Source organism: Triticum urartu, chromosome 6 (genome assembly GCF_003073215.2).
Source record: "Triticum urartu cultivar G1812 chromosome 6, Tu2.1, whole genome shotgun sequence".
In the NCBI taxonomy this organism is placed as follows: domain Eukaryota; kingdom Viridiplantae; phylum Streptophyta; class Magnoliopsida; order Poales; family Poaceae; genus Triticum; species Triticum urartu.
Genome location: NC_053027.1, coordinates 88,872,992 through 88,945,080, shown reverse-complemented (window position 1 = coordinate 88,945,080; position 72,089 = coordinate 88,872,992). Strand labels below are relative to the sequence as shown.

At 46.1% G+C, this 72,089-nt stretch overlaps 1 pseudogene; it reads right to left on the bottom strand.

The window, feature by feature from the left end:
* Positions 1-42,481: 42,481 nt before the first annotated feature.
* On the bottom strand, positions 42,482-69,293 carry LOC125517207 (annotated as a pseudogene).
* Positions 69,294-72,089: the final 2,796 nt, after the last annotated feature.

Here is a 72,089-nt window from a genome sequence, read left to right as displayed (position 1 = left end):
ACGGCCAAGTTATTGGAATCATCCTCAACTCCTGAGCCGGAACATGAGCGCGGCGCGCAAATTTTTGACAACCGTCACACCTTTTGACTAAATCCTCAGCATCAGCATGAGCTGTTAACCAATAGAAACCGTGACGAAAAGCTTTAGCCACCAAGGATTTTGAACATCAAAGAAGAGAAGGCTTGAACATTAGAAAGATAAGTTGTTCCAATAATTAACAACAAACACATTCTAGATCAACCGAGCATAATCCACCTTGTCCATTTTTGACGTCCTCAGAGAAGGCAGACCAACTTGAAAAGTTTGCTAGAAATTTGAAGAACTTGAACTTGGTAAAAGCAAAGCTTCATATAATTACTAACTTGGAACCGGAATGAGTAGGAAACATATTTTCATTCTTTTAGGGAGGAACCTCATTGAATGACGTACCCCTGCTAATCCATGCCACTTAATTCCATTTCATGTAAATGAAATTAATGCGTGCCTAGGGATTCCATCAGGCAGCCAAGCTTGCGCCACCTCATCGATCCCGGACACCAGCCTCGCTCTGGACATTGATCACGCTGCTGCACCCCATCAAGATATTGTCCTCTCCACCACGCTACCATCTCTATATATGTAAGAAGTATTCATACATCCGCGTGCGGGGTACACGTGTGACTTAGACTTGGAACCATCAAGACTGGGACACCATCAAGATCATTGCCACGATAGCCAGTTTAGCGGGAGAGATTCCAAGCTGATGACTGGGACACCATCAAGATCATTGACACGACGCTCGGACGGCTGGAAGCTTGGAACCATTGGCGCAACGCCTGGTCGGCACCGCGTCGGTTGGCACGGTGAACTGCATGCAGCATGAAGAATACATACGTAGATTAGTACTTCCGCCCTTCTGGGTAACCAACAGAGAGCACGTTGGGAAGCTCAAATCTGATGCTCGATGGAATTTGTACATAATACAACTCGCTGCTTCCTGAACAAAGAACTACATAATCACGTTATATTTTTTCTTGATCCAAACAAGGAACCACATATACTTATCCTAACAGAAAAACTAACTAAAACTGGTTTCCCTAAAACTCGTTTTCCAAAATCTAGCATTTAATACTTGTTGTCCAAACAAACACTAAATGTGTGTTGGCTTAATTTATATTCATGTCAATGTTTGGTATACTTAATGTCTCTTTGTTAGTTGTGAGATCACAATGGAGAATCAATATGTTGTAACAAAGTGAGCGGAAATTAGAGTCGAGGAGTAGAATGATGGGTGAAAGTAAATAAATGAATTGTTTTCTGCTGGTTGCTTTTGCTGTTGTTGAGCGGAATGTTGAGGGTGACATTGTCACCATGATTTATGATTTTTCATCAAGAAGACATCCAAAAAATTCAACCCAATTTTGCACTCTCTGCCATAATCTATTATCCACACTAGTTTGATAGTTGTGAACTATAGTGCATGGTGTTTTGGTCCGAATTTGATGCGAGCATGTATTGGTCCAAGATGTGGCAAGAAGCATAAGTGGTGAAAGAATACATTTTTTGTGGGGAAGTGGTGAAAGAATGCTTGTGACCATTACATCATTGAGAAAAAAATTATAAGTCCATGGCTAGAGCTGACATTGCCAGATTAAGAGTGGGTGAAAGAGAATGGCGGCGGGGCATTGAGGAAGGGAGAAATATACCAATTTTTTTAGTGGAAGGAGCGGATGGTTAAGGAAATAGAAAGAGTAGGAGGAAAGAAACGAGAGGGAATCAATGGTTTTCTGCTAAATGAATCCAAACCACATACAATCAATTTTTACACATATTTCAAATTAAAACAACCATATGTCAACATATCTATTTTTTATCCCGTGGCAACGCACATGCATTCAACTAGTCTACTATTAAAGGGGGATCGAACGTCGTGATGGTTCGACCTCGTTCGATCCCCACCTCCCTTCGTACGACAAGACAACCATCGCGCGCAATGGGCCACGCCTGCATCGTCGCAAAAATCCAAGCCCACCATCCCAAGGTAACCCAGTCACACGACATGTCCGTCGACGTCCCATGTTTCTTCCCCATGATCGAACCGTCAGAAGCCAACTCATGCACATCCAATCTCCCTCACCCAATCTCCCCCACACCCATACTTCTTCCCAACCGCAGCCACCGTCACCAATCTCCTCTCCCACTCTGTTCTCCTCCCCATGTCACCGCAAAGATCTCCTCTCCAAATCTCGTTCCCCTTGCTACGGTGCAGATCTCCTCCATACTACAGCCCCCCATGCCGTGGACACCAAACAACACCACCACATCCTTGGCGGCGGTGTCGCTGCCCTTCTGCTGGTGGCAGCTCAAGGCCTGCTTGCTACCATAGGGGCACCGGCGGTTTATGCTGCTGCCGAGTCGCCGTTGTGGTGCCGCCGATGAACCGCGAGCCGGTACACCGGCGCTATCCCCTCTACATGGACAAACCTGGATGGAAGGCAACGGATCCAGCGCTGAGCGCCTTTCACCTCCAACGGCGCGACCTCCTCGACTGAGCGGCGAAGGCTCGACCTCCTCCGACTAGGTGGTAGGACGAAATCCCACCCTCTCTTGCTTCTTGACATGGTTCAGTTTCTTTTGGCCAATTTGGTTTACCTGCATATGGACGAAATCCCTTCCTCTCTTTACTTAACTCACTCATGATCCACCCCTTGTATACGGTACAAGACATAGGTAAAGATTGTTGAGGGTAGAATGCATAAGTACATATTGTATGGTGCTGAATATTCTTATTTTCTGTAAATACAACAACGATGTACACATAGAAGGTCTTCTCAGATGTAGTTATATCGGATACAAATGAGTCTTGCATGTGATTGTGATAGCATGTTGGGTTTGTGTTTTTGATAGCTTGGTGATGGCGGTGGAAGCCACCAAGCAACGTGGAAATAATTTTTTTCTGTAAACACAACAACGATGTACACATAGAAGGTCTTCTTAGATTTAGTTATATGGGATTCAAATGAATCTTGCATGTGGTTGTGATAGATGTTGGGTTTGTGTTTTTGATAGCTTGGTAATGGCGGTGGAATCCACCAAGCAACATGGCATAGCATGAAGTGGCTGATTAATTTTCTATACTTATCTGATTGATTTTCTTCTTAGGCGGCATGAAGTGGATGGAAAAAATTGCAGGAATCACCAGGTATGTGGCGATGCAGCAGTTGTGAAAGACAAGGCGGAGCTTTAGTTTGGATGGTACAAACATGTACTAATGCACGACCATTCAAAATTTCAATGCACCAAGGCTCTTGTGAGTGCTTAAAAGACTACTTTGTTTCTTCAAACATTAGTTGTTTAGAGCTAATCAGTCTGGAGTGTTGGGTTCCCTGACCAATGATTAACTATGCAATATCATATATATGGGATGTGAAAGTACACTTAAATATTGGCAGTAGGATTACCAGAAGTAGTGCTTTCATTTCCTTCTTCAAACAAATAACAATACTTATAAATCTTTCGCCAACAAATAACAATAATTCTGAAAATATTTTGCATTTTTTGCATTGACCTCCATACAAAAAAGATGATGCGTGTTTGTCCAAGTGAGAGCATACAAGACTGTAACATTAAAGTGCTTAAACAGCTACTTTGTTTCTTCAAACATTAGTTGTTTAGAGCTAATCAGTCTGGAGTGTTGGGTTCCCTGACCAATGATTAACTGTGCAATATCATATATATGGGATGTGAAAGTACACTTAAATATTGGCAGTAGGATTACCAGAAGTAGTGCTTTCGTTTCCTTCTTCAAACAAATAACGCTACTTATAAATATTTCGCCAACAAATAACAATAATTCTGATAATATTTTGCATTTTTTGCATTGACCTCCGTACAAAAAAGATGATGCGTGTTTGTCCAAGTGAGAGCATACAAGACTGTAACATGATCAACCTGTTTGAAGTTACTGAAACCTGGTAGACAGAGACGTGACTATCCTTGTTATCGTTCCAAAGAATTTTCAGATAACAATTAATGTAATCTTTGTTGGCAGATTTGAAGCTTGCTACATGTTTTTCACAAAAAAGTTCATACCAGGTAGTATTTAAACAAAACCATATTTACTTATGCAACTACAATTTCAGTACGTTATGCTTAGTATGTGCCTTTTAGTCGCTCCTTTCTGGGCTGTTCTATACTATTAATATTTGTATGTGCTTCATTATTCATCAGTAATAGTACCCTCCTGTGCAAAACTATAGCCCAAGCTTGTTATTTGAATATAGTTGCAATTTTTTCCACATTGATCATTTAAGCCGGGTAGAATTGTAAACTATGGCTCCTTCCAGGATGAAATGGGCCTCTTTTGAAAAAAAATCGAAATGCTAGGAGAAAAAAATGTCGGTAGTGGTTTTCATTATCCAAGAGAGCTGACATAGTTTACTAAAGAATGCGCTTTCGGCCATGCTGAGTTTAGGTTAAGATGAGCACCCAGTTGGTCATGGTCATGTTGAATTGAAGCATACATAAGTGAGGCAAAGAGCGAGTGTGAACGGGGCACTGACTAGATCGATGGATGCCTTTATGAAATTGAGTGATGTTTTAAACCATTCTCTGTGATGCCTACCGAGCACTCCCTCAGTTACAAAACACATGTTATCGTTAGTTCAAATTAGAACTAAAACCACTACAAGTATTTTCAGTGAACCTCGTCCAATCCAGTACCATCATGATCAATCTTCTCATCAACTGCAAAAGTTCCCCAATTATTTTATGTTGTTCTTCTCTCTCCTAAATCATTTTTATGCCATTTCTTTGCGCTAATACTTTTGATTAACTACCTATTAAGTCGAGATTGTAAATAATCGCTAGAATAGTTGTTACTTCATTGACATCAATTTATTCTCTCGTGATCAGAGCTATCCGTATTTGCTAAAATATCATTTCTATATTCACTATGATATCAATTATGTTAATATACATCTAGAATAGCTGAAACTTGGTTGATTTCGCTTTGCTTCATCTAAGCATATCACACCATGAGAACAGGGTGTTTGTGTGGTCAATGTTTGGCCAACGGGAGCGGAGCTTGGGAGGTATCACATGGTAGCCTACAGTGGCTTCACAACTGAGCCTAGATGCATGTTGGCTAGCCAGGATACATATTGTCTTATGCATGTAATCCAATTTCTCTTTTAGACCACAGGTTCCAATATTGTACATTGTGAGCACCACGATAGCCAGTTTAGCTGGAGAGGTTCCAAGGTGATGACCGGGACACCATCAAGATCATTGCCACGACGCTCGGACGGCGGGAAGCTTGGAACCATTGGTGCAACGCCTGGTCGGCACCGCTTCGGTTGGCACGGTGAACTGCATGCAGCATGAAGAATACATACGTAGATTAGTACTTCCGCCCTTCTGGGTAACCAACAGAGAGCACGTTGGGATGCTCAAATCTGATGCTCGACGGAATTTGTACATAATACAAGTCGCTGCTTCCTGAACGAAGAACTACATAATCACGTTATATTTTTTCTTGATCCAAACAAGGAACCACATATACTTATCCTAATAGAAAAAGTACCTAAAACTGGTTTCCCTAAAACTGGTTTTCCAAAATCTGGCATTTAATACTTGTTGTCCAAACAAACACTAAATGTGCGTTGGCTTAATTTATATTCACGTCAATGTTTGGTATACTTAATGTCTCTTTGTTAGTTGTGAGATCACAATGGAGAATCAATATGTTGTAACAAAGTGAGCGGAAATTAGAGTCGAAGATTAGAATGATGGGTGAAAGTAAATAAATGAATTGTTTTCTGCTGGTTGCTTTTGCTGTTGTTGAGCGGAATGTTGAGGGTGACATTGTCACCATGATTTATGATTTTTCATCAAGAAGACATCCAAAAAATTCAACCCAATTTTGCACTCTCTGCCATAATCTATTATCCACACTAGTTTGATAGTTGTGAAATATAGTGGATGGTGTTTTGGTCCGAATTTGATGCGAGGATGTATTGGTCCAAGATGTGGCAAGAAGCATAAGTGGTGAAAGAATACATTTTTTGTGGGGAAGTGGTGAAAGAATGCTTGTGACCGTTACGGCATTGAGAACAAAAATTATAAGTCCATGGCTAGAGCCGACAATGCCAGATTAAGAGTGGTGAAAGAGAATGGTGGTGGGGCACTGAGGAAGGGAGAAATATACCAATTTTTTTAGTGCAAGGAGCGGATGGTTAAGGAAACAGAAAGAGTAGGAGGAAAGAAACGGGAGGGAATCAATGGTTTTCTGCTAAATGAATCCAAACCACATACAATCAATTTTGACACATATTTCGAATTAAAACAACCATATGTCAACATATCTATTTTTTTATCCCGTGTCAACGCACGGGCATTCAACTAGTCTACTATTAAAGGGGGATCAAACATCGTGATGGTTCGACCTCGTTCGATCCCCACCTCCTTTCGTATGACAAGACAACCATCGCGCGCAATGGGCCACGCCTGCATCATCCCAAAAATCCAAGCCCACCATCCCAAGGTAACCCAGACACACGGCCTATCCGTCGACGTCCCACGTTTCTTCCCCACGATTGAACCGTCAGAAGCCAACTAACGCACACCCAATCTCCCCCACACCCGTACTTCTTCCCAACCACAGCCACCGTCTCCAATCTCCTCTCCACTCCGTTCTCCTCCCCATGTCACCGCAAAGATCTCCTCTCCAAATCTCGTTCCCCTTGCTACGGTGCAGATCTCCTCCATACTACAGCCCCCCATGCCGTGGACACCAAACACCACCACCACATCCTTGGCGGCGGTGTCGCCGCCCTTCTGCTGGTGGCAGCTCAACGCCTGCTTGCTACCATAGGGGCACCGACGGTTTATGCTGCTGCCGAGTCTCCGTTGTGGTGCCGCCGATGAATCGCGAGCCAGTACACCGGCGTTATCCCCTCCGCGTGGACAAACCTGGACGGAAGGCAACGGATCCAGCGCTCAGCGCCTTTCACCTCCAATGGCGTGGCCTCCTCAACTGAGTGGCGACGGCTCGACCTCCTCCGACTAGGTGGTAGGACGAAATCCCACCCTCTCTTGCTTCTTGACTTGGTTCAGTTTTTTTGGCCAATTTGGTTTACCTGCATATGGACGAAATCACTTCCTCTCTTTACTTAACTCACTCATGATCCAACCCTTGTATACGGTACATGACATAGGTAAAGATTGTTGAGGGTAGAATGCATAAGTACATATTGTATGGTGCTGAATATTCTTATTTTCTGTAAATACAACAACGATGTACACATAGAAGGTCTTCTTAGATGTAGTTATATCGGATAAAAATGAGTCTTGCATGTGATTGTGATAGCATGTTGGGTTTGTGTTTTTGATAGCTTGGTGATGGTGGTGGAAGCCACCAAGCTACGTGGCAATAATTTTTTTTCTGTAAATAAACCAACAATGTACACATAGAAGGTCTTCTTAGATGTAGTTATATGGGATTCAAATGAGTCTTGCATGTGGTTGTGATAGCATGTTGGGTTTGTGTTTTTGATAGCTTGGTGATGGCGGTGGAAGCCACCAAGCAACATGGCATAGCATGAAGTGGCTGATTGATTTTCTATACTTATGTGATTGATTTTCTTCTTAGGCGGCATGAAATGGATGGAAAAAATTGCAGGAATCACCAGGTATGTAGCGGTGCAGCAGTTGTGAAAGACAAGGCGGAGCTTTCTTTTGGATGGTACAAACATGTACTAATGCACGACCATTCAAAATTTCAATGCACCAAGGCTCTGGTGAGTGCTTAAACAGCTACTTTGTTTCTTCAAACATTAGTTGTTTAGAGCTAATCAGTCTGGAGTGTTGGGTTCCCTGACCAATGATTAACTATGCAATATCATATATATGGGATGTGAAAGTACACTTAAATATTGGCAGTAGGATTACCAGAAGTAGTGCTTTCGTTTCCTTCTTCAAACAAATAACACTACTTATAAATCTTTCGCCAACAAATAACAATAATTCTGATAATATTTTGCATTTTTTGCATTGACCTCCGTACAAAAAAGATGATGCGTGTTTGTCCAAGTGAGAGCATACAAGACTGTAACATTAAAGTGCTTAAACAGCTACTTTGTTTCTTCAAACATTAGTTGTTTAGAGCTAATCAGTCTGGAGTGTTGGGTTCCCTGACCAATGATTAACTATGCAATATCATATATATAGGATGTGAAAGTACACTTAAATATTGGCAGTAGGATTACCAGAAGTAGTGCTTTCGTTTCCTTCTTCAAACAAATCTATACCTACTAATAAAGCAAGGTGCGTTTCGCCAATTTTTTCATCGGTTCACCACTCAAAGTAAATAATTTCTATCCGAGGTGGTACTAAATTCTTATGCGTTTGACTGCTAGAAAAAGAAAGCTTTTCCAGAATTTCGGAAGTGGCTGCATGATATGGCCCAGCGAAACCAGCCCACTTTATTTTCTGCCCACGCAGCTATGAAAATTCTATTTTTCGCATAGGGCGACAAATAGTTGGAGCTTCGCATAGGACAACCAATAATGGGCGTGCCCATTTTTCTTTGTTTCTGTGTTTTATTCTATTTTTATTCTCCTTCCCTTATCTCCTTTTCCACTTCCAAGTTTACTTTTCTTATAGAATTTAATTAATAAATTCAAAATTCTTAGAAAATGTTCAGAATTTCAAAAAAATCAAATCATAGAAAATGTTCATAATTCCAATTTTTTCCCAATTTTGACATATGTACAACACTTGAAATTTTTTCCCATTTTTTCTAAAAATTTTATTCTTTCAAAATTGTTGAGATTTCTAAAAAGAAAACAACAATTTAGAAAATTCTCCAAATTTCAAAAAAAGTGAAATTTTAACAATTCAAAATAATGTTAAAAGATGCACATTTTTGAAAAAGGTTATGAATTTTTAACACATGTTCCTGTTCTAAAAAATTGTGCACAAATTCAAGTAATGTTCATGTTTTTATGAAAAAAGGGATGGTGTTTACAAAAAATGTTTGTGAAATTTAAAAGATGTTCCTATTTCAATTTTTGTTCACGTTTTCTGAAAGTGTTCATAGTTTTCAAAAATCTTTAAAAAATGGTTCATGTTTCCTACAATATTCAGAAACTTCATACCCCAAAATCTCCTCGATTAATAGGAAAGTTATTGAATAGTTCATGGGCCTTTTTCGGCATACGATGGCGTTACAAAACTCTTAAATGCCCTCATTCATATGAATGAAAAAATAGCGGATTGATTACTCTACACCTGACGAAACCGAGAAGGTAAATGTTCCTTTTTCACATGCGCACAAGGTTTTGCTTGCACATATAATTCTCACTAACTTTAAATACGTACCAATTTTTGTCCCATTGCAACGCACGGGCATATGTGCTAGTAACACTACTTATAAATCTTTCACCAACAAATAACAATAATTTTGATAATTTTTTGCATTGACCTCCATACAAAAAAGATGATGCGTGTTTGTCCAAGTGAGAGCATACAAGACTGTAACATGATCAACCTGTTTGAAGTTACTGAAACCTGGTAGACAGAGACGTGACTATCCTTGTTATCGTTCCAAAGAAATTTAAGATATCAATTAATGTAATCTTTGTTGGCAGATTTGAAGCTTGCTACATGTTTTTCACAAAAAGTTCATACCAACTGGTATTTAAACAAAACCATATTTACTTATGGAACTACAATTTCAATACGTTATGCTTAGTATGTGCCTTTTAGTCGTTCCTTTCTGGGTTGTTCTATGCTTTTAATACTTGTATGGGCTTCATTATTCATCAGTAGTAGTACCCTCTTGTGCAAAACTATAGCCCAAGCTTGTTATTTGAATATAGTTGCAATTTTTTCCACATTGATCATTTAAGCCGGGTAGAATTGTAAACTATGGCTCCTTCCAGGATGAAATGGGCTTCTTTTGAAAAAAAAATCGAAATGCTAGGAGAAAAAAATGTCGGTAGTGGTTTTCATTATCCAAGAGAGCTGACATAGTTTACTAAAGAATGCGCTTTCGGCCATGCTGAGTTTAGGTTAAGATGAGCACCCAGTTGGTCATGGTCATGTTGAATTGAAGCATACAGCAGTGAGGCAAAGAGTGTGTGTGAACGAGGCACTGACTAGGTCGATGGATGCCTTTATGAAATTGAGTGGTGTTTTAAACCATTCCCTGTGATGCCTACCGAGCACTCCCTCAGTTACAAAACACATGTTATCGTTAGTTCAAATTAGAACTAAAACCACTACAAAACACATGACTGTAACATTTTGGTGAACCTCGTCCAATCCAGTACCATCATGATCAATCTTTTCATCAACTGCAAAAGTTCCCCATTTATTTTATGTTGTTCTTCTCTCTCCTAAATCATTTTTATGCCATTTCTTTGCGCTAAGACTTTTGATTAACTACCTATTAAGTGGAGATTGTAAATAATCGCTAGAATAGTTGTTACTTCATTGACATCAATTTATTGTCTCGTGATCAGCGCTATCCATATTTGCTAAAATACCCCTTTCTATATTCACTATGATATCAATTATGTTAATATACAGCTAGAATAGCTGAAACTTGGTTGATTTCGCTTTGCTTGATCTGAGCATATCACACCATGAGAACAGGGTGTTTATGTGGTCAATGTTTGGCCAACGGGAGCGAAGTTGGAGAGGTACCACATGGTAGCCTACAATGGCTTCACAACTGAGCCTAGATGCATGTTGGCTAGCAAGGATACATATTGTCTTATGGATGTAATCCAATTTCTCTTTTAGACCACAGGTTCCAATATTGTACATTGCCAGCACCACGATAGCCAGTTTAGCTGGAGAGGTTCCAAGGTGATGACTGGGACACCATCAAGATCATTGCCATGATGCTCGGACGGATAGAAGCTTGGAACCATTGGTGCAACGCCCGGTCGACACCGCATCGGTTGGCACGGCGAACTGCATGCAGCATGAAGAATACATACGTAGATTAGTACTTCCGCCCTTCTGGGTAACCAACAGAGAGCACGTTGGGAAGCTCAAATCTGATGCTCGACGGAATTTGTACATAATACAACTCGCTGCTTCCTGAACGAAGAACTACATAATCACGTTATATTTTTTCTTGATCCAAACAAGGAACCACATATACTTATCCTAACAGAAAAACTAACTAAAACTGGTTTCCCTAAAACTCATTTTCCAAAATCTGGCATTTAATACTTGTTGTCCAAACAAACACTAAATGTGTGTTGGCTTAATTTATATTCATGTCAATGTTTGGTATACTTAATGCCTCTTTGTTAGTTGTGAGATCACAATGGAGAATCAATATGTTGTAACAAAGTGAGCGGAAATTAGATTCGAGGAGTAGAATGATGGGTGAAAGTAAATAAATGAATTTTTTTTTTCTGCTGGTTGCTTTTGCTGTTGTTGAGCGGAATGTTGAGGATGACATTCACTAGTAGAAAACAGGGCTTTGGTCCAAGCCGAGGTGTCCCATTAGTCCCGGTTCAGTCCAGAACCGGGACCCATGGGGCCATCTGTCCCGGTTCGTGAGGCCAGGGGCCTGCCGGGCCTTGTGGGGGCATTGGTCCCGGTTCATCATGCCCCTTTGGTCCCGGTTAGTGGGATGAACCGGGACCAATGGGCCTCGCTTCTGGCCCACCACCATTGGTCCCGGTTGGTGACTTGAACCGGGACCACAGTCTTCCCTTTGGTACCGGTTCATGCCACGAACCGGGACCAATGAGGTGCCTATATATACCCCCTCGTCGGCGAGCAGAGCACTCCACACTGCTCTGTTTTTTCTGGCCGGTGAGGGAAGAGCTTTGTGGTGCTCTAGCTCACCTCCTATGCACATGAGGTGTTCGATGAAATGTCCGAGCCACACTAGTTAAGCTTTCTCCTCTCGAAGCTCGACCTCAAAGCTCCATTTTTCTCGAGATTTGTCTAGGTTTAGCGGCCCGTCACGTCCCACTCCCGTCTTCACCGCTGTGGATCGCCCGCACCGATCTCGTCGCCGGCACCACCGTGGTGAGCCTCTTGTTCTTATCTTCTTTCTGAAAGAAAAAAATTCTTACTTTAGCTAGATAGATACTTGTCTAATTTTCTTACTTTTATTATTGCTTGTTATTATATAGTGCGATGGTTTTGGTATCCGCCCCCGTCGGCCCTCGTCCTGGCTATGATTCGGATGTGGTATATATTATCTTTTTATAACTATTTGGTTCATTTATTGTTTATGACAATTATGCCGACCAACATGACATAGATTTTATTTATCTAGGAGGTAGTTGAACCGGAAATTCCAACCGACCCTATTGTCGAGAGGTTAAATTTAGTTGAAGAAGAAAACAATTACTTGAAGGAAAAAATAAAAAATATTGAGGAGGAGAAGATGATATTGGAGTTGCATGTTGCGGATGTCGTCGGTGATCACAAGATCAAGATGGATGCAATGCGGTTGAAGATGAGAAAGATTAGAAAATATGCCATTCATACTGAGGCTTGGTATCATTATGCCGTTGGATCAATTGTTACCTTGGTTGCGATTATGATCGCATTTGTTTTCGCATTGAAATGTTTTACATAGTTTCAATGTATGGTTTAATTAATTAGATGCTCTGGAGAGCTATATGTTGTTAGATGAGAACTATGTATGTACTTTGGTTTTAATATGATGATGAACTTCTATTAATTTGGTCACTTAATTATCTATTCATGATGTTCTGTAATGGTTTTTGACACACTTAATTATATATAATGCACGTAGATGAACCGGCGATGGATGTACGGTGGCAGACACACCTCCGAGTACATTAAGGGCGTGCATGATTTTCTCAAAGTGGCCGAGGCAAACAAGCAGAATGGTTTTATGTGTTGTCCATGCCCTAAATGTGGGAATACAAAGTCTTACTCTGACCGGAAAATCCTTCACACCCACCTGCTTTACAATGGTTTCATGCCACACTATAATGTTTGGACGAGGCACGGAGAAATAGGGGTTATGATGGAAGACGGTGAAGAAGAAGAGGACGATGACAACTATGTGCCCCCTGAAGACGGTGATGCTGCAATGGGGGAAGCTGCTGAAGATCAAGAGGAACCAGACAATGTGCCCAATGATGCTGCAACGGGGGAAGCTGCTGAAGATCATGAGGAACCAGACGATGTGCCCGATGATGATGATCTCTGCCGGGTCATTGTCGATGCAAGGACGTAATGCAAAAGTCAAAAGGAGAAGCTGAAGTTCGATCGCATGTTAGAGAATCACAAAAAAGGGCTGTACCCCAATTGCGAAGATGGCAACACAAAGCTCGATACCGTACTGGAATTGCTGTAGTGGAAGGCAGAGAATGCTGTGCCTGACAAAGTATTTGAGAAGCTACTGAAAATATTGAAGAAGAAGCTTCCAAATGATAACAAATTGCCCGACAGTACATACGCAGCAAAGAAGGTCGTATGCCCTCTAGGATTGGAGGTGCAGAAGATACATGCATGCCCTAATGACTGCATCCTCTACCGCGGTGCATACAAGGATTTAAACGCATGCCCGGTATGCGGTGCATTGCGGTATAAGATCAGACGAGATGACCCTAGTGATGTTGACGGCGAGCCCCCCAGGAAGAGGGTTCCTGCGAAGGTGATGTGGTATGCTCCTATAATACCACGGTTGAAACGTCTGTTCAGAAACGAAGAGCATGCCAAATTGATGCGATGGCACAGTGATGACCGTAAGAAAGACGGGAAGTTGAGAGCTCCCGCTGACGGGTTGGAGTGGAGAAAAATCGAGAGAAAGTACTGTCCTGAGTTTGCAAGTGACCCAAAGAACGTGTGGTTTGGTTTAAGCGCGGATGTTATTAATCCTTTCGGGGAGTAGAGCAGCAATCATAGCACCTGGCCTATTACTCTATGTATGTATAACCTTCCTCCTTGGATGTGCATGAAGCGGAAGTTCATTATGATGCCAATTCTCATCCAAGGCCCTAAGCAACCCGACAACGACATTGATGTGTTCCTATGGCCATTAGTTGAAGAACTTTTAAAGCTATGGAATGGAAATAGTGTACGTATGTGGGATGAGCACAAACAGGAGGAATTTAACCTTCAGGCATTGCTGTTTGTAACCATCAACGATTGGCCCGCTCTCAGTAACCTTTCAGGACAGACAAACAAGGGATACCACGCATGCACACACTGTTTAGAAGAAACTGAAAGTATATACTTGGACAAATGCAGGAAGAATGTGTACCTGGGCCATCGTCGATTTCTTCCGACCAACCATCAATGTCGAAAGAAAGGCAAACATTTCAAAGGCAAGGCAGATCACCGGAAGAAGCCCGCCATGCGTACGGTGATCAAGTAGTTGCTATGGTCAATGATTTACACGTAATCTTTGGAAAGGGTCCCGGCGGACTAGCTGTTCCGATTGACGCTGAGGGACACGCACCCATGTGGAAGAAGAAATCTATATTTTGGGACCTACCCTACTGGAAATACCTAGAGGTCCGCTCTTCAATCAATGTGATGCACGTGATGAGGAACCTTTGCGTGAACCTGCTAGGCTTCTTGGGCGTGTATGGGAAGACAAAAGATACACCTGAGGCACGGGAGGACCTGCAACATTTGCACAAAAAGACGGCATGCCTCCGAAGCAGTATAAAGGTCCTGCCAGCTACACTCTTACGAAAGAAGAGAAAGAAATCTTATTTGAATGCCTGCTCAGTATGAAGGTCACGACTGGCTTCTCGTGAATATAAAGGGAATAATAAATATGCCAGAGAAAAAGTTCCAGAACCTAATGTCTCATGACCGCCACGTGATTATGACGCAATTGCTTCCGATTGCATTGAGGGGGCTTCTACCGGAAAACGTCCGATTAGCCATTGTGAAGCTATGTGCATTCCTCAATGCAATCTCATAGAAGGTGATCGATCCAGATATCATACCAAGGCTAAGGAGTGATGTGGCGCAGTGTCTTGTTAGTTTCGAGCTGGTGTTCCCACCATCCTTCTTCAATATCATGACGCACATATTATGGTTACATAGTGACATATGGGAACTTGACTACGGACATGATTTTAAGGTCCCTTTGTTTAAGTGCAAATGGGTCAATCTGTCAGGAGGCGGGGTACAGGTAGACCCATAGTACGGAATGACAACAGTGGATCTCAACAATCTTGCGTATGCAGACGAACCGTTCGTCCTAGCCAATGATGTGGCACAGGTTATCTATGTGAAGGACATGTCTACCTGTAACACCCTCGATGCGACTATATCTCCCACGTGTCGAGGCACGACTTAGAGGCATAATCGCATTGAAGGCATATGTCGCAAGTTAGGCAATCTTCACAACATCCCATGTAATATAAATAATAAAAGGGGAGATAACATAGTTGGCTTACACTCACCACGTCAATCAAGGTACATAAATAACATTACATCATCCAAACACTCATGGCCCGACTACGGCGCCAAAATAAAAGATAACCCAACATGCGACACGGTCCCGATCACCCCCAACTGGGCACCACTACTGATCATCAGGAAAGGAAACATAGTAACGTTGAGAGTCCTCGTCGAACTCCCACTTGAGCTCGAGCGCGTCACCTGGAGCGGAATCATCAGGCCCTGCATCTGGTGTAATAGTAATCTGTGAGCCACAAGGACTCAGCAATCTCGCACCCTCGCGATCAAGACTATTTAAGCTTATAGGTAAGGCAAGGTAAAAATATATGTGGAGCTGCAGCAAGCGACTAGCATATATGGTGGCTGTCCTGTTCGCAAAAGAGAGCGAGAAGAGGAGGCAAAGCGCGAGCGAGAAACTAGAGAACAACCTACGCAAGCATTACTCCAACACCGTGTTCACTTCCCGGACTCCGCCGAGAAGAGACCATCATGGTAACTCACACTGTTGATTCATTTTAATTAAGTTAAGGTTCAAGTTATCTACAACCGGACATTAACAAATTCCCATCTGCCCATAACCGCGGGCACGGCTTTCGAAAGTTCAAATCCCTGCAGGGGAGTCCCAACTTAGCCCATGACAAGCTCTCACGTTCAACGAAGGAATAGACCTCCTCCCGAGACGTTCCGATCAGACTCGGTACCTCGGTTCTTCAAGACACTTCGACAGGTTAAACCAAATCCAGCAACACCGCCCGAATGTGCCGACAAATCCCGATAGGAGCTGCACATATCTCTTCCTCAGGGCACAATCGGATAAGCAATCCGTACAACTAAAACCAGCCCTCAAGTTTCCCCGAGGTGGCGCTGCAAGGGGCTCTAGGTTGGACCAACACTCAGAGGAGCACTGGCCCGGGGGGGGGGGGTTTAAAATAAGATGACCCTCGGGCTCCGGAAACCCAAGGGAAAAAGAGGCTAGGTGGCAAATGGTAAAACCAAGGTTGGGCATTGCTGGAAAAGCTTTAATCAAGGCGAACTATCAAGGGGTTCCCATTATAACCCAACCGCGTAAGGAACGCAAAATCCGGGAACATAACACCGATATGACAGAAACTAGGGCGGCAAGAGTGGAACAAAACACTAGGCGAGAGGCCGAGCCTTCCACCCTTTACCAAGTATATAGATGCATTAAGATAACAAGATAATATAATGATATCCCAACAAGTAAATAAATGTTCCAACAAGGAACGGCCTCCAGTCTTCACCTGCAACTAGCAACGCTATAAGACGGGCTGAGCAAAGCGGTAACATAGCCAATCAACGGTTTGCTAGGACATGGTGGGTTAGAGGTTTGACATGGCAATTTGGGAGGCTTGAAAGCAAGTGGTAGGCATCGTAGCATTGGCATAGCAAAAGAGCGAGCATCTAGCAAAGCAAAGATAGTAGTGATTTTGAGGGTATGATCATCTTGCCTGCAAAGTTGTCAGAGTTGACTGGATCCTCGAAAGCAAACTCAATGGGCTCCTCGTTAGTGAAATCGTCTCCCGGCTCTACCCAAACAAGACAAACAAGCAAACGGAACACAATCAACCACGTGCAAGGATCAAACAATATGATGCAAGGATGGTATGCTATGCGGGATGCGATGCGGGATGCATATGCAAGATTTGACAGAGAATGCATGAACCTGGCCTCAACTTAGGAATCCAAGTGTCCCACTAGAAAGATGAGATGAAATCGCTTGAAACGATATAAAGAACGCCGGAATCGGAGTTACAGTTTGGAAATGGCAAGCAATTCAAATATGACACCGGTCTGCGATTTGCAGCAAGTAGTCATCTAAATGCGACGAGATGAACATGCTACAGCACCCAAACATGGCATAAAAATACATGGCAGGGATGCATTCATGATTTTTAACAAAAGTCTAGTGCTGAGCTACGGCCAATTCATCCATTAACAGGTTCAAACAAGCATGGCAAAAATGCATATGGCAAACAGATTTCAGACTTAGTGAAATTAACACTTGTCTGGAATTTCAGATCAGATAGCACTCTTCGGAGCAACAAAACTACATGCTACAGGACCTGAACATGGCAAAGTAAAGAATGGCATGGAGCTCCTCAAAAAGCTTAACAAAAGTCCCTTAGTGGCCTTGAGGCAAAAGGGATCAGAAAATACAATTGCAAGCATGTGAACATGGCAAAAACATAATCAGTTCTCAGACTTAGTGAAAACTGGAGCATGCTGAAAACAGATATCAAGTAGGCATGTTCACGAGCTCGATGCAGTCACTACGGAGCAAGTCATGACCAACTAAGAATACACCCATCAAGAATACACAAAATGCAAGCTAGACATGGCAAGAACAATAGCATAGCATGCACGTATCAACTACAACATCCTCGGCAAAATCGCTAACAAGTAGACAATTTGCCCAGATTCACGAAGTAGCAAAAGTAGAGCTCGATTGACTCAAGCTAGGGTGCTCCATAATTGCAAACAAAGACATGGATGGATAGAGCACTACAAGATTAACAAAACATCCTTACTGATCATCCTCAAAAGAGGCACGGATCACTCAGGAAACAACATGAACATATGGCCATATGAAATAAACAGCTCAAGGACTTAGTGCAAATGCTAAGTCCTTGAAATCAACATTACCAAGTGCCTCACTTTGCAAGCTTGTGCTAGTCACCACACACATCACAAAAATACATGGGTTGCACCTCTGGAAAGATGGCAAAACCCTTAACAAAACATATGTAGAGCTCCAGGTCATATCATGCACACAATAATCATGGCAAAAATGACAAATATCTAAATGGAACAGCATATCTGACAGTTATCTCAAGTAGCACTCTTCTAACCGCATTTCGGGCATCAAGATGAACTCAAATGAAAATGACTCAATGGAATGAAATGATATACTCTCTGAGATGAACATTTTGATATGCTATATACCCAAAACGGAGCTACGGATGCAAAGTTACGATGCGATGAACAGGAGCATACAAACTAGGGTTTCGGGCAAAAAGTCAACCCTCGAGATTTTAGATCTCAGATCTGGCACGTCTCCCGAGGTCGCCGGAGCTGTTCGCCGGAGAAGAAGCCGAGGTGGCCGGAGCTCGAGGAGGTGGCGAGGTGGCCGGGGTGGAGCTCGGCTCCGCCGGCGAGGGGCGCGGTGCGGCGATGCGGCGACCGGCGCGGGGAGGCGACGAAGTTGGCCGGCGGCGGCCAGGGCGACTCGGCAAGACGGCGACCGGAGCGGCGCGGTCCGACGATGGCGGTGCGGTGGCCCGGGCGGCCGGAGATGGAGGAGAAGGGCGGCCGGGAGCCGGTGGAGGCGGGATCGGGCGGCGGGCGGTTCGGGCCTCGGGGGCTCTCCCCGGCCCGGAGCGGGCCGGAGCGGACGCGGGTGGCGGCACGCCACGTGGCAGGCGGCGGTTGGCGGTGGCGGATCCGGACGCGTCCGGCTCCGTCCGGACATGTCCGGCGGCGGCGGAGATCCGATTTTTAGGGTTAGGGGGGAGAAGATCTGGGAATTGGAAATGGGGTTCTATTTATAGAGGTAGAGGGAGCTAGGAGAGTCCAAATGAGGTGCGGTTTTCGGCCACGCGATCGTGATCGAACGCTCTAGATGACGGAGAGGGTTTTGGTGGGTTTTGGGCCAAATTGGAGGGGTGTTGGGCTACAACACACACGAGGCCTTTTCGGTCCCTCGGTTAACCGTTGGAGTATCAAATGAAGTCCAAATGGTACAAAACTTGACAGGCGGTCTACCGGTAGTAAACCAAGGCCGCTTGGCAAGTCTCGGTCCAATCCGGAAATGTTTAATCCCCACACACGAAAGAAAGGTAGAAATGGCCACCGGAGGAGAACGAAGCGCCGGAATGCAAAACGGACAACGGGGAAATGTTCGAATGCATGAGATGAACACATATGCAAATGCAATGCATATGATGACATGATATGAGATGCCTGACCACGACAACAACACACGGAGGCAAAAACCCGAACCCGAGAAAATAAAATAACTTAAAGCCGGAAACGGCAAGAGTTGGAGTACAAATTGGGAAAGTCATATCCGGGGTGTTTCACTACCAAACCGAGAAAAAGAAAAGATAAGGAAGCGAATACATCATACGATGAGCCAAAGCGCCACATAGTTCTTTCAGGAAAAAGGGACATCGTGGGAGTGGAGGGCAAGACAAACATGTCTGAAGATTATGAAAAGTTTCATGAAATTCCTCCCTTCAAAGTCAAGGCTGACCCAAGCATCCTGATAAACGATGAAGATTATCCATGGTTACGGCGCAATAAGCAAATGACACGAGCGAAGAAAAAGTGAAGACTTTCACCCGCAACTATTATGATCATACCATGCCAACTTTGTAACAGACGAGTATGATACCATTGTCCGTTTTGTACATGCACATGCTATGTGGGTGAAATTATGATACCATGCCAACTTTCAACTTTTTCGGAGTTCATTTGAAATGCTTTAATGTCTTATGGTTCGGCCCCCGTAATACCATTATTCAAATTTTAACTATTCAAATTTGAAAACTAATGACACTAACATAAAGTTTATAATTTTTTTCTAAAACTAATGGCACTAAGAAAAAGTTTATAATTTTTCTGACCTAAACGCAAAAAGAATTAAAAAATAAAGCAAAAAACAAAAGAAAATAAATAATGCAAAAAACAAAACAAAAAAACTGAAAAACTATTTTTATAGTAAAGTTAATCACAAACTTGTGATTCACACAAATTTCAAAGAATTCAAATTTTAACTATTCAAATTTGAAAACTAATGGCACTAACAGAAAGTTTACAATTTTTCTGACCTAAAAGCAAAAAGAATTAAAAAATAAAGCAAGAAACAAAAGAAAATAAATAATGCAAAAAACAAAACAAAAAAACTGGAAAAAAATAGAAAAAACTGCCACCTATTGGGCCACCACGGCCTGAATACGACTAGAAACCCAACCTGGGCCAGGATTCAGCCCCGCAGAAGGCCCAATAGGCCCACAGACAGCATAGTGTGAGATTAGGCCCGTAAGCCTGCAGTTGAGAGGAGCTCGAGAGGGCAGCCGTAGTGGGGCTTATAAACCATACCGAGCCCCTCTCAACTAGCAAGGTGGGACTTAACTTTTGGCCGCGGGCAGCGCAAGGCCTTTGGTCCCGGTTGGCACCACCAACCGGGACTAAAGGGGGCATTGGTCCCGGTTCGTGGCACCAACCGGGACCAATGCTCCTCGCCCCTGGCCCATGACCATTAGTCCCGGTTTGTGCCACAAACCGGGACTAAAGGGTTGGTCCTCGTTGCGGGCAGAGTTTAGTCCCACCTCGCCAACCGAAGGGGGCTCACACCGGTTTATAAGCCCTTCCCTCTCTGCCTTGTTGAGCTCCTCTCAAAGTGAAAATAGATGCCCTTATAGAGAAAAGTTTAACCTAAATTCAGAGTGAATTTCTCTGAAATTCATAGAAATTTACTATGAATTTAGGTTGAATTTTCTCTATAAGCGCAGCTATTCTCATTTTTTAGTAAGTTAATCACAAACTTGTGATTCACGCAAATTCCAAAGAATTCAAATTTTAACTATTCAAATTTGAAAACTAATGGCACTAACAAAAAGTTTATAATTTTTCTAAAACTAATGACACTAACAGAAAGTTTATAATTTTGCTAACCTAAAAGCAAAAAAAATTAAAAATTAAAGCAAAAAACAAAAGAAAATAAATAATGCAAAAAACAAAACAAAAAAACAGGAAAACAACTATTTTTATAGTAAAGTTAATCACAAACTTGTGATTCACACAAATTTCAAACAATTCAAATTTTAACTATTCAAATTTGAAAACTAATGGCACTAAAAGAAAGTTTATAATTTTTCTAAAACTAATGACACTAACAGAAAGTTTATAATTTTGCTAACCTAAAAGCAAAAAAGAATTAAAAATTAAAGAAAAAAACAAAAGAAAATAAATAATGCAAAAAACAAAACACAAAAACTTGAAAAAAAAACTATTTTTATAGTAAAGTTAATCACAAACTTGTGATTCACACAAATTTCAAACAATTCAAATTTTAACTATTCAAATTTGAAAACTAATGGCACTAACAGAAAGTTTATAATTTTTCTAAAACTAATAACACTAACAGAAAGTTTATAATTTTGCTAACCTAAAAGCAAAAAGAATTAAAAAATAAAGCAAAAATAAAAAAAATTGCAAAAAACAAAACAAAAAAACAGGAAAAAAACTTTTTTTATAGTAAAGTTAATTACAAACTTGTGATTCACACAAAATTCAAACAATTCAAATTTTAACTATTCATATTTGAAAACTAATGGCACTAACAGAAAGTTTATAATTTTGCCGACCTAAAAGCAAAAAGAATAAAAAATAATGCAAGAAACAAAAGAAAATAAATAATGCAAAAAACAAAATAAAAAACTGTCACCTATTGGGCCACCACGGCCTGAATACGACTAGAAACCCAACCTGGGCCAGGATTCAGGCCCGCAGAAGGCCCAATAGGCCCACAGACAGAATAGTGTAAGATTAGGCCCGTAATCCTGCATTTGAGAGGAGCTCGAGAGGGCAGCCGCAGTGGGGCTAATAAACCACTCTCGAGCTCTCTCAGCTAGCGAGGTGGTACTAAACTTTTGGCGCGGGGCAGCACAAGGCCTTTGGTCCCGGTTGGTGCCACCAACCGGGACTAAAGGGGGGCATTGGTCCCGGTTGGTGGCCTCTGCTTCTCGCCACCAACCGGGACTAAAGGCTTTGCTATATAAGATGACACTTAGGAAATTTTCACTTCTCATCTCGCAGTTGCCCCCGACGACGCCGACGACATCGACGTCGCCAGGCTGCCCCAACGCCGCCCGCGTCCCCGGCCGTCGCCGTCTTCCACCATCGCCGCCACCCACCGTCGCCGTCGCCCGCGCCCTCGCCCTATGCCATCGCCGCTCGCTGCCCCTTCCCTGACGCGTGCCGCCCCGGCCCTGCCCCGATGCGCGCCGCCCCGTCGTCGACGTCGCCCTGCCCCGCCCCCTTCGTCGTCGTCGGCCCTGCCCCGAGCGCGCCCCCCCTGCCCCGTCGACGTCATCGCCGTCGCCATCCTCGCCGCCGACCCCGCGCCCCTGCCCCTCCTCACCTTGGTCCGGCCGGCGCCCTCCCTGTCCTTATTTTTTCATATATATGATGATGTATATGCTTGTTTTTATGTATATGCTTGTTTTTTTTCTTACATATGATGATGTATATGCTTCTTATCATAATTGTTTTTGTTCATATATATGATGATTTATATATAGAATATGATGTTTTTTTGTTCATAGATGATCATATATATGATGTATGCATGGATTTGGATGAAATGAGATGAGATGAGATGTGTTTTGTGTTGGAGAAGAAAACATTTTTTCCATGTATATATGCAAAAGTTACATTTTTAGAAAAGTTTTACATATATAGCTAGGAAAGGAAGAAGAAAAAAAAGAATGAGAGGAAAAAGGAAAATAAGAAGAGGAAGAAAGGAGAATAAGAGGAGAGGAAGAAGAGGAGAAATAAATAAGAAGAAGAAAAAAGAAGAAAAAGAAGAGGAGAAGAAGAAAGGAATATCTCCTCTATTCCTTTCTTCTTCTCCTCTTTTTTTTCTTCTTTTTTTCTTCAATCTTATCCTCTATTAATATATTCTTCTCCTCTTTTTATTTCTTCTTCATCTTCTTATTTTTTTATCGGATATGTCGTTGTCGATATACCCCGTGTCCCGATAACTTCAACACGAGGGGGGTTCGACCTACCCCCTCCCCGATTACATTATTTTCCATGTATATATATGCAAAAGTTACATTTTTTGAAAAGTTTTTATATATCCAGCTAGGAAAGGAAGAAGAAGAAAAATAATGAGAGGAAGAAAGGAAAATAAGAAGAGGAAGAAAGGAGAAGAAGAGGAGAGGAAGAACAGGAGAAATAAATAAGAAGAAAAAAAGAAGAAAAAGAAGAGGAGTAGAAGAAAGGAATAGAGAAGAAGAAGAAAGGAATAGAGGAGAAGAAGAGAAAATAGAATATTCTATTTTCTTTTCTTATCCTCTATTTCTTTCTTCTTCTCCTCTTTTTTTTTGTTCTTTTTTTCTTCGATCTTCTCCTCTATTAATATCTTCTTCTCCTATTTTTATTTCTTCTTCATCTTCTTATTTTTTATCGGTTATGTCGTTGTCGATATACCCCGTGTCCCGATAACTTCAACACGAGGGGGGTGGGTTCGACCTACCCCCTCCCCGATAATATTATTTTCCCATGTATGTATGCAAAAGTTACATTTTTAGAAAAGTTTTATATATCTAGCTAGGAAAGGAAGAAAAAGAAAAAGAATGAGAGGCAAAAGGAAAATAAGAAGAGGAAGAAAGGATAAGAAGAGGAGAGGAAGAAGAGGAGAAATAAATAAGAAGAAGAAAAAAGAAGAAAAAGAAGAGGAGAAGAAGAAAGGAATAGAGGAGACGTCTATTTTCTCTTCTTCTCCTTTATTTCTTTCTTCTTCTCCTCTTTTTTTCTTCTTTTTTCTTCGATCTTCTCCTCTATTAATATCTTCTTCTCCTCTTTTTATTTATTCTTTGTCTTCTTATTTTTTATCGGATATGTCGTTGTCAATATACCCCGTGTCCCGATAACTTCAACACGAGGGGGGGTCGGTTCGACCTACCCCCTCCCCGATAACTTATACCACGGGAGCACCCTCGGCCCTCTCGCTCGACCAAAACTCTCGAGGACACCCAAACTCTAGAAAAAACGATGTCGGTTTCCTACCCCCTCCCGCCGCGCCCCTACCCTTGAAGCGTTGCCGAGGCCACCCCAAACCCGGAATAAGCTAGGTCTAAATTTGCCAGTAATATATCCACATGCTGTCATGTTTGTGTAATAATTGCCATGTTGTAATATTTGCAGAAACAATGAAGTTCGGACGAGACGAGGAACAAGAACAGGTGTTGGGGGACATAATCTTAGCCGAAGGTGATGTCATGTCGTATCTTAACGACAATGATGGTCTGGAAGCAAAACAGGGTGAAGAAGAAGCAGGCTACGGTGATCGAAGAATGGAGGAGGAAACACATGATTATGATGGCTCCGGTGGCCCAATGCTGGTGCAAGAAGGAGCCCGTGGTGATGGCTCCGGTGACCGAACAGAGTCCGGCTAGGTAAATATATTAGTTAAGCCTGTGATGACTAGCTAATTGATGCATTCATTGTTTTGGTATGTACACATATTAATTAACTCTCGTCTAATTCTTCTTTTTTCTAGCCCTCCGGATTGAGCACAACTTCGGTAAAGAGACGAGGCCCGAAGAAAAAGTTGCGCTCGGATGAAAGGTTTGAGATCACAGAAATCGCGCGCGATGGCACGCCGATTGAACCCATCCGGACAAAGTAAGCATTTTGTTCTCAGTGCGGGGTTCTTGTTAGGGACAAGATCCCGATCAGCATCCAGCAATGGTATAAGCCTAAGAACGAATACCCTGAGGTGTCTTATGTCAATGATATGCAGAAAGATGATCTTCGGACTGAGCTGAAGGCAAATTTCACCCTACCGCTAGAGGAGGATCCGGAGAAGCTAGTTAAAGAGCAATTAATCAAGTCTCATGCTCTTAAGAAGATGGCAGAGCTATTCAGGAGGTGGAAGAATGAGCTGAAAACGTTTGTCGACAATGAAGAGACACCAGAATTCATCGGCAAATGTGAGAAGATCAGAGATCACTGGCCTGCATTTGTGGCCTACAAGACATCGAAAAAGAGTAAGAAGATGTCGGCAACAAACAAGAAAAATGCTGCAAAGAAGAAGCTTCACCATCACACGGGGTTAGGTAGCTACCTCAAAGCCCGGCCTAAGTGGGCCAAGGATGAGAATGATTTGCTTGATAAAGGGATCGAACCAGAGACAATGAACTGGCCAGACCGTTGCCGGACTTGGTTCTTCGGGGCTGGCGGAACCGTGGACCCTGTATCAGGGAAATGCGTTTGGACAGACGAGCAAATGAACATACCACTCAAGAAGCTAAAACACTATATCGATGCAGCGCAGCAAGGGACGTTCATTCCAGACAAAGAGAACGATGAGCTCACAATGGCCCTCGGGAATCCTGAGCACCCTGGACGGACACGAGGCACGCCAGGCTCCATTCCGTGGAAGGCTGGTTTTCCGGACGCAGGCGGTTACAAATGCCAGGAGAGGAGGAAAAAAGTGCAGCAGACCCAAGTGCAGGCACTGTCGTGGTTCTAACTCTGACAGTGATGTAGGGGGGGGGGGGAGTATGGAGAGGCTAGATCCTAGCTATTGGGAAGTTGTTACACGCGAGGTTTACGAGTTCAGGCCCTTCTCGGAGGAAGTAATAGCCCTACGTCTCGGAGCCCGGAGGCGGTCGACTGGATTATGTGTGTATGGATTACAGGGGTGCGAACCCTTCATACTGAGGAGGGGGGTGGCTTATATAGAGTTCGCCGGCCCCCTCCTGCCCTCAGTAATGCAGGGTTTAAGGTACATTTAAGGTCGGGCGTTACTGGTAACGCCCCTAATAAAGTGCTATAATGACCATAAAGACTACTTAACAGCTGACTGTTTGCCTGCGGAGTGACTATAGGTCTCCTGGCGGTCGAGTGGTTGGCTTCATGGCCAACTGATAGCTTCTTGGTCGAGTGTCTTGAACCCGTCGAGTGGGATACCTTCAAGTCGATTGAAAGGTGACTTCTTCTAGGCATGTCCTTGGGTAGGGCTCTTTGGACGGGTCCGTGCCCCTACCCTAGGTACATAGCTTCATCATTATCCCCCGAATGGATCGAGGTTAGAGTGGGGAAAGAGTTGGGGATCCTTTCCGACCGGTTCTTTGGGGCTGTATGAGTGCCTCGTTTTAGGGTCAATTGTCACGGATGACGTCACCAACCTCTTTCAGTCGCCTTGATCCATTCCAGGCCTTTCGTCGAGTGAATATCTTTGCTTGCGACATGCCGAGTGTTGGTGCGAGCGGGATACTCTATTTTTGGCAAGTGGTTCCGCGGCCCTTGGATCTCACGGGATTCGGATTTTGGGAAGCGCGCGGGACGGGAGCAGCCGCAGTAATCGGAAGTGATAAAGCGAAAACTCCTCGATCCTCGCGTCGCCTTTTTCACCACGTACTGCGCGCGCGTCTGTTGCGGGATTTGACTGGACTGCCTGGGCCTACCAGTCAGCCACTCAGGAGCGGCCCCTTATAAGTTGCCGGCTCGGGGTTTCCAAGCCGTGCGCTTCTCCTCTTCTTCCTTCTTCCTCTCTCCCTTCGCCAGCCCTCCCGTGACCTTCGGCCGTACCCTAGCGCCGTTAGCCCGTGTGAGATCTCGCCGGCGATGATGGTGAAGGGCAAGACCACTGCTTTGGAGCGTGCGAAGAAGGTGGCGGCGGCGGGGAAAGGAAAGAGGTCTGCACGAGGCGGATCTTCCTCCCGGACCACCCTGCCCAAGGGTTTGATTCAGGGCGACTGGATGCCATCGGTGCTCCGGCAGGAAGATCTCGACGACATGGTCGAGGGAGGAGCCATTCCCCACGAGGCTGCGCGTCTCCCGGGGGGGGGGGGGGAGATCGAACCTCAACCCCGCGACGGTGAGTGCGTGCTCCTCGCCACCCACATCGACCGAGGGTTTTCTCTGCCTCCCCATCCATTCTTCCGGAGCTTCTTGAATTTCTTCGGAGCGCAGCTCCATCACTTTACCCCCAACTCCATAGTCTATCTTGCCGCGTTCATTTCCATGTGCGAGGCCTTCCTGGGTTGCCGTCCGCACTGGGGGCTCTTCAAGCATATTTTTACTTGCCGCTCTCAGTCAGTTAAAAAGGCCAAGTCGAGTGATGAGAAGACGCAAGTGATCCAGCTGTGCGGGGGCCTGGCGATCCAAACGATGGGGAAGAGCTGTTTCCCCTCTATCACCTTCCCGGAGTCGGTCCGCGGCTGGCAGTCGACCTGGTTCTACTGCCAGGACCAGGCGACCCCGGACAGTCGACTGGTCTTCCTCCTTTTTCCCTCGACCGAGCCGAGAAGCCCGTCTCTCTGAAAGTCACGCCGGAGGAAAGGGCCCAAGTCAAGGTATTGGCGGGTCGAGTGGTTGAGCTTGTCCGTGAGGGGGTGACTGGGATGGACCTGTTAGAGGTCTTTCTCCAGAGGCGCATCCAACCGCTCCAGGCGTGAGACCACCCGATGTGGCTGTATTCTGGCCTTGACGACACCACTCGGATCCACCCGGAGGAGGTCACCGAGGAGATGCTGGAGGGGTGGCTGTCAAGCATCACGGGGAACAAAGACAACCCCCGAGGAGCCAGAAGGGTAATTCCACTCGACAACTCATATGAAGTGGATCAGGTATGTCTTTGTGTCGGATATCTGGTCTTCTGCATTGGTCTTCTTTGGGTAAGTCGATTGACTTTCCTCCTGTCTGTTGTCTTCCAGGCGACCACTGAGATGTACTCGACGCCCAACAGGGCACAAGGGTCGACTGAGGAAGGTGAGGGGAGCGGAGGCGAGAGCGGGGACGACCAGGGCGAGTGGGAGTCCGACGGTGAGGGAGAGGAAGGCGACGACATCTTCTCCAGCGAAGAGGAGGAGGAGGCTGAACCCTCCCGCCCGGAGGGGCGATCCAAGCTCTCCCACGATCCAGCGCAGGAACGTGGCAAGGCGACTGCTCCTGTTGGGCAGTCGTCGAAACGCCCTCGGACTTCTTCTCCTCCGCCGATCGGGAAGGCTCCCAAGCACCCTCGAGCGACGCTATCCAAGCCGCCCAAGGCCTTGCCCAAGATGAAGATAGCTGTTCCCACCATTTCCGGGTAACAATAATACTTGCTTTCCTTTGTCGACTGTGGACGGATCCTTGGTCGATTCACCGGGCCAACTGACTAACTTTCGAGATTTGCAGTGGTGCAACTTCTGAGGTCTCCGCCAGGAACGACGACCAAGAGATGGAGGACGCTGTCACCTCCAACCCTGGTACGATCACTGACGTCCTTCTTTCGAGTCGACTGAAACTTTATTGCGACTCTGGTCGATTGAATGTTTTCCTTGCAGCTCCTCCTCATGTCATTGACCTCCCGGACGACGACGACAACGAACCACTGAGGGTGAAGAGGAAGAAGAAGGCGTTGGCTGGCAAGACTCCGCAATCCACTCCGGCGCTTGAGGCCGTAGTTCGGGACGATGGCGAACCCACTCGGGCTTCCGTGACTTTCGCTGTTCCTCTGACGAGTGTGCGGCCTTCAGCGTCGACTGCGGATCCGTCTTCGCTTTTTGCTGCGTACCCCGTCCCTGAGGACCAAGCGGCTGCTGCGAAGGAGGCTGTATGCCAGGCTGGAATCATGATGGAACAGGTGAAAGTGGCTCGGGAGGCTTGTCAGGCGGCTTATGACGCAAGCTCGGCTCTTCAGAGCAATGTCCAGGTCAGTCGACTTCAACACTTGGTCTGTTTCGATATGTCCTTTGAAGAATCTCTTTTCCAAAGATCTTTAAGTTTGTACACCCAGTGGGTGTGTTTGCCAATTCTTGGACGAGTGGGGGCACGCTAAGTGCACCCACTGGGTGTAGTCCCCGAGACTACGGTGGACTGCTGGCAGTCGACTGTAGTCTTTAAATTGAGTCGTTGTAGTTGAGTTTCTTCACTCTGTCTGATCGGGTCGTGTCGAATGGAACGGTATCCTGTCGACTGCGGGCAGTCGACGTCTTTCTCTTTTTTTACTGTGGGGGCACGTTGAGTGCACCCACTGGGTGTAGTCCCCGAGGCTACTGTCGAATGTTTCGCTTCGGCTGTAGTCTTAGAAACTCCATTATTGTCTCTTAGCTGCTCGGAAGCAACTTGTCTTGGACTCGACTTCAGGGGTCGGTCGGGTGGGATAGGAACCGATGGGGGCATGCTAAGTGCACCCACTGGGTGTAGTCCCCGAGACTATGGTGGACTGCTGGCAGTCGACCGTAGTCTTAGTATTTATTGCCTTTGTTGCCTTTTTTTTACTGGAATTGTAACTCCTCCCCTTTGACTTCAGAGATCTTGTGATCTTGGAACCCGCTTGGCTGACTTGGAGAAGCAGCAAATTCAAATGAACCTTGATCTGGAGCTGGCCAGGACAGAGCTGCAGAAGGTCAGAGACGGCGCCGCAGGTAAGACGCCTTTGTCGACTGGTTAGTTTTTAGGCTTGAGTATCTTTTTGCTTTCTCCGACTCAGTCATCATTTTTTTGCAGAAAAACTGAAAGAAGCTCTGGCGAAGAAGGATCAGGACTTGGCTGCTGCCCGTAAGGAGGCTGATGACAAGACTGCTCTGGCCACACAGAAGCTGGCTTCGGTCGACCAATTGGAAAAAGAGAATACCAGGTTGTAGACCGCTCTGAATGATGCCAACAGGTTGACTGCAAATTGGAAGAAGGAGAACCTCCTCTTGGGCGAGAAGATGGAAGGCATCGCTCGTAGGAGGGACGACCTGGAGGGCTACTTGAGGAGTTTTGCCAAGAAGTTGTACATCAAGCTCGAAGGTATACATTCAGTTCCGACTATTTTTTTTCTTGTGTCGACTCAGTTTTACGAAATTTGACTTATCCTTGGGTCGTGTATGCAGAACTTTGCCAGAACTTTGAAGAGGAGACTGGGCGGATCGAAACAGGTTTGGATCCAATCAACTCTCCGGTGAAAGATGAAGCTGCCATGAACCTGCTCCGACTGGAATCTCGTGTTGACGGCGTCGTGGATTACTTGGCTCGACTGAAGGTTGCCATGACGCGAATCGACCCGACGCTTTGGCCAGAGTCTACGCTCCAGATTGATCTCGAGTCTCTGATGACTCGACTCAACGGAATCCCTGACCGAGTGCAGGAGTGGAAGAAGTCTTCAGCTCGGTGTGGCGCTGACGTGGCTCTGTCTCTGGTCCGCATCCATTGCAAGGAGGTGCGGGAGGAGAAGCTGGCCGCCATCCAAGTCGCCAACACGAGGAAGCACAACTTCCAGGACTTCATGGAGATGTTTATTGCCGCTGCTACCTGTATCGCAGACGGGATCGACTTGGATGAGTTTGTCGCCCCTGCCAGTCCTCCTCCTCCCGAGGAATGAAAAAACTTGCCTCGGAATGTCGAGTGTATTTTGTAATCCGTTAAACTCTGCCTTGAATTTGCCTCGGAATGCCGAGTGGAAGTGTAACAGTTAAACTCTGCCGAGCCGGGGGCTCGAGTACTTTGATCTAAGGTCTCTGGGACCTTTTAGGCTTTATCCGAAATCGATTTCTCGTTGGGAATCTTCATGGTTTGATTCGTCGAGTGGAATTTGATCTTCACTCGGAATGACCTTGTATTTGCGGCGCAATTCCGAAGGGGGAGTTAGCAGTCGATTCGCGGATTGGGTCGAGTCTTGAACTTAGGCGAGCGCTGGGCTGCAGCTAAGCCCTCGAGTGGGAGGTTTGCTCTCCACTTGGTAGGATTTTTAAACACTTAGGCGAGTGCCGGACTGCAGCTAAGTCTCTAAGTGAGAGAACTTAGGCGAGTGCTGGACTGCAGCTAAGCCCCCGAGTGGGAGGTTTGCTCTTCACTCGGTAGGATTTTTTCAATACTTAGGCGAGTGCCGGACTGCAGCTAAGTCTCTAAGTGAGAGAACTTAGGCGAGTGCTGGACTGCAGCTAAGCCCCCGAGTGGGAGGTTTGCTCTCCACTCGGTAGGATTTTTTCAATCTTAGGCGAGTGCCGGACTGCAGCTAAGTCTCTAAGTGAGAGATCTTCGGCGAGTGCTGGACTGCAGCTAAGTCTCCGAGTGGGAGGATCGTTCTCCACTCGGTAGGATTTTTTCAAACTTAGGCGAAACGGATTCGCAGCTAAGTTACCCACTGGGGGATTCCGTATGTAAACAAAAGTGACAACAATTGATGGAACACTCTTGCCTTCGATAAAAACGAACTGCAGGAGTTTTTCTTATTACATCTCGTCCAAGGGAGAGCTCAAGTGAAAAAGGGGCGGAGTAGCTCCGCATTCCAAGCTCGAGGCTCGTCGATCTAGCGATCAACGTTGTAGAGGTGATACGCTCCATTGTGGAGGACTCTGGTGATGATGAAGGAGCCTTCCCAAGTAGGAGCAAGCTTGTGTGGCTTCTATTGATCCACTCGGAGGACCAAATCTCCTTCTTGGAAGGCTCGACTCTTCACATTCCGGGCGTGGAATCGACGCAAGTCTTGCTGATAAATGGTCGATCTGATCATGGCCATCTCCCTCTCTTCTTCTAGGAGGTTGACTGCGTCTTGCCGGGCCTGTTCTGCTTCATCTTCGGTGTAAAGCTCGACTCGGGGCGCGTTGTGAAGAAGATCACTTGGCAGAACCGCTTCGGCTCCATAAACCAGAAAGAATGGAGTTCTTCCAGTCGACCGGTTAGGGGTGGTCCTCAATCCCCACAGAACTGACGGAAGCTCGTCGACCCAAGCACCTGCCGCGTGCTTGAGATCACGCATCAGCCGAGGCTTCAGTCCTTTGAGAATCAAACCATTCGCTCTTTCAGCTTGTCCATTCGACTGAGGATGCGCGACCGACACGTAGTCGACTCGTGTGCCTTGAGAGGCGCAAAAAGCTCTGAACTGGTCCGAATCGAAGTTTGACCCATTGTCAGTGATGATGCTATGCGGGACTCCATATCTGAATGTTAGCCCTCTGACGAAACTGATAGCAGTGCAAGCATCAAGATTCTTGATAGGCTTGGCTTCAATCAATTTTGTAAACTTGTCGACTGCCACAAGCACATGAGTGAAACCACTTCTGCCTGTTCTCAGCGGACCAACCATGTCTAGTCCCCAAACAGCAAAGGGCCAGACGAGTGGAATGGTCTTCAGGGCTGATGCCAGCTTGTGTGACATGTTGGAGTAGAACTGGCACCCTCCACACTTGTCGACTATCTCTTTTGCCATCTCATTTGCTCTGGGCCAGTAGAATCCCGCTCGGTATGCTTTAGCCACAATGGTCCGAGAGGACGCATGGTGGTCACAGGTTCCCGAGTGGATATCATCAAGGATCATCCGACCTTCTTCTGGTGTTATGCATTTCTGACCGATTCCAGTCGCGCTTTCTCTATACAACTGCCCCTTTATGACTGTGAAGGCCTTGGATCGGCGGACGATCGGTCGGGCCTCTTCCTCGTCTTCTGGGAGCTCTTTCCTTAGGATATACGCGACGTACGGTATCGTCCAGTCGGGAGTGATTGCCAAGACTTCCATGATTAGGTCGACCACAGCAGGAACTTCGACTTCAGTCGGATCTGTGGCACTTTTCGGTTGTGGGGCTTCTTCTGTGAAAGGATCCTCCTGGACTGACGGCGAGCGGATGTGCTCCAAAAACACATTGCTGGGAATGGCTTCTCTCTTGGAGCCTATCTTTGCCAGATCGTCAGCTGCTTGATTTTTGAGTCGGGGGATGTGATGAAGATCTAACCCCTCGAATTTCTTTTCTAGCTTTCTCACTGCATTGCAATAACCAGTCATAGCTGGACTTCTGACGTCCCACTCCTTCATCACCTGATTAACCACCAAATCTGAGTCGCCATAGACCATGAGGCGACGGACGCCGAGTGAAATGGCCATGCGCAACCCATACAAAAGTGCTTCATACTCTGCCTCATTGTTGGAGGAATCGAAGTGAATCTGGAGAACATATCTGAGCTTATCTCCTCGGGGGGAGACTAGAACTACCCCAGCACCGGAACCATTCAGCATCTTAGATCCATCGAAGAACATGGTCCAGTGCTCCGAGTGAACTTGAGTCAGAAGTTGCTGTTCAATCCACTCGGCGACGAAATCTGCAATTGCTTGGGACTTGATAGCCTTCTTTGCTTCAAACTTGATATCTAAGGGAAGGAGTTCAATCGCCCACTTGGCCACTCGACCAGTTGCATCTCTGTTATGCAGAATCTCTGCCAATGGGGCGTCGCTGACGACTGTAATGGAGTGGTCAGAGAAGTAATGCGCAACCTTCTTCGTGGTCATGTAAATCCCATATACAAGCTTCTGGTAGTGAGGGTATCTTTGTTTTGAAGGGGTCAAAACTTCAGACAGATAATAGACTGGGCGCTGAACTCTGAAGGCCTTTCCTTCTTCTTCCCACTCGACCGTGAGTACTGTACTGACAACTTGTCCCGTGGCCGCAATGTACAGCAGCAGAGGCTCTTTGCTGATTGGGGCAGCAAGCACCGGCTGGGTGGAGAGCAGAGCTTTGAGCTTTGCAAACGCTGCGTCAGCTTCTGGAGTCCACTCGAACTTGTCAGACTTCTTCATCAGTCGGTAAAGAGGCAACGCTTTCTCACCGAGTCGAGAAATGAATCGACTTAGAGCGGCCAAGCAACCTGTGAGCTTCTGGACATCGTGTATACGCACGGGGCGCTTCATCCGGAGTATGGTGCCAACTTTCTCGGGGTTAGCGTCGATTCCTCGTTCGGAAACGAGAAAACCGAGTAACTTTCCACCTGGAACTCCGAATGTGCATTTTGAGGGATTCAGCTTGATATCATATCTCCTGAGGTTAGCAAAGGTTTTAGCAAGGTCAGTCAGTAGGTCGGAACCTTTTCGTGACTTAACCACAATATCATCCATGTATGCTTCTATGTTTCGACTGATTTGAGTGAGCAAACACTTCTGAATCATCCTCATGAACGTGGCTCCAGCATTCTTGAGGCCGAAGGGCATGGTGACATAACAGAAGCACCCAAATGGGGTGATGAAAGCCGTTTTGATCTCGTCAGGTCCATACAGACGGATCTGATGGTACCCTGAATAAGCATCTAGAAAAGACAAACGCTCACATCCCACGGTCGAGTCCACTATCTGGTCGATGCGGGGGAGAGGGAAATGATCTTTCGGGCAGGCCCGATTGATACGTTTGAAATCAATGCACATGCGAAGTGACTTGTCCTTCTTGGGGACCATGACGACATTGGCGAGCCACTCGGAGTGGTAAGTCTCTCGGATGAACTCCGCTGCTAAGAGCCGAGCCACCTCCTCGCCAATGGCTTTCCTCTTCTGGACGGCGGACCGTCGAAGATGTTCTTTCACAGGCTTGAACTTCGGGTCAACTCGCAGACGGTGCTCAGCCAGCCCCCTGGGAACTCCAGGCATGTCAGAAGGCTTCCATGCGAAGACGTCCCAGTTGTCACGGATGAGCGCTTCGCCCTATTTGGAGTCGAGCGTCGTCGAGATGTGAGTCGGAGCAGCGTCGGGGTCGGTCGGGTGAATGTGAGCCATCTTTGTTTCACCGGTCGATTGAAAAGCTGACTCTGAAGCAGGCTTCTTGGCCCGTAGCAATTCACTCGGATCGGCAGTCTTTTGGTACTCTTGCAGCTCGACCACTGCCATCTGAGTATCTGCAATCTTTGAGCCTTTCTGAAAGCACTCTTCTGCCTTCTTCCGATTGCCCGTAACAGTGATTACCCCTTTAGGGCCAGGCATCTTCAGTTTGAGGTACACGTAACATGGTCGAGCCATGAAGCGCGCGTAAGCTGGCCTGCCTAAAATGGCATGATAAGCACTTTGGAAGTCCACAACCTCGAACGTCAACTTTTCCTTGCGGTAATTCTTTGAATCACCGAAAACTACATCAAGAGCGATCTGTCCGAGTGATTGGGCTTTCTTCCCAGGAATGACTCCATGGAAACTCATGCTACTGGTGCTGAGCCTGGACATCGGAATGCCCATTCCTTTCAATGTTTCAGCATACAGTATGTTCAGGCCACTGCCACCAACCATCAGGACTTTAGTCAGTCGAGTGCCTTCAACAATTGGGTCGACCACCAAAGCTTGCCTCCCAGGGGTGGCAATGTGCGTTGGGTGATCAGACCGGTTGAATGTGATGGCAGTCTGAGACCACTTCAGGTAACTGGGTGTTGCCGGGGCAACCATGTTCACCTCTCGGTTAATGACTTTCAGTCGACTTTTGCTCTCGACATCGGCAAAAATCATCAGGGTGGAATTGACTTGGGGGTATCCATCGTCACTGTCTTCCTTGTCCTCGACTCTGTCCGATTCTTTTTCCTTATCCTTGGACTTCTTTCCTTGGAACTGCTGGATCAGGAGTCGGCATTGTCGAGTGGTATGCTTTGGGTAAATAAAATTACCCTCTTCATCCTTCTTGGTGTGGATGTGACATGGCAGATCCAAAACATCATTTCCATCTTGATCCTTGACTTTCTTGGGCTTCCAGGGGCCTTTGGGTTTTCCCTTGAAGTTTCCCTGGGCTACGGCCAGGGCCTCCCTAGGAGCGGGTGGCTCGGCCTTCCGCTTCTGCTTCCGACTAGAATTGCCTCCCATTTCCTGGGCGACTGCTTTCTGCTTGCCACTCCGGAGTCGATCTTCATCTTCTCCATTAGCGTACTTGGTGGCAATCTCCATCATCCGATTCAGAGACATCTCTCCAGTTCGACCAAACTTCAGATTCAACTCTCTGTATTTAACACCTTCCTTGAAGGCACAAACTGCTTGATGGTCTGGCACATTCTCAACCGAGTGATGCAGCGTGATCCACCTCTGAATGTATTCCCTCAGGGTTTCGTTCGGCTTCTGCACACAAGACCGCAACTCTGTAAGGCCTGCAGGTCGCTTGCATGTTCCTTCAAAGGTTGTGACAAATACTCGGGAGAGGTCCTCCCAGGTGTAGATGCTGCTAGGTGCCAACTGATTTAGCCACGCCCTGGCTGAGCCCTCTAACATGAGAGGCAAATGCTTCATGGCCACCTCGTCGTTGCCGCCGCCAATCTGTACAGCCACTCGGTAATCTTCGAGCCAAGTGTCAGGCTTAGATTCGCCGGTGAACTTGCTGATTGCAGTCGCCAGCCTGAAATTGGGAGGAATCACTGCGGCTCTGATGGCTCGACTGAAACACTCTGGCCCTGAAGCATGTACTCCGCTGCTGGCAGGCGCATCTCTGTTGTGGCCTTCTCGATGAGCTCTGTTCCTGTCAACCAAACCTTGAACGAGGATGGATCTCGCATCAAAGCCTGGGTCTCTGGGGTCGACTGGAATCCTGTGCCCAACACTATGAGGGCGTCTGTCATCTTGCCGTCGAGGAGCATATGACCCACTCCGCGGGGGAGGGGTTAGCACTCGACGTTGATCATTACGGTCGAATCGGTGATCATACTGCTCATTCCTCCTGTACTGATCATGCCGGTCGCCACGTCCCTCACGCCTCGGGGGCGATCTCGGGCTGTGAGCCGACTCGACTGTATCCGTTGCGACGGATCGACTATGGATCCTGTTCCGCGACTGAGAGACAACAGAATTCTGGTTTCCCGCCGCCCGGAACAGTGCTCTGATCTGCAACAAGCCTCTGCCCGCCTCCGACTGGGAGGGCTGAATTGATTCTGCTATACAGGCCGCAGCGGCCAAATTCTGAACTGGGGTTCGGTATACCTGCGGCGGAGGGAAGAGCTGACGCCGACTGGACTCGGGAGCTTGCTGACGTCGACTGGACTCGGGAGCCCGCTGACGCGCTTGCTCGTCGAGTATCCGCTGGAGATTCTCCAGTCGAGTGCGCTCGGCCAGGTTAGCCAAGCGCACGTCCTCCAAGGCCCGGGCCTCGGGGGTTTCTCCGACAATAGGAGTGTGGAGCGCGTCCATGTTCCGACGGCGAAGCTCCTCTCGCTGTAATGATGTGAGAGGTTCGGGGAGATACTCATCGTGGGGATGCGACGGGTCGCCCCCACCCGCGCCTCCACCAGCGCGAGGGAAACCAGGTGGACTGTATGTCCCATCGACCGCCAGAACCTCAGCCGCTGGGTCGCTGCTGTCGCACTCAGATGCGGTCTCCGCGGAGCCAGTCGACAGGTCGAATAGGCTGCAGAGGGATTCGTCGGGCTCGATCGCCGCGACTTGCGGGATGGCCGACTGGCAAGCCACGGCATGTCTCACCCACCTCTGAAGTCTCGACCGACCGGAGCGCTTGCGCCGGTGGGAGACAGAGCGGGGAGACGATACGGGAGCCGACCGATATTGGGTCGACGGTTGCCGCAGGAGGACGCCACGAACGCATGCGCGGAAATGCGTCGCACCACGGATGGGGAGCGCGTCGATGTCGAGTGGCGCCTCCTGAAGCCAGGCGGAGTCGTCGGCGATGAACGTGAGCGCGCCGAGACGGATCTCGCGGCCCTCCACCAAAACTCCGTACGAAACCATGATCAAAGGGGATCGGAAAAATCGCAACTTCTCCAATCAGGCGCTAAGACTGCTGCCCCACGGTGGGCGCCAACTGTCGTGGTTCTAACTCTGACAGTGATGTAGGGGGGGTGAGTATGGAGAGGCTAGATCCTAGCTATTGGGAAGTTGTTACACGCGAGGTTTACGAGTTCAGGCCATTCTCGGAGGAAGTAATAGCCCTACGTCTCGGAGCCCGGAGGCGGTCGACTGGATTATGCGTGTATCGATTACAGGGGTGCGAACCCTTCATACTGAGGAGGGGGGTGGCTTATATAGAGTTCGCCGGCCCCCTCCTACCCTCAGTAATGCAGGGTTTAAGGTACATTTAAGGTCGGGCGTTACTGGTAACGCCCCTAATAAAGTGCTATAATGACCATAAAAACTACTTAACAGCTGACTGTTTGCCTGCGGAGTGACTATAGGTCTCCTGGCGGTCGAGTGGTTGGCTTCATGGTCGACTGATAGCTTCTTGGTCGAGTGTCTTGAACCCGTCGAGTGGGATACCTTCAAGTCGATTGAAAGGTGACTTCTTCTAGGGATGTCCTTGGGTAGGGCTCTTTGGACGGGTCCGTGCCCCTACCCTAGGTACATAGCTTCATCAGGCGCTGCATGCAAGGGTACAAGCGATAGAGAAACGAGAAGCAAATCGCAGCAAACGAACTGCCGACGCTTCCCCCGAAGCTACCCCGCCATCTCAGCGGAGAAGCAGCGTGGCTTCCACCGAGCTGCTTCAGCTGGAGCATGTCTTGACGGCTCCTGCCAGCTATCCCGTGGATGCTATCACGGAGTCTCAAAATTGCCACCTTATGACACAATGGATGAATTTGAAGGTCAAGGCGGTGTTGGCTCTGTTTTTCCTACTGAACCCGGCGCAACTTTTCACTGCCGACCGATTCTAGAAGGATATGCTAGGGTGATGGTGGATGAAATAACAGAGGGATTTGAGGACCTCCAGCTTGACCACCCTACCGGTGAAGGGGAGACTCGGCTGGGTTCTGTTCTGAAGACTCCATGCCTATGGTGGAAGGAGCTGATCAACCTTTCGAACTGGACGCCTCCGCCTCCTCCTCCTCCTCCGGCGAGTCAGGGCACTCCGCCTCCTCCACCGCCTCCTCCTCCGACGAGTGACAATTAGGGCACTCGGCCACCTTCTCCGGCACGTGGCGGCACTGAGGTTAAATATCGTGCCGAAGATACCGAGGCCAACTTGCTACGATCGTTGGTAATAAATGAAAACAAAGATATAATACTCTTTCCTTACAACTTCAAGTGAGTGTTACTGTCTTATGCATATTCGGTTTCCCTGCTTAGTAGTCCAGGTTATAGTAATGTAATTGATGAGTTATGCATGCGTGCACAAATTCCACTATATTCTCCTAGAGATTAAGCTTGAGCAGGGACTAGTAACCGTCTTAGACTCGAGACGAAAAGATCCCAAGGACTATGCGGACATGACTCAAATGCTCGAGAAGTAAGTTAAATCGATCATTATCCACCATATCAGCAACTTTGTTCATTTCCTGATATCAAGTAATTGTTTTCTTTGTCTGGCAGGGTTTGGAGAAAATTCACCAAAAAAGCTCCGGGACTGCCGAAGAAGCTGCAATTTAGACACCCAAAAGTAAGTACTATAGTAACATGTTCCGCGCATCTCCTAGTGATTCAAGCGCTAGTTTTATCAATACCATTTGGCATGCTTGCTTATCAGTTTGATTGACCTCTATTTCTTGTAAAGTGGTTGTGGCAGGAACAAGGGAATGATTTCTGTGGATACTACGTTTGCGAGTCCATCCGCCACACGACCTGTGAACGAAGATACTCTGACGAACAATATGAAGTGCGTAAGCAATAATATTCACAATTTTATTTTATTACCATCATTTGTGTTGAGTTTCATTTATTCATATATATATATATATGTGTGTGTGTGTGTGTGTATGTATGTATTGACCCCCTTCTTAAAATTAGATCTTTTGGATGCGGGATGAACTCCTAACACCACATCGTATGCGAGCAATTCAAGAGGAATTTGCGGCATTCTTCCTTGACCACGTGATCGCTGAAGACGGGGAATACTATGTGGATCATGTGTTCGTATATAATTAGGAGATTATATTGTAAGAGATAATTATTGTACATATGTAGCCGGTAGTGTCGGATAGATATACGAGAACTTGTTGTTCGACCAATCTCTCGGAGAAGGAGAGGTGGTCGATATCACTTCTCTCTGTATGCATATATGTTCATGACGATCTTCTGTTTCCTTCATTTGCTTACTAGCTAGCTAGCGTGTCTAGTCCTCTCTATACGTATATAGTACGTAGCGTCGACCAAGCACGGACATAAGAGAGGACACTTCTCTCTATTAATTAGCTAGCTAACACAATATATGAAACACCTAAATTAACCTCCCAAAACCCCCAACCCCCCCCCCCTTTCAAAAAAAAACAAAAACCTCAGCCCCTGAAATGCTGACGCGTGGATGCCTATTGGTCCCGGTTGGTGCCACCGACCGGGACCAAAGGCAAAAAAAAAAACAAAAACCTCAGCCCCTGAAATGCTGACGCGTAGATGCCTATTGGTCCCGGTTGGTGCCACCAACCGGGACCAAAGGCCCTCCTGCCTGGGCTCGGCGCACTGGCCACGTGGAGGCCCATCTATCCCGGTTCCTGTTTGAATCGGGACTAAAGGGTCAGGGTATTAGTAACGACCCTTTAGTCCCGGTTCAAAAACCGGGATAAAAGGCCCTTACCAACTGGGACAGAAGACCTTTTTCTACTAGTGATTGTCACCATGATTTATGATTTTTCATCAAGAAGACATCCAAAAAATTCAACCCAATTTTGCACTCTCTGCCATAATCTATTATCCACACTGGTTTGATAGTTGTGAACTATAGTGCATGGTGTTTTGGTCCGAATTTGATGCGAGGATGTATTGGTCCGAGATGTGGCAAGAAGCATAAGTGGTGAAAGAATACATTTTTTTTTGTGGGGAAGTGGTGAAAGAATGCTTGTGACCGTTACGGTATTGAGAACCAAAATTATAAGTCCATGGCTAGAGCCGACAATGCCAGATTAAGAGTGGGTGAAAGAGAATGGCGGTGGGGCACTGAGGAAGGGAGAAATATACCAATTTTTTTAGTGCAAGGAGCGGATGGTTAAGGAAATAGAAAGAGTAGGAGGAAAGAAACGGGAGGGAATCAATGGTTTTCTGCTAAATGAATCCAAACCACATACAATCAATTTTGACACATATTTCGAATTAAAACAATCATATGTCAACATATCTATTTTTTTATCTCGTGGCAACGCACGGGCATTCAACTAATGGTTTCTTAAGGCATCCATTGCTTGTTTTCCTCTTCTTGGGATTGAGGCAAGATTTTGTCATGTATGGTGTAGGTTTCTTGACTTTTCCCTCCATTTCCATGTTTCTCCAGAGAATCTTGTTGGTATCTTGTTGTTGGCTTAGATGACTGACTAGTGCCAATTTCCTGATATTCTCTTACAATTGTGTTTGAAATCTTTGAGGAGACCTAATACCCCTCGAGGTGTTGTGCTGGTCCGCCACAACGCGGAGAGCCGCGCTGAGGTCGATGCGCTAGGTCGAAGGTAGGTGCGGCATGGGTGGCAATGCTTTGAGGTGATGGTGTTCCAGGCGGTGGTGGATGTGCAGGCGCATCTGAGAGGGCGGTATAGTGGTCGACAAAAGCACTGCGGTGTGTCGCATCACCGTGCTCTGCGATGCATGCAGTCCCTCCTGTTGGTCGTATGATCGAAGACTGTCGTTGCCTAACTTTGTGCATACACAGATACTTCTTTCCCAACGTCTCCTATTCCCGCACTAGCAGATTTACGTTTACCACACTTCACTAGCTCTTTCTCCTCCATTTTTCTGTAGTTGTACGCATGTAGTAGCCCTATACTACAGTACTAGTCTCGATGTGTTATATATTTAATTTCACCCTTGTACATCATACTCTCTCTGTCTCTTCAAATGCGTAGTATTGGCAAACAACTAGATGCATACGTATCTGCGTGTTAGTACTTCGAGTATTGGCCAGCTCTGCATACTTGTCATATATATAGTGGTGCTAGCTAGCTCGCATAGTATCACGTCTGCTCATTATTGCCTGGTAGGTAAACAATGTACTACTGCTTCACCGATCTACTTTGCAGAGAGACGTAAGCTTGTGGCCATATGGACAGACACAGCTAGTGATGTACTGCTGCTTCATTGATCCATTTTGTAAAGAGAAATGCTAGCTTCTAATAATAAGGACAAGCACAGCTAATGTATGTAATCAAAGTGCAAAATTAATGTCCTTAGCAACCATGCATTAGCCAAGTCATCTTCCTGGATCCAGATCGATCTGACGGTTGGAGTTAATATTTGTACATATGTTAGGTTTTCTAAAGAATTGCCAGTCTTCAACTCAGAAAGAAAGATCCGATCAATTGATTGCAACCGTTTTGATGATTATGACAGCTAGTACGGTAGCGAGGGCATTATATTTAGTTTACATTTTTAGAGATATCTATATTATGTGATACAAATTATACAATCATATGTATAGAGACCACAAATTTCTATGAAAATATCTATAATTATTGGTTCCATTTCACTAACAAAAAACACCATAATAATGTAAGTATGTTCTTCTTTGTAAAGTTATAAAGCTTAGATATGCCACTGGACGATAGGTTGTTGTGCGCCTATTATTTCTTGGTAGGTAAAATTGTACTACTGCTTTATCATCCATATTGAAAAGAGAAATGCTAGCTTCTGACCACAAGGACAGACAAAGAAGACGGAGAGGTTTGAGAACATCTTGGCGAAGAAGGAGAAAACATGTTTCAAGCGTTCCGACGTTAAGGAGGAAAAGAAGGCCGAGAGATGGGAAGAAGCTCAACCTCGAAGAGAAGAAGACGAAGCTCGAATAGAGAAGGGATGAGCTCGCGGCTGCTTCGGAGGATACAAAGATGTTGACCATAAGGATGGATGAGTTGGATGACGATGCGACGACAATCGTGCATGCCATCCATGTCAAGATGTTGAAGCGCTTGGCGGACGAGATGGAGGCGGTTAAGAAGGAGGCGACCAAGAAGGAGCCGAATGGTGGGAGGAGGCAGCGGCAGTGTGATCGAGGAGGCTCAGATAGCCGGTTAGCAGGGCAAAAATTCCCTTTTTTTACACGGACTTTTGTGAACCTGCGCATGCAAAAACTATGACCGGGTGCTATGTAAACCACAATTTACCTTGCTCTTATATTGATATGCATTTGAAATGAAATTGATGGGACCTGACCGGACATTTAGGAAATATCATTGGATGGTCGGCTCTTACATTTCAGGAGATGTTGTGAGATGCCCTAACATAGGATTCACATCAAATCATTTATTTATTTTTCCTTCATAATTAAAGAAACCTGCCCTTACTCCATATGTGATACATCAAGTGGAAGCAGAGAGCAAGCCCTTGAGAAATTCCCGGGGCCGGCACACAAGAGCTAACGGCGTGGCCATAGGCATGCTTAGACCGGCACCTTCGGCCATGTCAATGGCACGACCTTCCCCGGCATCCCATTCGAGGCACTGCACGAGCGTCGCAAGCGTCAAGCCAAGGAGGCGCATCGCCAGCCCTTCCGCGGGGCACCGCCTCCGGCCAAACCCGAACGGCATCATGGGCGTGGGCTTGGCCGTGTCCAAGAACCTCTCCGGCATGAACTCCGTTGGGGAGTCCCAGAGGTCGGCGTCCCGGTTGATCGCCCACGAGTTCACTAGGATCATGGTGCCGCGCGGGACCCTGAAGCCGCCCACCGTGCAGTCCTCCATGGCCTCGTGCGCCGGGATGAGCGGGCCGACGGGGCACAGCCGAAGGCTCTCCTTCAGGACGCATTGGAGGTAGGGCAGGTTGGCCATGTCAGACTCGTCGACAAGCCGTCCCGTGCCGACGTTGGCGTCTATCTCGTCCCTAGCCCTCTGCAGCGCCTCCGGGTGCGTCAGCAGCAGCGCCATCGTCAACTCGATGGTCAGCGCCGTCGTGTCAGTCCCGGTGCTGAACAGTACCTGGATTGGATTGGTTGGACATTACGTTGCAGCAGCTTATATACGTTAAGCTATATTCATGTTGGATGAAGCAATTACGGTGCTACTACTCACCAAGACGATGCCTTTGAGGACGTTGTCTGTGTAGTACTCGGGATCGGCTTCTTGTAGCGCCAAGAGCTCGTCGATGACGCTGGTCGTGTGTCCACCACCGGCCTTGCTCCGCCTTCGCTGTGGTCGTCGACGAGGCCTCCGACGAACGCGTCACGCCTCGCCCGCAGCCTTGCATGCGCCGCGTCGATGCCGCATAGGCGGTCGACCCACCGCAGTGTCGGGAAGAAGTCCCCGACGCTGGGCGCGTCGACAACCTTAAACGACTCCTCGACGAACTCCCGGAACCTGCCCAAGTCGTCAGAGTGCCCGTGCGCGGTCACGGCACGCAGCATCACGTTCAGCACCAACTCAAAGAGCCTAGGGCGGAGGGTGACCGGCGCGCCGCCACCGCCTGGTGCCGCTGTGTCCTGGAGCAGATTGTCCACGAGGGACGTGACCTCGGCATGGCGGTCGGCCGTGCGTTCATCGAGGTAGGGCGCCGAGAAGAGCTTGCCGGCGAGGAAACGACACAGGACACCCGAGTGGGCGCCGAGAAGAGCTTGCCGGCGAGGAACCGACGCAGGACACCTGAGTGGAAGTCCCGGAGGTCGGCGTCTCGGTTGATCGCCCATGATTATGACATTTCCATAGCCATTCCGAAATATATTGCCATACAACTTTTCACCGTTTCATTTATTATGACACGCATCATCATTGTCATATTGCTTTGCATGATCATGTAGTTGACATTGTATTTGTGGTAAGGCATCATACTTAATTTTTCATATATGTCACTCTTGATTTATCGCAATCCCGGTACACCGCCGGAGACATTCACATAGAGTCATATTTTATTCTAAGTATTGGGTTGTAATTTTTGAGTTGCAAGAAGATAAAAGTGTGATGACCATTATTAGAGCATTGTCCTATGTGAGGAAAGGACGATGGAGACTATGATTCCCCAAAAAAAGAAGAAAAAGAGGTCAAAAGAAAGGCCCAAATAAAAAAGGAAAAAATATAAGAGAAAAAGAGAGAAGGGACAATGTTACTATCTTTTTTCCACACTTGTGCTTCAAAGTGGCATCATGATCTTCATGATAGAGAGTCTCCTATGTTGTCACTTTCATATACTAGTGAGAATTTTACATTATAGAACTTGGCTTGTATATTTCAACGATGGGCTTCCTCAAATGCCCTAGGTCTTCGTGAGCAAGCAAGTTGGATGCACACTCACTTAGTTTCCTTTGATGAGCTTTCATATATTTATAGCTCTAGTGCATCCGTTGCATGACAATCCCTACTCCTTGCATTGACATCAATCGATGGGCATCTCTATAGCCCATTGATTAGTCGCGTCAATGTGAGACTTTCTCCCTTTTTGTCTTCTCACACAACCTCAATCATCACATTCTATTCCACCCATAGTGCTATGTCTATGGCTCGCGCTCATATATTGCGTAAAAGTTGAAAGAGTTTGAAAATGCTAAGTATGAAACAATTGCTTGGCTTATCATTGGGCTTATGCATGATGAGAGCATTTTGTGTGACAAAAATGAAGCATGGCAAAACTATATGACTTTATAGGGATAAGTTTTCTTTGGCTATGGTATTTTGATAAGACATAATTTCTTGATTAGCATACTTGGAGTATTACTATTTTTATGTCAACAATAAACTTTTATCTTGAGTCTTGCGGATATGAACATTCATGCCACAATAAAGAGAAAATACATTGGGAAATATGTTAGGAAGCATTTCACATCAAAAATTCTGTTTTTATCATTTACCTACTTGAGGACGATCAGGAATTAAGGTTGGGGATGCTTGATACGTCTCCAACGTATCTACAATTTTTGATTGTTCCATGCTATTATATTATCTATTTCGGATGTTAATGGGCTTTAATTTACACTTTTATATTATTTTTGGGACTAACCTATTAACCGAAGGCCCAACCCAAATTGCTATTTTTTTTGCCTACTTCAGTGTCTCGCAAAAAAAGAATATCAAACGGAGTCCAAACGGAATGAAACCTTCGGGAGCGTGATTTTTGGAATAAACGTGATCCAGAGGACTTGGAGTGCACGTCAAGCAACCAACGAGGCGGCCACGAGGCAGGGGCACGCCCTCCCCCCTCGTGGGCCCCTCGTGGCTCCACCGACCTACTTCTTCCTCCTATATATACCTACGTACCCCGAAAACATCCAGGAGCACCACGAAACCCTGTTTCCACTGCTGCAACCTTCTATACCCAAGAGATTTCATCTTGGGGCCTTTTTCGGAGCTCCGCCGGAGGGGGCATTGATCATGGAGGGCCTCTACATCAACTCCATGGCCCCTCCGATGATGTGTGAGTAGTTTACTTCAGACCTTCAGGTCCACAGCTAGTAGCTAGATGGCTTCTTCTCTCTCTTTGGATCTCAATACAAAGTTCTCCTTGATTCTCTTGGAGATCTATTCGATGTAATCTCTTTTTGTGGTGTGTTTGTGGAGATCCGATAAATTGTGGGTTTATGATCAAGTTTATCTATGAACAATATTTGAATCTTCTCTGAATTCTTTTATGTATGATTGGTTATCTTTGCAAGTCTCTTCGAATTATCGGTTTGGTTTGGCCTACTAGATTGATCTTTCTTGCAATGGTAGAAGTGCTTAGCTTTGGGTTCAATCTTGCGGTGCTCGATCCCAGTGACAGTAGGGGAAACAACACGTATTGTATTGTTGCCATCGAGTATAAAAAGATTGGGTTTATATCATATTGCATGAGTTTATCTCTCTACATCATGTCATCTTGCTTAAGGCGTTACTCTGTTCTTATGAACTTAATACTCTAGATGCCTGCTGGATAGCGGTCGATGTGTGGAGTAATAGTAGTAGATGCGAGCAGGCGTCAGTCTACTTGTCACGGAAGTGATGCATGCAGGAGTCGGTCTACTTGTCACGGAAGTGATGCCTATATTCCAATATATTTTATTTTGCAATCTTTACTTTCAATCTATATCATAAAAATACCAAAAATATTTATATTATTATCATTATCTCTATCAGATCAAACTCTTGCAAGTGACCGTGCAGGGATTGACAACCCCTTTATCGCGTTGGTTGCGAGGTTCTTATCTATTTGTGTAGGTACGAGGTGACTCGCGGGTGGTCACCTACTGGGTTGATACCTTGGTTCTCAAAAACTAAGGTAAATACTTATGCTGCTTTGCTGCATCACCTTTTCCTCTTTAAGGGAAAACCAACGCATGCTCAAGAGATAGCAAGCGGCAACAACAATTCACTAGTAGAAAAAGGCCCATTTGTCCCGGTTCATAAGGCCCATCTGTCCCGGTTGGGGAACCGGGACTAAAGGGTCGTTACTAATGCCCTAGGCCTTTAGTCCCGGTTCTTATACAAACCGGGACAGATGGGCCTCCACGTGGCCGCTCCGGCGAGCCCAAGCAGGAGGGCCTTTGGTCCCGGTTGGTAGCACCAACCGGGACCAATAAGCTTTCACGCGTCAGCGTTTCAGCGGCTAGTTTTTTTTGAAAGGAGGTGGTTTAGGGGTTTTGGGGGTTAATTTAGGTTCATATAGGTAGCTAATAGAGAGATGTGTCCTCTCTTATCTCTGTGCTACTGCTACTGCTATGCCTAAACATGACTTAGATTGAAGTGAGGCAACATGTGGTGCATGTCGAAAGTAATACTAATCCTAACTTGATCAAGTTTGGATTGTACTACTTCCGACATGCACCACGTGCATGTTGCCTTCACTTCAATCCAATCCATGTTCATTTCACCCACTGGTATGGTGGGGAACGTAGTAATTTCAAAAAATTCCTACGCACACGCAAGATCATGGTGATGCATAGCAACGAGAGGGGATAGTGTTATCTACGTACCCTCGTAGACCGGCAACGGAAGTGTTGACACAACGTAGAGGAAGTAGTCGTACGTCTTCCCGATCCGACCGATCCAAGTACCGAACGTACGGCACCTCCGAGTTGTGCACATGTTCAACTCGGTGACGTCCCTTGAGTTCTGATCCAGCAAAACGTTGAGGGAGAGTTTCGTCAGCACGACGGCGTGATGACGGTGATGATGTCCTACCGACGCAGGGCTTTGCCTAAGCACCGCTACGATATGACCGGGGTGGAATATGGTGGAAGGGGGCACCGCACACGGCTAAGGAACGATCACGAGGATCAACTTGTGTGTCATGGGGTGCCCCCTTGCCTCAGTATATAAAGGAGGGAGAGGGGGAGGTGCGGCCGGCCCTATGGGTGCGCCTGGAGGAGTCCTACTCCAACCGGGAGTAGGACTCCCCCCTCTTGCCTTGTTGGAAAAGGAAGGAGGAAGGGAGAAAGAGGAAAGGGGGGCGCTGCCCCCCCCTTCCTTGTCCTATTCGGACTAGGGGGGAGGGGGTGCGCGGCCTGCCCTGGCCGGCCCTCCTCTTCTCCCTTATGGCCCATGTAGGCCCAATAGCCCCCGGGGCGTTCCAGTAACCCCCTGGTACTCTGGTAAAATCCCGATTTCACCCAGAACGCTTCCGATATCCAAATATAGGCTTCCAATATATCAATCTTTATGTTTCGAACATTTAGAGACTCCTCGTCATGTCCGTGATCACATCCGGGACTCCGAACAACCTTCGGTACATCAAAACACAAAAACCCTAATTACGATCGTCACCAAACTTTAAGCGTGCGGACCCTACGGGTTCGAGAACTCTGTAGACATGACCGAGACACGTCTCCGGTTAAAAACCAATAGCGGAACCTGGATGCTCATATTGGCTCTTACATATTCTACGAAGATCTTTATCGGTCAGACCGCATAACAACATATGTTGTTCCCTTTGTCATCGGTATGTTACTTGCCCGAGATTCGATCGTCGGTATCTCAATACCTAGTTCAATCTCGTTACCGGCAAGTCTCTTTACTCGTTCCGTAATACATCATCCTGCAACTAACTTATTAGTTGCAATGCTTGCAAGGCTTGAGTGATGTGCATTACCGAGAGGGCCCAGAGATACCTCTCCGACAATCGGAGTGACAAATCCTAATCTCGAAATATGCCAACCCAACAAGTACCTTCGGAGACACCTGTAGAGCACCTTTATAATCACCCAGTTACGTTGTGACGTTTGGTAGCACACAAAGTGTTCCTTCGGTAAACGGGAGTTGCATAATCTCATAGTCATAGGAACATGTATAAGTTATGAAGAAAGCAATAGAAACAAACTAAACGATCAATTGCTAAGCTAACGGAATGGGTCAAGTAAATCACATCATTCTCCTAATGATGTGATCCCGTTAATCAAATGACAACTCATGTCTATGGATAGGAAACATAACCATCTTTGATTAACGAGCTAGTCAACTAGAGGCATACTAGTGACTCTCTGTTTTTGTCTTTGTATTCACACATGTATTATGTTTCCGGTTAATACAATTCTAGCATGAATAATAAACATTTATCATGATATAAGGAAATAAATAATAACTTTATTATTGCCTCTAGGGAATATTTCCTTCAGTCTCCCACTTGCACTAGAGTCAATAATCTAGATTACACAGTAATGATTCTAACACCCATGGAGCCTTGGTGCTGATCATGTTTTGCTCGTGGAAGAGGCTTAGTCAGCGGGTCTGCAACATTCATATCCATATGTATCTTGCAAATTTCTATGTCTCCCACTTGGACTAAATCCCGAATGGAATTGAAGCGTCTCTTGATGTGTTTGGTTCTCTTGTGAAATCTGGATTCTTTCGCCAAGGCAATTGCACCAGTATTGTCACAAAAGATTTTCATTGGACCCGATGCACTAGGTATGACACCTAGATCGGATATGAACTCCTTCATCCAGACTCCTTCATTTGCTTCTTCCGAAGCAGCTATGTACTCCGCTTCACATGTAGATCCCACCACGACGCTTTGTTTAGAAATACACCAACTGACAGCTCCACCGTTCAGTAAAAACACGTATCCGGTTTGCGATTTAGAATCGTCCGGGTCAGTGTCAAAGCTTGAATCAACGTAACCATTTATGATGAGCTCTTTGTCACCTCCATATACGAGAAACATATCCTTAGTCCTTTTCAGGTATTTCAGGATGTTCTTGACCGCTGTCCAGTGATCCACTCCTGGATTACTTTGGTACCTCCCTGCTAGACTTATAGCAAGGCACACATCAGGTCTGGTACACAGCATTGCATACATGATAGAGCCTATGGCTGAAGCATAGGAAACATCTTTCATTTTCTCTCTATCTTCTGCGGTGGTCGGACATTGAGTCTTACTCAACTTCACACCTTGTAACACAGGCAAGAACCCTTTCTTTGCTTGATCCATTTTGAACTTCTTCAAAACCTTGTCAAGGTATGTGCTTTGTGAAAGTCCAATTAAGCGTCTTGATCTATCTCTATAGATCTTAATGCCCAATATGGAAGCAGCTTCACCGAGGTCTTTCATTGAAAAACTCTTATTCAAGTATCCCTTTATGCTATCTAGAAATTCTATATGATTTCCAATCAATAATATGTCATCCACATATAATATCAGAAATGCTACAGAGCTCCCACTCACTTTCTTGTAAATAGAGGCTTCTCCAAAAGTCTGTACAAAACCAAATGCTTTGATCACACTATCAAAGCGTTTATTCCAACTCCGAGAGGCTTGCACCAGTCCATAAATGGATCGCTGGAGCTTGCACACTTTGTTAGCTCCCTTTGGATCGACAAAACCTTCTGGTTGCATCATATACAACTCTTCTTCCAGAAATCCATTCAGGAATGCAGTTTTGACATCCATTTGCCAAATTTCATAATCATAAAATGCGGCAATTGCTAACATGATTCGGACAGACTTAAGCATCGCTACGAGTGAGAAGGTCTCATCATAGTCAATCCCTTGAACTTGTCGAAAACCTTTTGCAACAAGTCGAGCTTTGTAGACAGTAACATTACCGTCAGTGTCAGTCTTCTTGTTGAAGATCCATTTATTCTCAATTGCTTGCCGATCAACGGGCAAGTCAACCAAAGTCCATACTTTGTTCTCATACATGGATCCCATCTCAGATTTCATGGCTTCTAGCCATTTTGCGGAATCTGGGCTCACCATCGCTTCTTCATAGTTCGTAGGTTCATCATGATCTAGTAGCATGACTTCCAGAACAGGATTACCGTACCACTCTGGTGCGGATCTTACTCTGGTTGATCTACGAGGTTCGGTAGTAACTTGATCTGAAGTTTCATGATCATTATCATTAGCTTCATCACTAATTGGTGTAGGTGTCACAGAAACCGGTTTCTGTGATGTACTACTTTCCAATAAGGGAGCAGGTACAGTTACCTCATCAAGTCCTACTTTTCTCCCACTCACTTCTTTCGAGAGAAACTCCTTCTCTAGAAAAACTCCGAATTTAGCAACAAAAGTTTTGCCTTCGGATCTGTGATAGAAGGTGTACCCAACAGTCTCCTTTGGGTATCCTATGAAGACACATTTCTCCGATTTGGGTTCGAGCTTATCAGGTTGAAGCTTTTTCACATAAGCATCGCCGCCCCAAACTTTTAGAAACGACAACTTTGGTTTCTTGCCAAACCGCAGTTCATAAGGCGTCGTCTCAACGGATTTCGATGGTGTCCTATTTAACGTGAATGCAGCCGTCTCTAAAGCATAACCCCAAAACGATAACGGTAAATCAGTAAGAGACATCATAGATCGCACCATATCTAATAAAGTATGATTACGACGTTCGGACACACCATTACGCTGTGGTGTTCCCGGTGGCGTGAGTTGCGAAACTATTCCGCATTGTTTCAAATGTAGACCAAACTCGTAACTCAAATATTCTCCTCCACGATCAGATCGTAGAAACTTTATTTTCTTGTTACGATGATTTTCAACTTCACTCTGAAATTCTTTGAACTTTTCAAATGTTTCAGACTTATGTTTCATTAAGTAGATATACCCATATCTGCTTAAATCATCTATGAAGGTGAGAAAATAACGATATCCGCCACGAGCCTCAACATTCATTGGACCACATACATCTGTATGTATGATTTCGAACAAATCCGTTGCTCTCTCCATAGTACCGGAGAACGGAGTTTTAGTCATCTTACCCATGAGGCACGGTTCGCAAGTACCAAGTGATTCATAATCAAGTAGTTCCAAAAGTCCATCAGTATGGAGTTTCTTCATGCGCTTTACACCGATATGACCTAAACGGCAGTGCCACAAATAAGTTGCACTATCATTATCAACTCTGCATCTTTTGATTTCAACATTATGAATATGTGTATCACTACTATCGAGATTCATCAAAAATAGACCACTCTTCAAGGGTGCATGACCATAAAAGATATTACTCATATAAATAGAACAACCATTATTCTCTGATTTAAATGAATAACCGTCTCGCATCAAACAAGATCCAGATATAATGTTCATGCTCAACGCTGGCACCAAATAACAATTATTTAGGTCTAATACTAATCCCGAAGGTAGATGTAGAGGTAGCGTGCCGACTGCGATCACATCGACTTTGGAACCATTTCCCACGCGCATCGTCACCTCGTCCTTAGCCAATCTTCGCTTAATCCGTAGCCCCTGTTTCGAGTTGCAAATGTTAGCAACAGAACCAGTATCAAATACCCAGGTGCTACTGCGAGCATTAGTAAGGTACACATCAATAACATGTATATCACATATACCTTTGTTCACTTTGCCATCCTTCTTATCCGCCAAATACTTGGGGCAGTTCCGCTTCCAGTGACCAGTCTGCTTGCAGTAGAAGCACTCAGTCTCAGGCTTAGGTCCAGACTTGGGTTTCTTCTCCTGAGCAGCAACTTGTTTGCTGTTCTTCTTGAAGTTCCCTTTCTTCTTCCCTTTGCCCTTTTTCTTGAAACTGGTGGTCTTATTGACCATCAACACTTGATGCTCCTTCTTGATTTCTACCTCCGCGGCTTTTAGCATCGCGAAGAGCTCAGGAATAATTTTATTCATCCCTTGCATATTATAGTTCATCACGAAGCTTTTGTAGCTTGGTAGCAGTGATTGAAGAACTCTGTCAATGACACTATCAACACGAAGATTAACCCCCAGTTGAGTCAAGTGATTATGATACACAGACATTTTGAGTATATGTTCACTGACAAAACTATTCTCCTCCATCTTGCAGCTATAGAACTTATTGGAGACTTCATACCTCTCAATCCGGGCATTTGCTTGAAACATTAACTTCAACTCCTAGAACATCTCATATGCTCCATGACGTTCAAAACGTCGTTGAACACCCGGTTCTAAGCCGTAAAGCATGGCACACTGAACTATCGAGTAGTCATCAGCTTTGCTCTGCCAGACGTTTATAACATCTGGTGTCGCTCCTGCAGCAGGCTTGGCACTTAGCGGTGCTTCCAGAACGTAATTCTTCTGTGCAGCAATGAGGATAATCCTCAAGTTACGGACCCATTCCATGTAATTGCTACCATCATCTTTCAACTTTGCTTTCTCAAGGAACGCATTAAAATTCAATGGAACGACAGCACGAGCCATCTATCTACAATCAAACATAGACAAGCAAGATACTATCAGGTACTAAGTTCATGTTAAATTTAAGTTCAATTAATCATATTACTTAAGAACTCCCATTTAGAAAGATATCCCTCTAATCCTCTAAGTGATCACGTGATCCAAATCAACTAAACCATGTCCGATCATCACGTGAGATGGAGTAGTATTAATGGTGAACATCAATATGTTGATCATATCTACTATATGATTCACGCTCGACCTTTCGGTCTCCGTGTTCCAAGGCCATATCTGTTATATGCTAGGCTCGTCAAGTTAAACCTGTGTATTCCGCGTGTGCAACTGTTTTGCACCCGTTGTATTTGAACGTAGAGCCTATCACACCCGATCATCACGTGGTGTCTCAGCACGAAGAACTTTCGCAATGGTGCATACTCAGGGAGAACACTTATACTTTGATAATTTTGTGGGGGATCATCTTATAATGCTACCGTCAATCAAAGCAAGATAAGATGCATAAAAGATAAACATCACATGCAATCAATATAAGTGATATGATATGGCCATCATCATCTTGTGCTTGTGATCTCCATCTCCGAAGCACCTTTATGATCACCATCGTCACCGGCGGACACCTTGATCACCATCGTAGCATCGTTGTCGTCTCGCCAATCATATGCTTCCACGACTATCGCTACCGCTTAGTGATAAAGTAAAGCATTACAGCGCAATTGCATTGCATACAATAAAGCGACAACCATATGGCTCCTGCCAGTTGCCGATAACTCGGTTACAAAACATGATCATCTCATACAATAAAATTTAGCATCATGTCTTGACCATATCACATCACAACATGCCCTGCAAAAACATGTTAGACGTCCTCTACTTTGTTGTTGCAAGTTTTACGTGGCTGCTACGGGCTTAGCAAGAACCGTTCTTACCTACGCATCAAAACCACAACGATAGTTTGTCAAGTTGGTGTTGTTTTAACCTTCGCAAGGACCGGGCATAGCCACACTTGGTTCAACTAAAGTTGGAGAAACTGACACCCGCCAGCCACCTGTGTGCAAAGCACGTCGGTAGAACCAGTCTCGCATATGCGTACGCATAATGTCGGTCCGGGCCGCTTCATCCAACAATACCACCGAACCAAAGTATGACATGCTGGTAAGCAGTATGACTTATATCGCCAACAACTCACTTGTGTTCTACTCGTGCACAACATCAACGCATAAAACCTAGGCTCGGATGCCACTGTTGAGGAATGTAGTAATTTCAAAAAATTTCCTACGCACACGTAAGATCATGGTGATGCATAGCAACGAGAGGGGAGAGTGTTGTCTACGTACCATCGTAGACCGGCAACAGAAGTGTTGACACAACGTAGAGGAAGTAGTCGTACGTCTTCCCGATCCGACCGATCCAAGTACCGAACGTACGGCACCTCCGAGTTGTGCACACGTTCAACTCGGTGACGTTCCTCGAGTTTCGATCCAGCAAAACATTGAGGGAGAGTTTCGTCAGCACGACGGCATGATGATGGTGATGATGTTCTACCGATGCAGGGCTTCGCCTAAGCACCGCTACGATATGACCGAGGTGGAATATGGTGGAAGGGGGCACCGCACACGGCTAAGGAACGACCACGAGGATCAACTTGTGTGTCATGGGGTGCCCCCTTGCCTCAGTATATAAAGGAGGGAGATGGGGAGGTGCGTCTGGCCCTATGGGTGCGCCTGGAGGAGTCCTACTCCAACCGGGAGTAGGACTCCCCCCTCTTGCCTTGTTGGAAAAGGAAGGAGGAAGGGAGAAAGAGGAAAGGGAGGAGCCGCCCCCCCTTCCTTGTCCTATTCGGACTAGGGGGGAGGGGGCGCACGGCCTGCCCTCCTCTTCTCCCTTATGGCCCATGTAGGCCCAATAACCCCTGGGGGGGTTCCGATAACCCCCCGTACTCCGGTAAAATCCCGATTTCACCCGGAACATTTCCGATATCCAAATATAGGCTTCCAATATATCAATCTTTATGTATCGACCATTTCGAGAGTCCTCGTCATGTCCATGATCACATTTGGGACTCCAACAACCTTCAGTACATCAAAACACAAAAACCCTAATTACAATCGTCACCGAACTTTAAGCGTGCGGACCCTAGGGGTTCGAGAACTATGTAGACATGACCGAGACACGACTCCGGTCAATAACCAATAGCGGAACCTAGATGCTCATATTGGCTCCTACATATTCTACGAAGATCTTTATCGGTCAGACCGCATAACAACATACATTGTTCTTTGTCATCGGTATGTTACTTGCCCGAGATTCGATCGTCGGTATCTCAATACCTAGTTCAATCTCGTTACCGGCAAGTCTCTTTACTCGTTCCATAATACATCATCCTGCAACTAACTTATTAGTTGCAATGCTTGCAAGGCTTGAGTGATGTGCATTACCGAGAGGGCCCAGAGATACCTCTCCGACAATCGGAGTGACAAATCCTAATCTTGAAATACGCCAACCCAACAAGTACCTTCGGAGACACCTGTAGAGCACCTTTATAATCACCCAGTTATGTTGCGATGTTTGGTAGCACACAAAGTGTTCCTTCGGTAAACGGGAGTTGCATAATCTCATAGTCATAGGAACATGTATAAGTTATGAAGAAAGCAATAACAACAAACTAAACGATCAATTGCTAAGCTAACGGAATGGGTCAAGTCAATCACATCATTCTCCTAATGATGTGATCCCGTTAATCAAATGACAACTCATGTGTATGGTTAGGAAACATAACCATCTTTGATTAACGAGCTAGTCAAGTAGAGGCATACTAGTGACTCTCTGTTTTTGTCTATGTATTCACACATGTATTATGTTTCCGGTTAATACAATTCTAGCATGAATAATAAACATTTATCATGATATAAGGAAATAAATAATAACTTTATTATTGCCTCTAGGTCATATTTCCTTCATGATATATAATAACTCTTCATACTCGCATCATGCATCATCATATATAATAACAAGTCTACTAATCATCATCATACAACTTCTACTCGTTATTAATAACAAGTCATATGATCATCATCCTCATAGTCATTGAACCAACCCTACTTAATTGTTCTTAGCACATGATCATCAGTATTAGGTAGGACCTAAATACCCTCTTTAAGGTAAAATAGTATAAAACAATATAGACCCTGACTCTCCATTATGGAGAATGGAGATCATCCTATCTCCAATTCTTGCGCTTTGCTTCCTTTTGCTTTCAAGAACCTCCTTACGACTGTCCATACATTTTTCCATACTTTGATTTGCATGTCTCCATTTTTTAGAAATCTTTTATGGACAGTTGAGATTCCTAGGATGACCTGGCTGTATGTTCAAAACATTAAGGCTACCTTTCTGATACATCAAATGAGGCACACAATTCTCTGGGATTATCTATTGAAAAACATAGTAATAACTTCAGAGTTAGCAATGATGTATTAGTTTTAGAAGTATGCAAAAGATGCACGGATGTCATAATACAAAAAAAACTTACAAGGGTATCTCCATGGTAGTTACCGTAGTTGAACACAAGCACTAGTGGCATGTTTTGACCATAATGTTGAGGAGTTTGATTGTAGATATTGTAATTCTCAATGTCAGTATAAAATTCGACCAGATGATTTTTCTCCTTGTAAGTTAATTCGGAGCCATCGGTGTAGTGGGTTTTGTCTGTAATCTCCCGCACATTCTTTGAAGAATGAAAATAAGCTGTCAATGGAAATAAGCTATCAACTATTTTGAAATAAACAATATAAATTAGCTAATAACTATGTTTGAGAAACTAAACTCACATAGCGGTAGAATTGGAGGCGTATCAACAAGGACCCAAATGTCCATATTGTCTTGCTCGATTTCAGGATCACCAAGATCCATGGTGACAAGCATACCCTCATCAAAACCATACATCTTGCAGAATGCTTCTCATTTTTTGCAACCAAAATGGGTTACGCTCTCAGAATTGTACAGCTTTACTTCAAAATCCACATCATGATGAGTCATTAGGTGAATTTTCTTTGTTTCAAAATGTTCATGGTCTTCAAAACCCATCCTCTCCAAGACATAGCGCCTTGCATGGCATGGGATAAGCTACTCGAATTGTAAAAGATGAGAATTAGACGCTGAAATAGTTGTAGTCATGCTTAATTACGAAAAAACACTTGTCGTCGTTGCGTACCATTTCAACATCGAAAGTCTCCTCGAGCTTAATGTTGAAGCGCCGATCATCGTCCAGGTGAGGCATGTCGCACAGACCTCGATCGTCGTGGCACCAGCTGCACTCCTCCGGGAGACTTTCGTCGTCTGATGACGACATTTCCTACGTTCATATATTCAAAGATTAAACTTGTAAAATTAAATATATGTACTAGAAAAACTAAATTAGATCATTATTATTCATCACGGGTTGACTATCGGTCTGTCGAGTCTTTTCTTGAAAACTCTTAGCTCACGTGGTGTATATATTCGACTTTCGGTGATGGTCGCTCCTCACTTTGTCCTCGAGTGCATCACACCAAAATGTCTAGCACACGGGAACGAAGAAGAAGCGACACCCACGACAATAGTCAGGATTCTTCGTCCCCTCATATATATATATACATATAATGTGTGTTTTAATTCTATTCAAATCAATAAATATAAATGGGTGGACATGCGAGCTATTAAATGCTAGGTGCCTGGGCACCTAGGTGCCCCAAACAATTTACCCATATATATATATATATATATATGGTGGAACTCTCCCTCATTGATTCCTCTCTGACATTTGCGACCGTCGGTGATGGTCGTTACTCCTTCTTTCCCTAGTGCATAACAAAGGTCTAGCACCCGGAGAAGAAGGAGAAACGACCCCCACAACAACAGTCGGCCTTCTTTGTCCTCTCATATATGGTGGAGACTCGACAGACTTAAAGTCAATCCGAAATATCGTTTAATTATCTTTCTAAAAAAGGATTTGAATGGTCTCACCACGAGGTCGGAGGGGGTCGGTGACAGGGACGACGACAGGGATGATGGAGGGGGGCTCCTAGATTTCTGCGAAAACAAAAACACTATAAGCTATCAACTAATCATATGCATACGCCTTGCATAGTGCTCTCCAATTAGCATTCAAAGTAGGAGTAGTTTTCCAATTTGAGCATTCAGTAAGCAAAATCAAATCGCAAAATAAAGTAGTATTAAAATTAGGATGCATTCAATTATAAGCAAAACTACATCATCTCCATGCGTCCGTACATTGTCGAATATTATCACTAATACACCTCGAATACTATCATACAAATAGCATCGCCAGTACAGCTAGAACTGTAGCGCCCGACGGGTATCGGCGCGGGCGGTGGACACCCAAAGGGAAGGAACCATCACAGGATCACAGCTCTAGTGAGATCCCTGAAGAACCTGCCAGGTATTGTCGAACCTTCCCTCCAACGTAACCATGTAGCGACGGACGTGTTGGTCCTCCTCGCCGACATGGTGACGTACCACCTCCGCGGTGTCCACAAGCCTCGGCACCGTCACTAGCCCACGCGACCGCCACCAAACAAGGATCGGGTCAACGACGGGCTGGCTCCTCACCAACCTACGCCCCTCGGAAGGTAGCACCTCCCAAAACCAGCCTGGCGGAGCCCAGTCCCGGACATGGCCCCTTTGATCAAGCCGGCCTCCTCCGCTGAGTCGACGACGAGGATGCGGGATATGCATAGTCGACGTCGATGCGGGAATAATTGCTTTAACTAAAAAACAAACTAGTTCTATTAATTTCCTTGCTAAAAATAAACTACTTCTATAGTAAAATAAACTACTTCTATATATAGTAAAATAAAGTAGTTTTATTAAATCAACTAGTTCAACTACTAAGCACTTATTATAAATAAAATAAAGTAGTACTTACTAAAAATAAACTTGTTTAACTAGTTCTGTTATTTATCGACCCCCCCTCATGTCGAAATTATCGGGGAGGGGGTATATCGACAACGACATACCCGATAAAAAATAAGAAGAGGAAGAAGAAGAAAAAAAGAGGAGAAGAAAAAATAGATTTTTAATCTATTTTTTCTTCTCCTCTATTCCTTCTCCTTCTCCTCTTTTTTCCTTTTTCTTTGTCCTCTTCTTATTTTTCTTCTTCTTCCTTCTTCCTCTTTTCTTCCTCTTTTCTTCTTTCCTTAATTTTTTTCCTCGACGACCCTAACCCTAAACAGTACAACTAACTACAACGACTTCGCTTGCATACATATGAACAAATATGATCGATCATCTATGAACAATATAAAAACATCATATAATATATGAACAAAAAAATCACATCTATGAACAAAAAAAATCATCTAATCATATATTTTTTACGGCGTCGGGGCAGGGGCGGCGCGGACCGGGGCGGTGACGACGCGGGGCGGCGCGGCGCGCAGCGACGGCGTTGGGGCAGGGGGCGACGGCGTCGGGGCAGGGGCGACGCGGACCAGGGCGGTGACGACGCGGGGCGGCGCGGCGACGGCGTCGGGGCAGGGGCGGCGGGCGGTGACGGCGTTGGGGCAGGGGGCAGCGGCGCGGCGACGGCGTCGGGGCAGTGGGAAGAAGAACTGAACCGAAAATTTCACAAGTGTGGCTTATATAGACAGACCTTTGGTCCCGGTTCGTGGCACCAACCGGGACCAAAGCACACCTTTAGTCCTGGTTAGTGCCACCAACCGGGACCAAAGGTCATTTTTCAGTAGCCCAAAGGGCGGGAAGCAGAGGCCTTTAGTCCCGGTTGATGGCACAAACCTGGACTAATGGGGGGGCATTGGTACCGGTTGGTGCCACAAACCGGTACCAATGTATGCCTTTAGTACCGGTTGGTGGCACCAATCGGGACTAAAGGCCTTGTGTTGCCCGCATCGCGGCACGAAAGTTTAGTCCCACCTCGCTAGCTGAGGGAGCTCAAGAGTGGTTTATAAGCCCCACTCCCGGTGCCCCCTCGAGCTCCTCTCAAATGCAGGCTTTCGGGCCTAAACACACTGTATCTGCCTCTGGGCCTATTGGGCCTTCTACGGGCCTGAATCTTGGCCCATGGGTGGGTTTCTAGTCGTATTCAGGCCGTGGTGGCCCAGTAGGTGGCGTTTTTTTCCCAGTTTATTTTTTTCTTTTTTGCTTTATTTATTTTATTTTGTTTCTACTTACAACAAAATTCTTATTTATTTTATTTTATTTTGTTTCTAATTACTTATTTATTTTATTTTATGATAATTCTTTTTGCTATTAAAGTTTCTAACAAAAAAGTTCTTTATGAAAATTCTTTTTTGCTTTTAATGATTTTGAACAGAAAAAACTTGATAATTTTAGTTGCATCAATTTTATATAATTTTAGTTTCAGTAATACTAGAGGTTGCTTATAATGTTTTGAACAGAAAATACGTTGATAATTTTAGTTTCATAAATTTTATTTATGTTATTAAAGTTTATTTTATTTTGTTTCTACTTATATATTTTATTAAAATTTATTTTATTCTGTTTCTAATTACTTATTTATTTTTATGATATTTGTTATTTTCCATGCATTTACTGATTATTTTGAGCTATAAGACCCTGAAATTGAAAAGCACTAGAAATGAACTCTGAAAAGGTTGAAAGTTGGCATGGTATCATCATTTCACCCACATAGCATGTGCAAGAAAGTAGAGAGGGTTACGGCAAAAACTGGATGCACTTCGTGTACAAAATGGACAATCTATTTCGAAATATCAGGATTTCATACAGAAACTCGTATGTTACAATAGGCATTTCAAATGAACTACGAAAAGGTTGAAAGTTGTCATGGTATCATCATAATAGTTGTGGAGAGAAAGTCTTCACTTTTTTTTCGCTTGTGTGCTTTGCTTATTGCGCCGTAACCATGGATAATCTTCATCGTTTATCAGGATGCTTGGGTCATTCTTGATTTTGAAGGGAGGAATTTCATGAAACTTTTCATAATCTTCAGACATGTCTGTCTTGCCCTCCACTCCCACAATGTCCCTTTTTCCTGAAAGAACTATGTGGCGCTTTGGCTCATCGTATGATGTATTTGCTTCCTTATCTTTTCTTTTTCTCGGTCTGGTAGACATGTCCTTCACATAGATAACCTGTGCCACATCATTGGCTAGGACGAACGATTCATCAGTGTACCCAAGATTGTTCAGATCCACTGTTGTCATTCTGTACTATGGGTCTACCTGTACCCCGCTTCCTGACAGATTGACCCATTTGCACTTAAACAAATGGACCTTAAAATCATGTCCGCAGTCAACTTCCCATATGTCCATTATGTAACCATAATATGTGTCATTTCCCCTCTCGGTTGCTGCATCAAATCGGACACCACTGTTTTGGTTGGTGCTCTTTTGATCTTGGGCGATCGTGTAAAATGTATTCCCATTTATCTCGTATCTTTTGTAAGTCAATACAGTCAAAGATGGTCCCCTGGACAACGAGTACAGCTCATCACAAACAGTGTTGTCACCTCTGAGACGTGTTTCCAACCAACTGCTGAAAGTCATGATGTGTTCACATGTAATCCAGTCGTCACACTGCTCCGGGTGTTTGGAGCGCAGACTGTTCTTGTTTTCATCGACATACGGGGTCACCAAGGTAGAGTTTTGTAGAACTGTGTAGTGTGCTCAAGACCAAGAATGCCCGTCCCTGCGTATTATTGAGTCCGCTCCTAGCGTGCCTTTTCCAGTCAGTCTCCCATCATACCGCGATTTAGGGAGACCTATCTTCTTAAGGCCAGGAATGAAGTCAACACAAAAACCAATGACATCCTCTGTTTGATGGCCCATGGAGATGCTTCCTTCTGGCCTAGCATGGTTACGGGCATATTTCTTTAGGACTCCCATGAACCTCTCAAAGGGGAACATATTGTGTAGAAATACGGGGCCCAGAATGACAATCTCGTCGACTAGATGAACTAGGACGTGCGTCATGATATTGAAGAAGGATGGTGGGAACACCAGCTCGAAACTAACAAGACATTACGCCACATCACTCCTTAGCCTTGGTATGATATCTGGATCGATCACCTTCTGAGAGATTGCATTGAGGAATGTACATAGCTTCACAATGGCTAATCGAACGTTTTCCGGTAGAAGCCCCCTCAATGCAACCGGAAGCAGTTGCGTCATAATCACGTGGCAGTCATGAGACTTTAGGTTCTGGAACTTTTTCTCTGGAATATTTATTATTCTCTTTATATTCGACGAGAAGCCAGTCGTGACCTTCATACTGAGCAGGCATTCAAAAAAGATTTCCTTCTCTTCTTTGGTAAGAGCATAGCTGGCAGGACCTTCAGACTGCTTTGGAGGCATGCTGTCTTTTTCGTGCAAACGTTGCAGGTCCTCCCATGCCTCAGGTGTATCTTTTGTCTTCCCATACACACCCAAGAAGCCTAACAGGTTCACGCAAAGGTTCTTCGTCACGTGCATCATGTTGATTGAAGAGCGTACCTCTAGCTCTTTCCAGTAGGGTAGGTCCCAAAATATATATTTCTTCGTCCACATGGGTGCGCGTCCCTTAGCGTCATTAGGAACAGCTAGTCCACCGGGACCCTTTCCAAATATTACGTGTAAATGCGAGACCATAGCAAGTACATGATCACCGGTACACATGGCGGGCTTCTTCCGGTGATCTGCCTCGCCTTTGAAATGCTTGCCTTTCTTTCGACATTGATGGTTGGTCGGGAGAAATCGACGATGGCCCAGGTACACATTCTTCCTGCATCTGTCCAGATATATACTTTCGGTGTCAGCTAAACAGTGCGTGCATGCGTGGTATCCCTTGTTTGTCTGTCCTGAAAGGTTACTGAGAGCGGGCCAATCATTGATGGTCACGAACAACAACTCCTTTAGGTCAAATTCTTCCCCCATGTGCTCATCCCACACACGTACACCTGTTCCATTCCACAGCTGTAAGAGTTCTACAACTAATGGCCTTAGGTACACATCAATGTCGTTGCCGGGTTGCTCGGGGCCTTGGATGAGAATTGGCATCATAATGAACTTCCGCTTCATGCACATCCAAGGAGGAAGGTTATACATACATAGAGTCATGGGCCAGGTGCTGTGATTGCTGCTTTGCTCCCCGAAAGGATTAATGCCATCTACGCTTAAAGCAAACCATACGTTCCTTGGGTCACTTGCAAACTCAGCCCAGAACTTTCTCTCGATTTTTCTCCACTGCGACCCGTCAGCGGGTGCTCTCAACTTCCCTTCTTTCTTACGGTCCTCATTGTGCCATCGCATCAACTTGTCATGCTCTTTGTTTTTGAACAGTCGTTTCAACCGTGGTATTATAGGAGCATACCACATAACCTTCGCAGGAACCCTCTTCCTGCGGGGCTCGCCCTCAACATCACCAGGGTCATCTCGTCTGATCTTATACCGCAATGCACCGCATACCGGGCATGCGTTCAAATCCTTGTACGCACCGCGGTAGAGGATGTAGTCATTAGGGCATGCATGTATCTTCTCCACCTCCAATCCTAGAGGGCATACGACCTTCTTTGCTGCGTACGTACTGTCGGGCAATTCGTTATCCTTTGGAAGCTTCTTCTTCAATATTTTCAGTAGCTTCTCAAATCCTTTGTCAGGCACAACATTCTCTGCCCTCCACTGCAGCAATTCCAGTACGGTACCGAGCTTTGTGTTGCCATCTTCGCAATTGGGCTACAACCATTTTTTGTGATCCTCTAACATGCGATCGAACTTCAGCTTCTCCTTTTCACTTTCGCACTTTTCCCTTGCATCAACAATGACCCGGCGGAGATCATCATCGGGCACATCGTCTGGTTCCTCTGGATCTTCAGCTTCCTCTTGATCTTCGGCTTCCCCCGTTGCAGCATCACCGTATTCAGGGGGCACATGGTTGTCATCGTCCTCCTCTTCTTTGTTGTCTTCCATCATAACCCCTATTTCTCTGTGCTTCATCCAAACATTATAGTGTGGCATGAAACCCTCATAAAGCAGGTGGGTGTGAAGGATTTTCTTGTCAGAGTAAGACCTCGTATTCCCACAATTAGGGCATGGACAACACATAAAACCATTCTGCTTGTTTGCCTCAGCCACTTCGAGAAAATTATGCAGGCCCTTAATGTACTCAGAGGTGTGTTTGTCACCGTACATCCATTGTCGGTTCATCTGCGTGCATTATATATAATTATGTGTGTCAAAAGTAAGAAAATTAGACAAGTATGTATCTAAAGTAAGATTTTTTTCTTTCAAAAAGAAGATAAGAACAAGAGGCTCACCACGGTGGTGCCGGCGACAAGATCGGCGCGGGCGATCGACGGCGGTGAAGACGAGGACGGGGCGTGATGGACCGCTAAACCTAGACAAATCTCGGAAAAAATGGAGCTCGGAGGTCGAGCTTCGAGAGGAGAAAGCTTAACTAATGTGGCTCGGGCATTTCATCGGACACCTCATGTGCATAGAAGGTGAGCTAGAGCACCCAATGCCCCCCCCTCGCCGGCCAGCAAAAAACAGAGCACTGTGGAGTGCTCTGCTCGCCGGCAATGGGGTATATATAGGCAACTCATTGGTCCCGGTTCGTGGCTGGAACCGGGACCAAAGGCCATCCTACTGTCCTAGTTCCTGCCACGAACCGGGACCAATGGTAGTGGGCTAGGAGCGAGGCCCATTGGTCGCGGTTCATGCCAAGAACCGAGACAAATGGGCCCAGACGAACCGGGACCAATGCCCACGAGGCCCCGGCCGGCCCCTTGGGCTCACGAACCGGGACAAATGCCTCCATTGGTCCCAGTTCGTGGCAGAATTGGGACTAATGGGCTGGCCAGGCCCGAACAAAAGCCCCCTTTTCTACTAGTGATTGGTATCAGAGCTTCGGTTCAGGCGATCACCGACGACCATGGCGCTCGTCCCACACGGCGGCGGCGCGGGCGGATCGGCGACGATGGCGATGCCAATGCTGACCGCGGAGAACTACATGGTCTGGGCCATCAAGGCGCAGGCGATCCTCGACGTCCACACCGTATGGGAGGCGGTGGCGCCGAGCGACGCGGCGGTGAACGCGCGGAAGGACAAGATGGCGCCGTGTTGCTTCTCGGGGCGTTGCTGGAGGATGTGCTGCTGCAGGTGTTGACGAAGCTCATCGCCAGGGAGGTATGGGACTCCCTGAAGGTGAGCTTCGTTGGCGCCGATCGGGTCCGTGCGGCGTGGCTGGCGACGCTGCGCGGCGAATTTGACCGCCTAAAGATGGCGGACGGCGAGGAGTTCGATGTGTACGGAGGAAGGCTCGCGGCGATGGCGGCGAGGTACGCCAACCACGGGGAGACGCTGGACGATGCGGCGCTCGTCAAGAAGCTGCTGGATACGGTGCCGGATCGGTTCTTCCCCATCGTCGCCGGCGTCGAGCAGTTTCACGACGTGACGACGATGGCGTTCGACGAAGCGCTCGGGCGGCTGCGCGCGTTCGACGAGCGAGTTCGGCATCGACGGCAGGACAACGGCGAGCGGGCGGACGGACAGCTCCTGTACACGGCGGCGCAGTGGCGGGCGCGGGAGTGGCAGCACGGCGGAGCACGGGACGACGACAACGGACGCAGCGTGGCGTCGGGGAGCGGCAGCAACAGGCGCTGGCGCTGCTACAAGTGCGGGGAGCACGGGCACTTCCAGCGCGAGTGCCCGCAGCTGCGGAAAAAGACCGGCAGTGGAGCAGGCTCTCTTGGCCGGTGGTAACGTCGACGATGACGGACTCCTCTAGGCCGTGGCTTGGGAGGTATGTGTTGGAATAAGTCACGGCGTCGGGCTTGTCGGGTTCGTCGGGCGCTTCGATGGCGCGCGGGACGGGCGGGACGTGCGGGACGCAGCAGTGTGGCATGTGTGTGTATAGGCAGTGTATGGCCCATGTGCGTGCGTTTGATTCATTATCACAGACTGGTTTGTTGCAGCGGGCGCTGGCTATGCGTGGTGGTGACCAGGTATTACGGATGAGTAGGTGCTCACGTTGGGAGAAGACCGAATCACTAGGAGGATGGGCGTGCGTGGGTTCTGTAGCTACAAAGCCGGCTGGGGCGTGTGTTAGGGCATCTCCAGCCGTTGCCCCCCCCAGGACGCGTAAAAATCGCCCCCTGGGGGCGAGCCGGCGATACAATCGGCGCTGGGGGCGGTTTTGTGCCCAGTCGTCGCCCCCAGGCGCCGAAATTGGCCCTCTTTGCAGGCCCATATGGGCGAGAATAGGCCCATATTCGGCATGGTTTCGCCGTGTCTCAGCGTTCAATTATCAACACAATTATTTCTTATCACATATTTCATCACAGAAAAATCAAATACTTCAACAAAATAGTACAACAACAAATAGTTCAATACAAATTATATAGTTCAACAAATAAAAACTCGTATTTCATCACACGGCGTCCCCCTTGAGCCTCCATAGGTGCTCAATCAGATCTTTCTGCAGTTGATGATGCACCTATGGGTCTCGGATCTCCTGACGCATACTGAGATAGGCAGTCCAAGTTGCCGGTAGCTGGTGATCAACTTCGGCTAGAGGACCCTGCCTGTAGTATGGTTCAGTGTCAAACACTGGGTCTTCTTGCTCGCTCTCGATGATCATGTTGTGCAAGATGACACAGCAAGTCATAATCTCCCACATTTGATCTTTGGACCAGGTCTGAGCGGGGTACCGAACAACAGCGAATCGAGATTGGAGCACACCAAATGCCCGCTCGACATCCTTCCTGCAAGCCTCCTGAACTTTCGCAAACCAGGCGTTCTTGCCTCCTGCCGCAGGGTTTGAGATCGTCTTCACAAATGTCAACCATCTCGGATAGATGCCATCTGCTAGGTAGTACCCCTTGTTGTATTGGTGCCCATTGATCTCGAAGTTCACCGGAGGAGAATGGCCCTCAACGAGCTTGGCAAAAACAGGAGAGCACTGCAGCACGTTGATGTCATTGTGAGTTCCTGGCATACCAAAGAAGGAGTGCCAAATCCAAAAGTCCTGTGTGGTTACCGCCTCAAGCACCACACTGCAACCGCCTTTGGCGCCTTTGTACATCCCCTGCCAACCAAATGGGCAATTCTTCCATTTCCAATGCATACAGTCGATGCTTCCAAGCATCCCAGGAAATCCTCTTGCTGCATTCCGGGCTAGGATCCGAGCAGTGTCTTCCGCATTGGGTGTTCTCAAGTATTGTGGTCCAAACACTGCCACCACTGCCCGACAGAACTTGTAGAAACACTCTATGCTGGTGGACTCGGCCATGCGCCCATAGTCGTCGAGTGAATCACTGGGAGCTCCATATGCAAGCATCCTCATCGCTGCCGTGCACTTCTGGATGGAGGTGAATCCAAGAGCGCCAGTGCAATCCATCTTGCACTTGAAGTAGTTGTCGAACTCCCGGATGGAATTCACAATCCTGAGGAAGAGCTTTCGGCTCATCCGGTAACGGCGCCAAAATGTTCTCTCGCCATGAAGTGGAGCATCGGCGAAGTAGTCAGAGTAGAGCATGCAGTAGCCTTGGAGACGATGCCGGTTCTTTGCTTTCATCCGCCCCGACGCCGAGCCACCTCGCCGCGGCTTTTCATTGCTCGCCAGCAGCTGGCCGAGGGCGGCGAGCACCATGAGATGCTCTTCTTCCTGGACGTCGGCCGCGGCTTCCTCCTCCAGCAGCGCGGCGAGCTCTTCCTCCTCATCCGAGTCCATCGCCGAGGCAGGCAAAAAGCCGAACACCTTGCGCTCGGTGGGCGTGTACCCGCTGTTAAACCACGCCTCCGCGGCCGGAAACGGCCAGCTGCTGTGGGAGGGTCTACCGCGGCGAAGCGCTGCTATTTTCCGGCGGGGAATGGCTATCTAGCGGAGTAGGGCGGCGGCCGTCGCCGGGATATAGCTAGTGGTGGCCGAGGGCGCGGGGGGGGGGGGGGGCGAGGCGAGTCGGGGGAAAAAACCTTGACTTTTCCGCTGTCGGTGTGGGCCAGGCGTGCTTTTCCCTAGCGCCGGAGCCCCCAACTGCTCCCCAGCGCGCCGGGTTCGGCCTGTGACCGCCGGGCGGAAAAAAGGTCTGAACCGGCGATTTTCGGCGTCCTGGGGGCGCGACTGGGCCGTTTTTTCGGCGCCGGCGCCGAAAAAGTGGCCTGGGGGGCCCTGTTGGGGGCGCGGCTGGAGATGCCCTTAGTGCTTAGTGCATGCCTAGGAAAAGGCCATGCAGTTAGTGGCTTGGTTAGTGGCGTCCAGCGTGTGTGCACATCTGGATATAAAAGGTCCCTCATTGTAGGATGAGACTTGCCTGCTCCCTGCGTGTGCTCCCATCCGTGCTTCCGCATACGTGGCTTGATTTGATTGGAACAAAATAAGGTCCGGCTTCACCCCCTTAAAATCAGGGGGGAGATGATTAGATTAGAAATAGAAAAGAAAAAAGAACAATCGTAGGATGAAGTGGGAGCACGGATGGGAGCACGAGGAGGAAGCAGGCAAGCCGGATCCCTCATTGTATGGCTTGTAGACGGGGAGTGAGTCGGAGATAATTGGAAAGGGCTGTGTTGCGGCCGGAAAAATACTGTTGTATTTTTTCTACCTCTATTCTCCGTCCGGCATGAGAGAGAGCGGCAACAACATACCTTGACACGGCGGTCGGCCGTGCTTTCATCGAGGCGGGGCGCAGAGAAGAGCCTACCGGCGAGGAATCGACGCAGAACGCCCGAGTGGGCGCTGTGGGATGCCCAAGTGAGCGTGGTGTGGTTATACCCGAGGTACTTCCCCACAAGCAGTCGTGGCCGTCCCGTCAGGGCGGCGTCCTGCGCCGTGAAGCACTCCTCGGCGGCAGCATGTGTCGACACAAGGAGGGCTGGCCCTGCCCCCAGCCTCAGCGATACGAGCGGCCTCAAGGCCCCGCCGTGCGCCGAGGCGGCCAGCGTGGCCAGCGAGCGGTGCAGCGGCTTCTTGATCAGGGGGAGGTGGCCCAGCAGCGGGAGCAATGGTGGATTCGGTGCGGTTGCACCATCCGTCGACGGAAAAAAATTATATGAAATCAGGTCTCACGGTTAGTAGGTGAGACCCGTTCTGATGGATGACACGTGTCATTCATAAATCACAAAGCATCTAACCTCTTTTCCTTTGATTTCAAGTGAGGATGGAGTAGATGCTCTGTGATTTGTGAATGCCACGTGTCATCCATAAAAATGGGTCTTGCGCGAGACCTGGTCTCATAGAATTCTTTTCCTCCATTGACCCATATGATCGAACAAAAGTCACGATGACACCGGTGAGGAGGACGAGAAGGAGCAGGAGAACGCCGCCGCTGCCGCGTCCATGGCTAGCATTGGCATTGCGATGAAAATCCTCGGCACGCGCTTGCTATATAGTGCTAGTACCACGCAGGTTGCTTCATAATAACGATTCTTAAAGAAATCGTCGGCTCAAATGCGAACAAAACTAGAACTTCAAAAGTCCAATCAGGCAGCCAATCCACTTGGTAAGAGAACGACTGCTTACATTTTACATAAAAAGAACCATTACTGGTGTGTTGCTTACAGTGATTCATGAGACTCGCGCTCTAGTCCTTCTAAACCTCAAGCATGACCAAAGAATTACGTGAGCTGCCTCGCGTCATGAGCAATACCGTATGCCTATGCCAGGCAATCTATATCCCTAGCGACTTAGCGACTGGAGGGGTGTCTTATTCTCGCTACTAACCAGGTTTTGTTTGTCACACTTTTTTTCCGCTGAAACCCACCATTGTCGTAATAGAAACAGTAAATTTTTCCGTCGTTGATGTTTCACTCTCACTCGTGGTTTTTAAATATGTTTATCGAAGAACCAATGTGTAATTGATTGGTTAGGAGGATGGTTGTACTCCTAGCTCACTAGGAATCAAACCACATGTTTGAAACTTGTGTGTCTCATAAAGGCAGAGTGTTTTTTTGATGGGAGGGGACGTTTTCGTCAATAGTGACGTGTCCGAGGTGTCTTCGTCAACCTCAAGACCCACCGGCTCAGTCTCCCGAAGGTGCCCATAGGACTAGGGGTGCGTGAGAGCGTATATGAACATGAGTGTATGTGCATGTATGTGAGTATATGTGTTTGTACTGTGTTTCTCAAAAAAAATATTTATTGAATATAAAATTACACTAGCAATTTTATATTTTTGTTTCATTATGTTGTTGTTGTCAATTTTAGTGAAACTTACACTATAAGAACTATGTTGTTTATTTATGTTTTTTTGCTTCAGTAAGAGATTGAAAATAGCTGGTTGTTGTGTTTTTTTTTTCTAAAACGCCTTACAAAAGTGAATCGAGGGAGTACTATCTTGTCACGAGCAAATGGATGTTTTAGCACACATCTGATTTTCGTTGTCTGAATTAAGAAATGAAATGACTAGAGCTAACTCATATATTCTTCGTTCTAAAATAAGTGTCTTAACTTTGTACTAGTTTTAATACAAGTTATACTAAGCTTAAGACGGAGTGATATCGAACTGTCAACACAAGCAATCACTTAAACTTCTTATTTGGCCCTTTCTTAAAATTTGGTTCCCTTTTTGGCCCAAAAAACTTCTTTTTTCCCTTTTTGACATTTAAACTTCATTTTGTTTCCTACGTGACACTTTCATCCACTTTTCCATCCGACGGTGTTAACTATGATGTACAAAGACAATTTTATCCCTGGTGGTAATATATGTCACTAAGAAAGGGAAGATAAGGAGCGTGAATATGAATGTATGAAAGTGTTGCATGTTGGAGATTCCACGTTCAAATATTCATATGCACCAGCGCCCGACCAGTCGCGTTGCACAGCTTGATCCGCGACCGCGAGAGCGCGGCACTTAGTTGCTCACGCACGAGTACGTACAAAGCTAGCACAAGAACCATGCAAGCTAGCAACTTGATTGATTTTGCCTGAACACTGAACGCACATCTAGCCGGCACCTCACATGCGGACGCGAACCAGTAAAAGCTAGCGCTTAATCGATCGGATCAATTCGATCTCGGCGGAATACTATCGTGACTATCCTACTGATTCGTGTATATACATTGGTAGTGAGGAGACATTTTTTTAAAACGATTCGATGGAGACATTTTACTCAATGGAGGCGTGAGCTTGTGCAGCAAATTGAGGCGCGAACACAGCTGAGGGAGATCACCCGTCGAGGTTAAACTACCACCCGCGAGATTAATCTGCACAAATTTATACACTACAGTCTACAGTAGAGGCTGAATGGGTAGTTATTATTCCACTCATCATATTATTATTAGTCCCCTGCAATTTTTTTAATGATTAGTCATGTAGTACTATTTTTTTATTTATCCAACCACGACAAAATATATCACATTACCTCTTTGTTTGCATGTGAATAATCTGGTCATATACTACACTAGGGGTAAAAATGTCTTTTTATGTCAGACTTAACACCGTTACTAGTCAAATATGACGGAAGTGTCACATAGGAACAAAATAAAATTTAAGTATCAAAAAGGGAAGAAAAATGTTTTTTGGGCCAAAAAAGGAAGCAAATTTTAAGAAAGGGCCAAATAAAAAATTCTCTCATCAATTAAGGTTCGTGACCTGGAGTCAGTTTTATGCCGGTAGTGCTACGTCCATTTCCTGTTGTAGTGCATATAAGTTTTTTGAAGCCAAACTTTACAAACGATCAAGTATCTAAAAAAAAGTTCTACAACTAGATTACTAACTACTCCTTCCGTTCTAAAATAGATGACCTAGCTTTGTACTAGTACAAAGTTGAGTCATCTATTTTGGAAAGAGGGAGTATATACCATTTGATACATTATGAGTGTATTTT